The sequence below is a fragment of the Cibotium barometz genome, chromosome 22 (assembly GCF_041138505.1).
Source record: "Cibotium barometz isolate CiBa-2024 chromosome 22, ASM4113850v1, whole genome shotgun sequence".
Lineage (NCBI taxonomy): Eukaryota > Viridiplantae > Streptophyta > Polypodiopsida > Cyatheales > Cibotiaceae > Cibotium > Cibotium barometz.
In genome coordinates this window covers 32,297,211-32,369,299 of record NC_141067.1, presented here as the reverse complement: position 1 = coordinate 32,369,299, position 72,089 = coordinate 32,297,211, and the positions used below count along the sequence as shown (strand labels likewise).

General features: G+C 38.8%; 1 pseudogene; it reads left to right on the top strand.

Annotated features, from left to right (window-relative positions):
* Positions 1-49,590: 49,590 nt before the first annotated feature.
* LOC147626546 (signal peptidase complex subunit 1-like) lies at positions 49,591-49,837 on the top strand (annotated as a pseudogene).
* The last annotated feature ends 22,252 nt before the right edge of the window (positions 49,838-72,089 follow it).

Here is a 72,089-nt window from a genome sequence, read left to right as displayed (position 1 = left end):
CAGCCGTTGATTCTTTTCCATAGAACAATTTTTGTCTGGGATTTACTTTATCTAGCGTACCATAACAGAATTGAGTCTCAAATTAGGGATCCATCAGTCCAGCCTAACACCATCCAATCCCATGGGTTAACTAACCGCCCAACCACTGTAGTGATGGGATCTAATTAGGAATTTGGTTAGGTTTTGTCCCGGGTACCAGGGAAAAGAGTTCCCAGGCCCCCTAGCCGGATATTCATGCAAACTTAAAACTAGTCACACCACTTACACATCCAATATGAAATTGCCTTTTTCACACATTTAGCTGTCTTTAAAACAATCATTTAATGAAATCATAGTTACTGATCATAATCCTCCAAAAATTTTTGGTTGAATTCTAATTTCCAATCATTGCTTCCTTAGTGTACCTATGGCATCATTGGCGACCAGAACGCTCACCACCTGTCCACTAAGGGGTCTTTTCAATGGTTCCTAGCTCATAGTACTCGGTAATATTCACATATCAAAATGGAATATTCATTGAAGATTAGCAAGATCAACCCCAATAGATCCATATAAAAGAACCATGGACTCATCCGTTGAGGACCAGCAAGGTCAATCAACCAGATCCATGCCCGAATTAAGAAAACAACTCTTACTACTTGTTCTAATATCTTCACGATGCACGTGTGGGTATCTTCGGTGACCTAGAGCCCGAGCACTGTATGGTCCAGCACCCTCTAGGATCCTTCGCAGGTCACCTAGCGCTTCACTCATAGGCCGTTTCCTGGTCCCTCATCCACTGTACCGGAAGCTCACCATTTTAATCGAACCGAGGTTGGTCAAGACCTCGGCCGACCTTGCTACGCGAGACGTCCTCCATTGACTCTCCGTCAGCTGTTGCAACTTTATCAGATTAGGTCTCGACGACCTCATTCACAAGATGGTCAAAATGCTTCTCTAGCATTCTTGACATAAAACAATCATTTAAAAACAGTTCAAAAATACAATTTCTATAACTACTCTCGTCTTTCCACATTGCTCCACATCAAATCACATTAATTAATTCCACAACCATTTCATAAGTATTCCTATTCTCATCCAATCACATCATTTTCATCTCATCAAATCTTTCCTCAATTTATCCTCATCAGATCTCATCCACTCGCATCTACCCATATCCACATCTCATCACATCACATTCATTCACATCTTATCCATTCAGACCACATCACATTCACTCACATCTCATCCATTCATACCACATCACATTCACTTACATCACATCTCATTCATTTTACCTCACATCTCATTCATTCACATCTATCCTGATTCACATCACATTCATTCATATCCATCACATTCACTTTCATTCATATCCATCACATTCATTCTCATCACCATTATATCACATCACTTCTATCCACATCATATCTCATTCATACACATCTCATCTTATTCATCCACATCCATCCAATCGTTCACATGTACAACTACTCGCATCTATCCATACATTCATATCTATCACTTCACATCCACATATATTCATGACACATCACATCACATTCCTTCGCATACACATCCACCACATCACATTCTTTTACATACATTCACATACATCCACTCACATCCCATATCATTCATTTACATCCTGATTCACATGACATCACATCTATTCACTTCACATCTCTTCACCTCTATTTACATCACATCCATCCATCCATTCATGCACATCTATCTAATTCACATCACATATCTCATCACATCTCGTCACCTCTATTCTCATCACATCTATCCATCCCTTCATTCACATCTATCTGATTCACATCACACATCTCTTCACATATATTTACCTCACATCTCTTTTTCTTCGTGAATTATCTTTCTCAAAAAGGGGTGATATTTCAATTACTAATTTACTGAATTTCATTCAAATCTAATGAAAATAACACTTTTATAATAAAAAATTATCCAATATGCATCTTTCTATGCATAGAAATTGATTCTAATGAAAATAACGCTTTTATAATAAAAATATTTAAAATATGCATCTTTCTATGCATAGAAATTAATTCTAATGAAAATAACGCTTTTATAATAAAAAAATTTCCAATATGCATCTTCCTATGCATAGAATGAAAATAATACTTTTAGAATACACAAACGGAGGGGATTACTCTTTTTGAATAACATAAAGATAAAACTTATTTCCACAAAGTTTAAGAAAATTTTACCATAACCTTCTTTGTATGGCTGTCCTTTTCTCAATTTTTACATTCTAAATCTACTTAGAATTTACGCCAAGATGAATTAAAACACTCTAATCTAATCAATTTTCACTTCTAAAGAGCAATCAATAGGAAAAGTTTAACTTATTTTGTTTGTTTCTCATTTTAGGATAAAGAAAGGCTGAAATTCTTAATGAAGAGAAGGGGGAAGCCTTTCCATCAAGGCATAACATCCAATTTCACATTTAAAAAAAACAAGAAATAAAAAAACCATAGAATAGAATTTTAAAAAAGTAGACTTTCTAACTTACATGGAGTTTTGTGAGCTTTCCTTTGGCTTGAGGGATTGAGGGTTCTACTCTTGCTTGGATCAAGAGTGGCCACCAATTCTTTGTAGAGGAATTAGTCAAAAACAAGTGAATTATCAAAGAATTCAATGTTTTTTGCTCTAGGGAGGAGTAGAGTAACAGTGCATAAAACACTATTAAGCTTTTACAAAGGGGGAGGCTTCTATTTATAGGAAAAAGTGAGCCTCAAACCAAGCAAACTGATTCTAGAATTTTCTAGATCAGTTTGGTCAATTTTTGACCATTTTTGGGCCAGTTCAACTTACTTTTTGGAACTAGACTTGAATTAGGAGAGAGGAGAGATGAAATATCTCATTTTATTGATTTAAAATAGAAAGCAATGATGAGAAAAAAGGCGCCTCCTTCATGAGAGGGAATCCCCATTTTGAGGTGTCAAAAATTAGTTTTTTAACTATTTTCCTTAGTCCTTAGTCCACTCTTCATCTTATGTGAGTATTTACTCATTTTTGGGGGGGTTTTCTTTATTTCTTCAATTTATCTCCTCCCTACATTTGGATTGATCTAATTGGTCCCTCAAAACCTTAATCCAAAATTTTCAAAAAATCTGGACCCTTAGGCTAAGGCCTTTTAAGCAGATTATAATTTATTTCTAATGCACCTTAGGAAATTCTTTTTAAACTTCTGTTTTGGGAAAATTTAGTTTAATAAGAAAGGATATTTTTCCATCCAAAGATATCTAAAAACTGAGTTACCTGTCTCTAGAATATTTTCTCTCTCTAGGCCAAAATAGGTAAAAACAAGATCTTTTATTATTCTGAAAAGGGGATTGATTACAGGGGGGAAAATGGACATCTTGAGGGGCTGGGGAGGAATCTTACACTCTCCATTGCTGCAGAAACTCTATCCCTCTTTAGTCTACTCTAGGTTCAGGAAGCCTATTCTCAAACTCTAACCCTCTTTTAAGCTTTCTATTGCTGCACTGAAAACCCTAAACTGTCTCTTCTCTCCACTCCTCTGTTGTAAAACAAGATTTTCTTTTCCCTTCTTCTCTTTTCTTACCACCATGACCTCTTCTAGTAATGTGAGAAGACCTAGGGAGAAGGTGGAAGAGCTTGTGCTGTATAACACAAGAGATGAGAATGGAGTTTGGGCTGCAACAAGATTCAGGGTTGGGGCTTGGGTCTACATGCAGCCAAGCTCTAAGGGACCACATCAAGTGCGTCAACTAGGGAATATGCTACATCATTTGGAAGGGGTGGCTACAAGGTTTCAAGCATACTAAGAAGGAAGGACTGGTTGCCATAGTGCAACATGTGTATACCCTTGGAGACCTGTACATTCAAGGCCAACGACCAAGGTTTCCTTCAACTTGTCAGTGTAACATAAACACAACTTTAACATGCTAATATTGGATTTTTTGTTTTAAATTTTCTTATGATTCTCCATTTTTTTATGTCTCTCCATTTTCTTATGATTCTCCATTTTCTTATGTCTCTCTGCTGCTCTGCAGATATTTTTCCCTCTAATTATGTTGAGGAACAACCACTCTAAAGCCTCACCGGAGTTTTCTATGCTATGCATCCATTGGAGAGGCAATGTTTGTATCTCAAAGCCCAAGTGATCTTGTACAAAACAATATCTTTTTCTTTTCTCACTCATATTTTGTAGATAAAAACCAAGTTTATTTGGCAAGCTAGAAGAGATCCCCAACCCCCTCTTAACAATCCCAAATGGCCCAAACCTGATGCTTAGACCATCTTATGCTTAAAGTTTAAGATGGTAAGTGATATCAAGACATCAGTCAAGTTTTCAAAGACATCTAGGTCACTAGGGCTAAATTGGTTTTGTCCTTTACATGTTTTTATACACATGTTCAATTCCATGCCAATGCACCAAACAAAAACAATGTATATTTGTAAGGAGGTACGGTCTGACCTCATTCAAGGATTACTAGGAGAGGGTTGGGAGATTAATGAGGGGTCACATCAAGGTAATGTGTACAAGTGCAGTGTAGTAGATTCTACAGTGTCTTCCAGGTTAATGAGGGGTCACATCAAGGTAATGTGTACAAGTGCAATGTAGTAGATTGTACAGTGTCTTCCAGGTTCTTGAAGGCACACTCTATTTTGTACATGTGTCTGCACTACCAAAGATGGATGCAAAAACACGGGACATGGATCCCACTTCAAGCCTCAGAAGAAGAAATTATGCCTATTGAGGTAGCTGTGATGATGTAAAATGGATGGATTGAGCGAGTGGCAGCAAGCAAGCATTGGAGCCTAGCAGACCTACGTCAACACTTTAGTATCATGGGCTTTGACAATGTGGAAGAGTCAAGTTTCAAGTTGATGAGAAGAAAGGTATATCTGATTCCACTACATGTCTAGAATTAGACCTTACACTTTTTGGTTATTTTTTCCCTTTCTATATTTTTACAGATTGGGAAGCGTGAGGGGGGAACAACCATGGTCTCAGAATCATGGCAAATAGGGGACCTTGAATTTTCAGAGCAGCAAGGTGCATACCCTACCAACACATAGTAGGCATGCGGAAGAGCTTGAAGATGAACTGGGTATATGGAAAAATAGCCTCTATTTTGATGCACGTGAGGGGCAAGAGTTTCAAGATCAAGGTAAAGGCAATGACAAGCTTTCAAGTCAACAAGGAGATGGAGATCAACATGAAGTAAATGTCACAAGAGGGGCAAAAAATGAAGACATTATACAATTTTAGATTAGATGACATGCTTGTAATTTTGTAGCAGGCTCTTTTTTAACCAATCTTTATTTAATTGAAATCTTAATATTTTTACAAACTGCAATTTTTTTGTCTAGCGATCTAGTGTGAAAAGGCCAAACTTTAAATTTTAACTATAAGTAGCCAAAGGTGTCTTCTTTCTCATTTTCACGCGATAGAAACCAAGCACGAGCTCACACTATCTCTTTGCATTCACATGGCTATCCACTTTGACAACTTCTTTGAGTTCCTCTCTACCACCCCGTGGGCAGCAAGAGCGAGCTCTTTATCATGTTCTCTCGTGAAGTCGACTTTGAAAGGTCGCTCGCCCTTGCGTCCCAACATTATGAGATGCAGATTGCATACATGGAGCCCCCACTCCATCTCCTTTTCCCATTGCCCCAATGATCGATGGGTGCCTATTGAGCTGCTTAAGTACATTCAAAAATATGCCCGCCCCTACATCCCCAGTGCCTTGAATGCTTCATCAACATTTGCATCCCTGCAGGAGCTTACTATACCTTCAATAAGCAAGAGGTGAAGAGGTTGGGGAAGGGAAATTTAGGAACTAGGTTCCTCTCGTGGCTCGCCACTTTTGCGTTCCTCATTAGCACAGATGACGATTCGGATGAGGGGGTAGAGATGCCTGCATTGCAGTTGGCAGGATATTTGAGGGATGACAAGAAAGTGAAGGCAGTAAGAATGAGTGCTGGTGTGGAAGAGCAGCTTGCATCAGAGAACTTTCCAGAGGGTGCACAATCTGCAGACAACCCATTGGAGTTAGAAGATGCGGGGCCATCTTCCCCACACGAGGAGAGCAAGATGCTGCCAGAGCTTGAGATCAATATCTTGAGCACCATTGTGGTGGAAGGTGAAGAATAATTATTTCTTCATGACCTTGAAAAGGCAGCTGGCTTGAGAATGGATGAATGCTTGGGCATTATATGCACGTGATGTGAGGTGGACCTTGATACGTCCAACCTAGATAGTGTTATATTACCCCTTGGAGAATCTATCGTTGCAGAGACAATTGCTTTGGTCAAGGAAACTATGGTTGAGATCGTGGAGCAAGCCCTAGTTCCCAGAGGAGGAATTCACAACCTTACAAGACAAGCTAAAGACTAAAAAGGATACCCTTGCTCTACTGGAGTGATGGAGGAGACCAAAGCACCTAAAAAGGATGAGGCTAAGTCTTTGATTGACCTCTCCACCCCCACCACCACTTTGGCAAAAGAAGACATTGAGCAAGAGGTAATAATCGACCTTTTACAACTTAGAAACATTTGTAATTATGTATAGGAAAATATTTTGATTTTTCCTTTGATTGCAGAGGGTAGTTGAAATTGACGCATTTGCTGGGAGAGGCGACGGCAACAGAGACCAGGCCAAGGTCCATCGACATGATGCTACGTTGGCGCACTATCTTGGTTGACTTCCTATGGATGGCATCGCCATTATCCACAAGGACTACACCCCTCAATCTACCTTCACTCTCTTCTTTTTGAAAGCCCTCTCTAAGGTGCTCTGTGTAGCCTCTATGGCACAGAGCACCAAATGTAAAGTTCTGATTAAAAAATCCCTTGCCTTCGATGTTTTTGGTTCTAGATTTAGGGGTAAGCTTCTTGCTTGTATGGGTATAGCCCAAAAGCATAGGCATAGAGGATCCTCAAGAAATAGCCCAATCACTCCTTGAGCACACTCTGCCCAAGAGAAGGAAGCTCAATATTGTAAGAAATCTTTTGTAAAGATGATGTATCACTTCTTATTATGAATACAATATAGTTTTTGCAAACTTATTCTCATCAAGTATATCATTGTTTTTTCTAGTTTGTACCATCAATGTTTTTGTTAATGCATCAAAAATGACCCTAGGAGCCTAGGGGAGTAGGGCCAGAACAGTGCAAATTTTGAGCCTGCACCGCTGCTGTAGAGCCCAAATTTGCACTGTTTTGGCACAGCTTTCCCAGCCCTTTAGGAGCAATTCTGATGCATTGGATGATAAATAATATATTTTTACACATGATTAAAGGTATTTTTATCTTATAAATTATTGCTTTTCATAATCAATATACTCAACTTCATTATAAATGCATCAGAAATGATTCTGAGTGGTTGGGAGAGCAGTGCCAAAACAGTGCAAATTTTGAGCCTGCACCATTGGTGTAGAGCCCAAATTCGCACTATTCTGGCATAACTTTCCCAACCCTCCAGGAGAAATTCTGATGCATTGGATGACAAATAATGTATTTTTACACATGATTAAAGGTATTTTAATCTTGTAAATTATTGTTTTTTATAATTAATGTACTCAACATTATAAATGCATCAAAAATGATCCTGAGTGGCTGGGGGAGCAGTGCCAAAACAGTTGATTAAAGCTGTTTTTATCTTATAAACTATTGTTTCTCACAATTAGTGTACTCAACTTCATTATAAATGCATCAAAAATGATCCTGAGTGGCTAGGGGAGCAGTGCCAAAATAGTACAAATTTTGAGCCTGCATCGCTGTTGTTGCAGAGCCTAAATTTGCGCTGTTTTGGCATAGCTTCCCCAGTCCTCCAGGAGCAATTTTGATGCATTGGAAACACTGTATTTTTACACATGATTAAAGGTGTTTTTATCTTGTAAACTACTGTTTCTCACATTAGTGTGCTCAACTTCATTATAAATGCATCAGAAATGATCCTGAGTGGGTGGCTAGGGGAGAAGTGCTAGAATAGTGCGAATTTTGTGCCTACATCGCCGTTGCAGAGGCCAAATTCGTACTATTCTGGCACAGCTTTCTCAGTCCTCTAGGAGAATTTTTGATGCCTTGGGTGACAAACTGGCACATGATAGACACTCCATGTTAAACAAACTTAAACAAACATGATGACACTGAGACATTGTAAGAGAAACTTAAAATTTTAATTATCAGAAGGTTACAAATGAAAGCCAGATAGGCTTGTTACAAAGGGGGGTTTGAGACAATTCTATGCTTGCACGCACTTGCAAGAACCTCCTCTTGGTCTCTCTCATAGTCTCAATCCTCCTCCTCCTGTTGCTGTGGTACCTGTGTATCAAGTTCCTCCCGGGTAGGTAGGGGACCCTGTCCTGGTAGTAGGGTCTTGCCACCTATGGTGCTACCCAATATAAGAATGTTTTCACCAACCCAATCGAACCGCTCATCATTGGCCTCTCTGTCTTGATCTCTAGCATGGTTGCATTGTGGGGTCTTCTTCACACACTTGCTCCCACTAGAAGGGCCTGCATGTGTGTGCGTTGGTGTTGCTGTGGAAGGAGGGTTGGACTCTCTTGATCCCATTGGACATATCCTAGAATACAAGGGGTCACTCTCTTCCGTGGTGTCGCCAGTATGTGGTCGTTGGGTGCCTTGCACTGTGTTTTGTGAAGGCATGGTAACACGTGCGCGGTGTTCTTGGTGCATGCCATATCCATGTACGACTATGCTAACGTGGTGATGTGCTGGTGTCCTTACGTGGGTGCCTACGTAGATCTTGAGCTCAAGCTCTCTAAAAAAGTGAAATGAAAATGAAGTGAGAGAAGGAACTATTAATAGTTTTTTTAAGGAAAAACAAAAACCTAACTAAACTTATTTTCTTAGCCTTATTACATCTAGATTTATGCTGGTGCATGCACAACCCAACGCCTCCCTTGTCTCCTCATTCGTGCACGCAAGCACCATGCCTATGGGGAGCATTGGTCTGCAACCATTCAAGCCGAGCATGACTTTTTGCAGCCTTGCATGCCTCTTGCACAAGCTTAGATTGTTGGGCCCGCTCCCTAACCAATACCCTTCCAAAGGTTGTGTGATAAAACCAATTGAACATCTCTTGTAGACAGTTTGTACGTGTTCCTCCTGCAGAAGCTCTACCTCCATGTCTTGTATTTTTGAAATAAACCCCTCTTTATAATGTGATTTCTCCATCCCTTGGGTACTCCACATGTCGAGCGATCCATACTTGTTCATGAAATATGCACCATGTGCATAAACTATGTGTTGTACACACGACAATAGAATTTAATTAGAAAAAGTCAACGTTAAAACACGAGTTTACTTTTTTAGTGTACAACTTACCATATAGTGTGTTACTTTACTCTCTCCCCGAGCACACTTTTGGTGAATTCTATGATCTGTTGGAATGATGCTCGTTCTTGGGCAGTTGTGCTACTTTGATTCATAATGCGAACCATGTTATTGAAATTTATCAAAAGTTGTTTGCGCATATTTACAAGAGCTGGCATTGGACAATCTACATTTGTGGTGATTGCACACAGGTCTCTCCAGAGTCTCCAAGTCTTCTTTGAATTCTCTATGTTTGCTGGCTTCTCCAAAAATATCCTTGCCTTTGATCCAGTCATGGGAGACCTTTTGAGCAACCTCGTATGACATACCAGAGGCTTGCTTATTCACTTCAATTTTCACATTTCCGCCATGGCAGCCCAGAGAATTCAAAAGATGCTCTAATTTACCAAGGGCTGCAACTTTCCTCTCTTGTGTAGACATTGTGAATGCATAATCGATATGGCACTTAAGCAATCGATCAAAGATTCTCATGAATGCATGAAGTGTGTAAAAGTGAATATTCTTTAGTGGAAAATTAATGATGGGGCTCCAATTTGAACTCCTGTTTGGTTCTCCTAGCATATCAGGAGACATGACACCTTCCACCCATCTTGCATTTGGTTGTTCCTCATCTTCATCATCAGTTGACTCGGTTGGATCTACTGGATCTTCCTGTTGCTTCTTCCCTTTCTTGGGACCTTTCGAGGCATCCTTCCCAACAAAACCAACCTTCTGTATACCTTTTCCATTTATCTTTTTCTTCTGCATAGGAAGGTCAATCTGAGCATTGTAGTATATGGACAAGGCCATCTTAATGTCGCGCCTTGAGCACAACCCATCATGCATTTAATTGTCTTCAAATCTCCCCCAAGATGCCAATCCACCTTGAAATTTCCTATGTTTTCTACATCTAAAAGTTGACCATCAATTTGCTTTTTGATTACATCTGTTATCCAAGGAGTCCTTTCAAACATCCATGTCAATACCTCATGTGTCTCCTTCGGTACCACGAATGCACCAAGCCACCAGACCTCTTTCTCAGATTGCACACTAAAACTTGGTTTGGTAGTCTTTTGCACATATCATGGCCTCACTCATGAGCGTAATGCTCATACGTTCCAGCTTCTGACCTTTCACAATCTGGCACTCATCTAGCTTGAGCACAAATGAAAGTGTGCTCCCCAAAATTGCAAATAAACGGTAATTTACAATATTCAAAACAAAATAATCATCTTCATTTTCTACTGAAAAACATGAATAGTAGCAATTTCAAGTTCTCACCTTCTGGTGAAAGACCATAGAACTTCACCATAGCTTGTTGTAGTCTCTCAATATGAACAAAGATGTTATTGTAAACATCATAGTGAAATTCTGTACTTGTTGTCTTGATTTTCTTTCTGCTCGACCCTGTGTCTAATGTTAGTGTGCCCTCAACGTGATAAAACTGTCCTGTAGCTCGCTGCACATCATCATTATTGATACGCTTGACATTGTGAATCACCTTGAGTGTAGGAAATAAAGTGCCAGTGATTCCTTGTCTTAGAGATGCATCTTTTACAACCTGACGGATTGCTTGGTACCCTTTCATGCTGATTCCAACCGCATCACAAGCATGTTGAATTAATGAAGAATTGATGGAGGTGGTAATCTCACTCACCACATTGCTGACAATAGCTTGGCGTATTTTAGGATGATGAGAGTCAGTAATAATTGAGAGAATATCCTTGGTATTCAGAATGGCTTTGACCAAATCCTTCCATCCCTCTTCATTAGAACCACACACCTCTTGTAGAAAATTCCTAGGGCAGAACACAAATCATGACGATTTTGTTTAAATCATTGAGTGCATAATGAAAGTTTATGTTACTTACTTTGTTGTACGAATCCTTTTCTTCTGTGCTCCACCTTTAAATGCAAGAGATTTTATACCAGCCAATGTCTTTTTGCGTTCACGGAGCACCATTTGGCGTTGCTTTGAGTCGTTTGATAAGTTCCTCTAGCCTTTGAATCTTTGCATCCTTCTCCACATTCTCAACGAGGATCTCTTTCATTTTATCTGATGATGTTTTAAGTCCTTCTTGACATTGTAAAAGGCTGAATTGTGATGCTTGCAATTGAGATTGGAGAATATGGGTTGCCTGGAGCCTGGAGTGGCTGGAGCAACGGGGGCAAGGGGGGAGATGTGCAGTCTTTTATATGTATTTTAAGGCATCATGTGTATAGTTGTCAAATTCAATTCAGATACTAAGCTTGCAAGCGTGTGTATATTCTTCAAACTCTATGTTTTTTTCTTATTCTCACAAGGTAATCATCAATACAACTAATCCCAATGTGCATGTATGGATATAAAATGATTGTAAATCTAAGCTCCATAAAAATTCTATTTTCTAGGATCATAGCACTCTGTGAACTCAAATCATGACAATCCCACTCAACTCAGTGATTCCACTCAGCTTAACAATCCTACTCTTGGACAATTTCACTCAAGACTGATCTAATGAGATCCCAAGGGATTCACTAACAGGCCCCTATTTAAGCTTATAAGGATACCTTTAAAAATGAATGTCACCCCCCTTCCTTGGTACCCATATTTGACTCTTCCCTTGGTAGTATCCCTCGGCTACTATAGGTGGGGAGGATGGAGATGAGGTGATGGTGAGGGGGACGAGGTCTCTTGTCCTAGCCCTTTCTTGGCCTCTTGGATCTCTATTAGCTGCCTTTGTAGGTTTTCCACTTGATTAGCTTATGCTCTCCTCAAGATTGTGCAGTTCTTCCTATAGTGGTTCTTGCTAGCTCCTCAATTCTTCTGTGACTTTGTGCTCTAAGAACATGCCACATCTTTTTTCCTTATGATTGTTTGTAGTTTGGACATTTATTTGGGGACATTTGTCATGCATTTATTCAAGTAATCTAATACTCCCTACATCCAGTCCAATTCTATGGTTTCCAAAAAACTAGATGGGCCTGGCACTATTGGGGCTGGTTTGGGCATGGTGGATCCAGCACAGTGGGGCCCATTAGTTGATGATGCGTGAATTTTTCTTTCCTAGAGGTTTCTTTGAATAGGGCCTATAGTTACGGCCCGATCTTGGTTTTGGTATCATGCCTTGTGAGCTTACTGATCTACTCTTTGAAGTTGTGTGCTAGCCTCTAGAGCTTTCACCATCCTGAATGTTTTCTTAAACATATAGTAAGGTTTGTGTGTGAGGTTGATGTTTTCCTATAGACATGAAGTAGGGTTTATGTGTGAGGTTGATCATCTCTATCTGTCATTCAGCTCAAACTGTTTGCTACTCATATTTAGAGCAAAAGAGAGACAGATGGCTCCAAGAAAAGCAAGAAAACAACAGGCATAGACTAAGAAAGGTATATGATGTGAATAGCCAAGATTCTAATGAGATTGTATTTTAATGTTTTTAGATATGCTTACTTGGGCTTGGTGTGTGTGTCTTACAGACAACAGGGGATACTCACTTAGATCTGGGCATGTTTGTTTGACTCTTAGGCGAGGAAGCTCAATCATCACGGACACCTATGTCCTCACATGTATCTCCTGTTAGATAGGAAACAGAAGCGCATAATTCTCTTATTCATGAGGAAGAAGCGCTTGTGTTGGAGAATAAAATTGGCTCAATGAGCTCACCTCCTCCAACTCACACGGAGATGCTTGAATCTAGTACTGGTCAAGGGGAGACCCATAGAAGGCTTCTTGGAAAATCTATTGCATTGGGATTGCTTGGTGATGTATTCACTAAGTTTTTTGTGCAACGCAATTCCTCTACCCCATTGGTCCCTTTATGTAGGCTGATTCCAAATGAAGCCATCCGTACAGTTTCTAGACAACTTGAGGTGTTTCGTTATTCCTTTGACTGCCATGGCTATGTCGAAGCATCTCCTTCTTTTTTAGTTTCACTTACACGTCCTGGAAGAAATAGACTTGCAAGAATGGGGACTATACTGGGTGGTACAACATGACAGATTTGAGAATGAAATCAGAGGAACTGAGTGGGAGGATCTCAGTGGTAAGAAGTTTCTTGTTTGGGATGGCAATCATCGTGTGAAGGCATGGATGTCTTGAGTGCACGAAGGTATGTTCTTTTGAATGCCATAGAGTGATTTTATGCAACATTAAAAGTAATATATTGTAATATCTTTATTTTGTTTTCTCTAGCTTGGTCTCATAGCCCCTCACGCCATGTCCAGGTCAAATGTCAATTTTTGGTTGTGGACAAGAAGCAAGAAGGGGAATTGCTATTGGCTTTGCGATCTCAAAATGAGTAAGTGATCTCTCTCTACTTAATTACGGACATTGTGAAGTCATTGTTAAGTTCTTGGCTCATTGTGACTCTTTACAACAGATTGGTGCGCACTAGTGTTACACCCACATTGTCACATGAGATCTTCATGTTTCAACGATTTGGAATGGCGGACAAATCATCCATATTGGACTACCTTGGTGAAGACGTAATTAGTTTTCCAATTTATACTTACCAAAACCAAACATCATAAATCTTTTTTGTAGTGTGGAAGAATTCTTGATGAAGATTCCCAAGGCTCTATCTCATAGAGGTGCTCCCTCAGATACAGTGGCTCGCCTCGTATGGGCTGACTTTCCTACAGGTTTACAGGTTGTTGATGTAGATACAGATGGGTGTCCTTCATGGAATCAAGTTTCTTCATCATTGACACGTGCCACACTCAGTTTTGTTGGTTTGTTTGTGGCTGATGAGGGTTGGTTTGTGTGTGGCTGATGAGGGTTTGTTTGTGGCTGATGAGGGTTGGTTTGTTTGTGGTGCTGATAAGGGTTGGATCAACTTCCTAAAATATATTCCATGGGAAAGAAAGTTGGATTGGTCATGCATCGAACAATGTCTATTCATGTGGAATCAAGTTATTTCTATGAGAATGGAGAACGGGTAAGTCATAATCTCTCAAATATTTCCCTTTATGTATACATGTTATGTGGTATGGATATCCAAACATAATGTTTTCTCGTTATGGTAGGTGGATACATTGGCACTTAGTATGTTCTATCGAGTAAATTGCCATGTCCCTATTATTGATCGTGAGGCTGAGCAAAATGTTTCAAAGAAGTTATTCAACGCTCAACAAAATTTCATTTTTGAGAGAAGAATAAGAAGCATCCATTCCAATGCACGATGGTCTTGGAGCGCTACATTCGAGGTGGTGCAGAAGGATCTCCTATGTTCTTTAGGTGAGACAATTTTCATTCTGTTCATTTTCATAGCTACTTTTTCAAAATACTTAGATGCACGTTTATGATTGCATTTCATTGTAGGTGGCTAGTGGAGACCTTCTCAAGTTAAGGAGATGGTGTCTTGGACGTTTTTGCAGGATGTGGAGGCTTGGGACGTGCATGCCAAGAGTTAAAAAGGCACTATATGGGGATAGAGAATGACATGGAGGTAGTCAAAGCATGTCTAGGAGATTTCTCATTAGGTCGGGATGACACGTAGAAGAATACTATAATTTGTGGATCAAAAGACTTTGTAATCGAGATTGTCATGGTTTGGAAGTTTAAAGATCGATATATACATTTTTTATCTTTAAAAAAGATTGTGTTATATATTTAAGTAAGTAAGAAAGTATGTATGTAATGTATGTATATATGTTAGTGCTACGTAGGTAGCTCTTGTATGTATGTATATATATGTATATGTATATGTACGAGGTGTATGAATTTAGGTAGATATATGTATATATATAATTATATCAAAATAAGTATGATGTGGATCAAAAGACTTTGTAATCGAGATTTTCATGGTTTGGAACTTTAAAGATCGCTATATACATTTTTTATCTTTAAAGGATTGTTTTTTATATTTAAGTAAGTAAGAAAGTATGTATGTATATATGTTAGTATGCAGGTAGCTCTTGCATGTATGTATGTATATGTATATTTTGTATGTGTATATGTATGAGGTGCATGAATTTAGATAGGTATATGTATATATGTAATTATACATATTTAAGTAAGTAAGAAAGTATGTATGTATGTATGTATGTATATATGTTAGTATGTAGGTAGCTCTTGCATGTATGTATGTATATGTATATTTTGTATGTGTATATGTATGAGGTGCACGAATTTAGATAGGTATGTGTATATGTATATTTTGTATGTTGATCTTTCAAAGTATATTTTGCATGTTGATCTTTCAAAGCTTGTTATTTATATGAAAGTAAGTTCTTGGTCCTTTACAAAGCTCATAGTAAGTTCATGGTCTCGGACTCCTTGTTCATTGCTCCAAAAAGCTCGGCAAAAAAAGCTTGCAAAAAAATCCCCCCATTTGGAATTTAATCATTTAAATGGGAAAAGTGGAATTCTTAGCATATTGCATAATGGATAATTTTTATTAAAGAAAAGAGGAATTTTAGATAAATTTATTTTATGATAAAAGAGGAATTCCCATGACATTTGGAATGCAATTAAATAAATGCAAAAATAGGAAACCCATTATAATCGAGATCCAAGAAATTAAATGGAAAAAGAGGAATTTTTAGTATAATTTAATTTATGAATATTTATCAAAAGTGAAATTTTGAGTATTATTGGGAAATATGGGTAGAATTGATTTTTGTAAATCCCATGAATTCTTTTATTCAAAAGAAGAATATTGAACATATTTCACTTGAGAAATTTGAGAAAGAATATAAAAATAGCCGTCTTGAGAAAAAGAACCTTTACCTAGGCCAAGCAATTGGCAGAAATTTAGAAAAAGTCCCATCGTCGATATCGAAGTAGAAAAAGCTACTAAACGGGAATGAGATGTGATAGGATGTGAATGGATGTGATAAGATGTGATTGGGATGTGATAGGATGTGGTGTGATGTAAATGAATGTGGATGAGATGCGAAGTAAATGGATGTGGATGTGAATGATGAGATGAGAATGAGATGTAAAGTAAATGGATGTGGATGTGTATGTGAAAGAATGTGATGTAAATGAATGTGGATGTGAATGATGAGATGAGAATGAGATGTGAGGTTATGTGAAAGGATGTGATGTGATGTAAATGGATGTGGATGTGGATGCGATAAGATGTGATGTAATGTAAATGGATGTGGATGCGGATGTGGAATGAGATGTGATGTAAAGGGGATGTGGATGTGATGTGGACGTGATGTGATGTAACGGGATGTGGGTGTGATGTGATGTAAAGGGATGTGTGGATGTGAATGTGATGAGATGTGAAGTGATAGATGTAAAGGGATGTGGATGTGAATGTGATGAGATGTGATGTAACGGGATGTGGATGTGAATGTGATGAGATGTGAAGTGATAGATGTGAATGTGAATGAATGGATGGATGTGAATAGTCATGCATGTGAATGACTGGATGGATGTGGATGAATGAGATGAGATGTGTATGAATGAGATATGATGTGGATGTGATGTAATGTGGATAGAATGTATGTGATGGGATGAGATGAGAATGAATATGATGGTGGATATAAATGAATGTGATGTGATGGATGAGAATGGATGTGATATAAATGAATGTGAATGGATGTGATGTGATGGATGTGATGTGAATCGGGATAGATGTGAATGGATGAGATGTGATGTGAAATGGATGTGGTGTGATGTGATGTGAATCGAGATGTGATGTGAAATGGATGTTATGTGATGTGATGTAATGTGGATCAGGGTAGATATGAATGGATGAGATGTGAATGAATGTAATGTGATGAGATGTAGACATGGGTAGATGCGAATGGATGAGATGTGATAAGGATAAATGTGGATAGATGTCATGAGATGGAATATGATGTGATTGGATGAAGGACTATGGGAATACATATGATTAGACGTGGATTAAGAAATGTAGATTGATGTGAAACAATGTGGAAAGATGAGAGTTTGTTATAGAAACTGTATTTATGACATGTTTTTAAATGACTGTTTTATGTCAAGAATGCTGGGGAAGCATTTTGACCGTCTTGTGAATGAGGTCATGGAGACCTAAGTGATAAAGTTGCAACAGCAGACGGAGAGTCAATAGAGGACGTCTCGCGTAGCAAGGTCGGACCAGCCTCTGTTTGATTTAAATGGTGAGCTTCCGGTACAGTGGATGTGGGATTAGGGAATCGGCCTATGAGTGAAGCGCTAGGTGATCTCCAAAGGATCCTAGAGGGTGCTGACCATACGGTGCTCGGGCTCTGCAAGCATCGTTGAAGATACCCATGCGTGCGTCGAGGAAGAAAATGGAACAAGGTGTTAGAGTTGTTTCTGAACTTGGGCATGGATTTGGTTGATTGACTTGCTGGTGAGTCCATGGCTCTTTTATATGGATCTGTTGGTTGATCTTGCTGATCTTCAACAGAGAGTCCATCTGGATTTGTATAAGTAAATATATTTCCAGGTACTATGAGCTAGGAACTATTGAAAAGGCCCCTGAGTGGATAGGTGGTGAGCGTTCTAGTTGCCAATGATGCCATAGGTACATCGATGAAGGAATGATTAGAAATTAGAATTCAACCCGATATTTTGGAGGATTATGATCAAGTGATACTATGGTTTCATTAAAAGATTGTTTTAAAGACAGGTGAATCTGTGAAAAAGGCAATTTCATATTGGGTGTGTAAGTGGTGTGACTATCTTGAAGTTTGCATCAAGCGCCGGCTAGGGGGCCTGGGAACTCTTTTCCCTAGTACCCAGGACAAAACATAACCAAATTCCTAAATGGATCCTATCACTGTAGTGGTTGGCTAACCCATGGGACTAGATGGGGTTAGGTTGGACACTACAGCGGTTGGCTAACCCATGGGACTAGATGGAGTTAGGCTGGACTGATGGATCCATAAAATGAGACTATATTCTGTTATGGTACGATAGATAAATTAAATCCCGGATAGTCTTTGTTCTATCGAAAATAATCAACGGATGTGCCTCTCGATGAGGAAAAAAGCGTTGGTCTCTATGATCCAAGTGCAAGTCTTTTCCTTGATCTGACCATGTGACTTGCTGGTTCAGTCGGATCAGTTTGGTTAGATAAGGCTCTTGACTACGTTAGAGTAAAAATATCCTGGAGAAATCGTCTGTGCTTTCTGGGCGATTAAAGTTTTTCTGGGTTCGGTTTTGGAAGAACTGAGGGATTAGTCTCTTGTCCGGATATCCGTGGGGCGAGGCCCCAAGTGAGAGGCTCTACCCTGCGTAAGAAGTGCTACTTCCATTGCTAGCACCCTCGAATTTGTTGTGCAGAGTGGGCAACGATCTTTCAGCTAGTATCATAGCAAATTGGCTTAAGTGGATCAACCGAGAAGCCAGAAATGTCAAAATTTTACGAAGTAGCAGTAAAAGGTTATAATTGTGTGATGAAATTCATACAAATTGATATTTAGAATGAAGATTCCTAAATAGGTAATTGGGTCTTCAGATGGAAGTACCACAATTGTATGGAAGCCCATGACTTGCTTGAGGCCTAGACATGATGGTATTTACCTGATAATTCCAAGGACCGTGACTACCCATATATACCGAGGGTATAACTACAGCTCTTTACTGGGCAGTATATACGAGTAAATCTAAGACCTTGAAATTATAAGCAAAAATGCTATCCACATGATGAATTCGAATGCTGGTTGATATGATTTTAGAATTCTGGTTGAGAATTGATGAGTTGATTTGGATTCTGATTGAAAGATAATGGTTCCTGAATTCCAGTTGAAAGAAGATAGATGAACAAAGCCACAATGAGGATGAATGGGACATATCCTAGTGATGATGATAGTAACTCGAATGATGATTATGACTTCAGCAAATCACTATGAGATTAGTGGATTGTGTTGACAGATTGCTGCTGTTAACCCTAGACCCAATGAATCTAATTAAGGGATGACAAACTGAAAACTTGCATAACTGAAATTCCCATGGAGGAATGTTCAGATGAATTTTTTTGGTCTGATGGACAATTTTTGTGTTGAGAATATGAATAAATTATTCCCTGATAATGGGTTCTATATGTTCTTCTATTAGAAGGGATATTTATCCTAGGATTCTCTGGGGGACTGACCAATCTAATGAACCCCAGAATCAGTTGGATCTAAAGTCAGATTGGAATTATAAATAAAGGGACTTAACAAGAATTTTCGTATTGATAAGATCATGGATCGAGGTCGTTGTGGTAGGAATGATAACCCCCAACTCGATGAGGAAGAGCTCGACTTGGATGTTTGTAAAACTCTTCATAGATCACAACCTGGACCTTTCAAGGCTGAAGGAAAAAACTTGGGAGAGGCTGTGGAGAAGTGGATCGGAGCAATGAAAGAGTACTTCGATGTCAGTGGGTATAATAAGAAGAGTAAAATGGCTCTTGCAAGGCTGAAGATAGTAGAAACAGCCAAAGTGGCATGGAGAAACCACTGCGACACAAACCGTCTAGATCGGAACACCCAGACATGGAATGATCTCAAAATTTACCTAAGGAAGAGATTTTGTCCTCCTGGCTTTTTGGAAACCAAGATGAACGAATTCTTAGAGTTAACCCAGGGGAACAGAACTATTGAAGTGTATCATCAAGCGTTTGCTCTCCTCCTCAAATACTCACCACCACTGAATAATGAAGAACATCTGATGGCTAGGTTCATTCGGGGACTGAACAAACCTTTGAATGTCCTAGTGAAAAATGCCAAGCCAGTTTCCATGGCCGAAGCAGTGCTGCGGATGGCGAAGGATTTCACCAAGGCCTTTGATGTCAAGGTCCCGCCGAAACCAGCACCATCATCTTTCAAAAGATTTCTAGTTCTAGAAGGTAATTCCAACCTTCCACTGCCTAAGAGACAACAAGGTCAAGCTCAAGATATGGAAAGTTCCAGAATGGAAGAATGGTCCTTTTCCCGAAACTCAATCCCCTGGAATTCAACTTCAGAAGTTCTACCCTTCAACAAGGGAGTGAAATGCTATAACTATCAAGGATTTGGACATCACAGTATGGATTGCCTAACTCCTTTTAGATCAAGGTTTTCAAGGCGGGGAAATCAGGGAAATCCCAGAGGTAGACCCTCTAACCACCCTCAGGCTCAGAATAGGGGAAGTCAAAGAGAGATGTTCCCAAATCGGCCGTCCACTTCCAATGCAGTAATGCTGGAAGTGTTTGAAGAAAAAGAAAAAGATGAGAGAGATCATACCCCACCTCTGCGAGATGAGGACATCTCATGTGTTTTAAGTGGGGTAGGATGTAAGATTCCTCCCTCCAGCTTTTGAGGTGTAAAGGTGTAAGAACATCCCCTTCTGTTCTTGTAATTATTCCCCTCTCTAAAATAAAAGAAAGATCCTGTTTTACCCTGTTTTGGCATAGAGAGAGAAAATATCTAGAGAGAGGTAATCCAAAATTGAGACATTTTTGGATATAAAAATCCTCCTAGTGTCTAAAATGGTTTCCCTTGAAACAGAAATTCAAAAAGAACTTTCCAATGTGCAATTAGAATTAATTGAAAATATGTATAAAGGACCTTAGCGTAAGGGTCCAATTTTCAGAAATTTTTGGATTATGGTCCAATTAAGGTTCCTATGGACCAATAGGATTAATCCAAGTGTGGGGATGAGATAAATCCAAAGAATAAGAGAAAATACCAAAAAATGAGCAAATGCTAACATAAGATGAAGAGTTGACTGAGTACAAGGTTTATTAGTTAAAAACTATGAAATATTACTTAAAAAAATGAGATATTTTGGAGTAATGATACATTTTTGACACCTTGGTAAGGAGGGGGGAGACTTTAAGGAGGATCCTATTTCACACATGTGGATGAGTTTTTAATTCATAAAAGTTGTGATATTTTTATCTCTCCTCTCTCCTGGACTAAACCAAATAAAAAAGGGAGCCAAATTGATCCAAATCTTGTCCAAATTAAGCCAAACTAAAGCTAGAAAATTCTAGAACTTAGTTGGACTTAGTTAGTGGCCTCCCTCACCTATAAATAGACCCTCATTCTTTTGTATTCTCATCTATGAACTATACCATGCTAGTATATTACATTAAAATAATGATATTTTTTATTATCCCTTACAAATCCTCTACTTTTGGAGAGAGTGGAGATTCTCTCTTTCTTCAACTATCCTTGGAGCTTTCCTCTCAACACACTAACTAATTGATTGGTTGGGGGCTTCTTCTAAGATAGAGAAGCAAGCAAAATCAAGAGGTAAGGTGTAATTTCATGGTTTTTCTCTACTATTCTCAAAGTTTTCACTTCTCAATCCCTCTCAATCTTGAGAAGTTTCTAATTAAGTGTTTATAATGCAAATCAAGCTTTTCTTAAGCGTTGTAATGAATAATTAAGAAAAGTTTATCTTTATGCTTAATTTAGAAATTTTTTTATGTATATCTCTCTCCCCCCAAAAGAATGGTTATTCCTATGACCAATTCTCTATTCAAATGATGATTCTCGTTGATAAATTCTCAATTCACAAATCAAACTCTAGGCTTGTGAAGCTAGAGGTTAAGAAAGTGGCTTTTTATACTTTTATGCTTCTAAAATTATGATAATCTTATGATTTAAATCCATAAATTAGATTTAAGTTTAGAAGATAGTTATACTATCATAATTGTATTACTAAGTTTATTCTTTTCAAAAATATTAAAAATTATCAGTAATAGCAGTAGAGCTATGAATTTTTTTTAAAGAAATTGATACATAATTCATTCTTATGCATAACGTGAAAAGAGGACTTCCTCTACCATATTCTAGGATTGGTCATCCTAGAATAAAAGAATGATTTTCATCACATTCAATGGAAAACTAATTTTTAAGGTTTATGCATAATTAAATAATTAAGAAAAGAAGAAATTATGGTAATTTTATTTAAATGATAAAAGAGGAACTCAATCATTTAAATGGAAAAAGTGAAATTATTAGCATATTGATATTTAAATTTAAAGAGAAATTTTATATAAATTTATTTTATGCATGAGAAAATTTAAATGATAAAAGAGGAATTCCCATGACATTTGGAATTCAATCATTTATATGGGAAAAGTGGAATTCTTAGCATATTGGATAATGGATATTTTTATTAAAGAAAAGAGAAATTTTAGATAAATTTATTTTATGATAAAAGAGGAATTCCCATGACATTTGGAATGTAATTAATTAAATGCAAAAATAAAAATTTCCATGATAATTGAGATCCAAGAAATTAAATGGAAAAAGAGAAATTTCTAGTATAATTTAATTTATGAATATTTATCAAAAGTGAAATTTTGAGTATTATTGGGAAATATGGGTAGAATTGATTTTTGTAAATCCCATGAATTCTTTTATTCAAAAGAAGAATATTGAACATATTTCACTTGAGAAATTTGAGAAAGAATATGAAAATAGCCGTCTCGAGAGAAAGAACCTTTACCTAGGCCAAGCAATTGGCAGAAATTTAGAAAAATTCCCATCATCAGTATCAAAGTAGAAAAAGCTACTAAATGGGAATGAGATATGATAGGATGTGATAAAATGTGAATGGGATGTGGTGTGATGTAAATGAATGTGGATGAGATGCGAAGTAAATGGATGAAGATGTGAATGATGAGATGAGAATGAGATGTGAATGATGAGATGAGAATGAGATGTGAGGTTATGTGAAAGGATGAGATGTAAAGTAAATGGATGTGGATGTGAAAGGATGTGATGTAAAGTAAATGGATGTGGATGTGTATGTGAAAGAATGTGATGTAAATGAATGTGGATGTGAATGATGAGATGAGAATGAGATGTGAGGTTATGTGAAAGGATGTGATGTGATGTAAATGGATGTGGATGTGGATGCGATAAGATGTGATGTAATGTAAATGGATGTGGATGCGGATGTGGAATGAGATGTGATGTGATGTAAAGGAGATGTGGATGTGAATGGATTTGATGTGGACGTGATGTGATGTAAAGGGATGTGGGTGTGATGTGATGTAAAGGGATGTGGATGTGAATGTGATGAGATGTGAAGTGATAGATGTGAATGTGAATGAATGGATGGATGTGAATAGTCGTGCATGTGAATGACTGGATAGATGTGGATGAATGAGATGGGATGTGTATGAATGAGATTATGATGTGGATAGATGTGGATGTGATGTAATGTGAATAGAATGTATGTGATGGGATGATGATGAGAATGAAAATGATGGATATAAATGAATGTGATGTGATGGATGAGAATGGATGTGATATAAATGAATGTGAATGGATGTGATGTGAATCGGGATAGATGTGAATGGATGAGATGTGATGTGAAATGGATGTGATGTAATGTGAATCGAGATGTGATGCGAAATGGATGTGATGTGATGTGATGTGAATAGGGATAGATTTGAATGGATGAGATGTGATGTGAAATGGATGTGATGTGATGTGATGTAATGTGGATCGGGGTAGATATGGATGGATGAGATGTGAATGAATGTAATGTGATGAGATGTGGACATGGGTAGATGCGAATGGATGAGATGTGATAAGGATAAATGTGATGAGATGGAAAATGATGTGATTGGATAAAGGACTATGGGAATACATATGATTGGACGTGGATTAAGAAATGTAGATTGATGTGAAATAATGTGGAACGATGAGAGTTCCTTATAGAAACTGTACTTATGATGTGTTTTTAAATGAATGTTTTATGTCAAGAATGCTGTGGAAGCATTTTGACCGTCTTGTGAATGAGGTCATGGAGACCTAAGTGATAAAGTTGCAACAGCTGACGGAGAGTCAACGGAGGACGTCTCGCGTGTAGCAAGGGCCGCCGAGGTCTTGACCAGCCTCGGTTCGATTTAAATGGTGAGCTTCCGGTACGGTGGATGAGGGACCAAGGAAGCGGCCTATGAGTGAAGCGCTAGGTGACTTGCGAAGGATCCTAGAGGGTGCTGACCATACGGTGCTCGGGCTATGGGTCACCACCAAAGATACCCACGCATGCGTCGAGGAAGAAAATGGAACAAGGTGTTAGAGTTGTTTTCTAAACTTGGGCATGGATCTGATTGATTAACCTTGCTGGTCCTCCTCAAAACGGATGAGTCCATGGCTCTTTTATATGGATATGTTGGTTGATCTTGCTGATAATGGAGAGTCTATCTAGATTTTTATAAGTAAATATATTTCCGGGTACTATGAGCTAGGAACTATTGAAAAGGTGCCTGAGTGGATAGGTGGTGAGCGTTCTAGTTGCCAATGATGCCGTAGGTACACCGATGAAGGAATGATTAGAAAATAGAATTCAACCGGATATTTTGGAGGATTATGATCAAGTGATACTATGGTTTCATTAAAAGATTGTTTTAAAGACAGTTGAATCTATGAAAAAGATTGTAGCTGAATCTATGAAAAAGGCAATTTTATATTGGGTGTGTAAGTGGTGTGACTATCTTGAAGTTTGCATGAAGCGCCGGCTAGGGGGCTTGGGAACTCTTTTCCCTAGTACTCGGGACAAAACATAACCAAATTCCTAAATGGATCCTATCACTACAGTGGTTGGGCGGTTGGCTAACCCATGGGGCTAGACAGATGGATCCCTAAAATGAGACTCAATTCTGTTATGGTACAATAGATGAATTAAATCTCAGAGAGTCTTTGTTCTATGGAAAAGAATCAATGGCTGTGCCTGTCGATGAGGAAAAAAGCGTTGGTCTCTATGATCCAAGTGAAAGTCTTTTCCTTGATCTGACCATGTGACTTACTGGCTCGGTCGGGTCAGTTTGGTTAGATAAGGCTCTTGACTACGTTAGAGTAAAAATATCCTAGAGGAATCGCCCGTGCTTTCTGGGCGAGGGAAGTTTTTCCGGGTTCGGTTTTGGAAGAACCGAGGGATTAGTCTCTTGTCTGGATATCCGTGGGTGGGCGAGGCCCTGAGTGAGAGGCTCTGCCCTACGCAAGAAGTGCTACTTCCACACTAGCACCCTCGAATTCGTTGTGCGGAGTGGGCAGGGGTCTTTCATGTCCATACCTAAGGGAGAATCATCCCATCTCTATTTCAAGGAGATGTCCATACCTAAGGGGATACCCAAAAGTCTGATAATTTTCCCTTAAAGAGCCTTACTACAAGAGATTAGCCTAATACCATTGTATAGACCAACAATTTAGACTTAGTTTTTTTTGCCTAAAACTACCCATGACATTGGTATCAAACCATCGATATAATCATTAGAATATTCATCGAGATGATCACCAACGTCTTGCGCCTAAAACTTGAAAAAATGTAGGGAGGAAGAGACCTTGAGCTCTTGCAAGCACACACACACACTCACACAAAACCTAGAAGAGAAAACACAAAATGAGAGGCTGAAAATTTGTTCTTCTTCTTCTTCTCCACAAAAGGGTTCTACCAAAAAAGATAACGAAAATACTACATAAGTACTAAAGTACTATGTACATGCAGTCCATAATATGAACATGGATAGGTGTGGACTAGTCAGTGTAGGATATATGCACTTCCCGTAGAAACATTATAAACAAGTAATTTTGTCATTTTTAAAAAAGTTGCAAGAGCCTCTTAGCGTGTTAACCAAAACATACTATCTTGCACAAGAGTGGTAGAAAAGAAGAGAATGATGTCATGCAAGGGTCCATTCGGAGACTTGCGTTTAGCCAAGCCTAATGAGGGTTAACTCCCCTATGTGAGGCTGTTGGGGGTTCACTCCAGCTCCACTTGTGTCACCCAAATGGAGATCCACAAGCTAGGTAGTGAGCAAGGAAGAAGAGAGCTATGGAAAGCTCTACCTCCAATCAATGCCAATGTGCATGCAAGAGGGATCTCGAGACAAAGACAAGACAAGGGAGAAGAGAAGAGAAGCTTTGAATAACACCATCCACTCCATGCATACACCATAATCAAGCAAGCAATCATCCACAAACACAAGCTTACAGCCATAAGCACAAGAGAGTGAGAGAGGGATAGAAGGCAAGACTCAATTGTGACCAATGAGATTGTGTCTTTTCATATTCCATAAAATCATTTATATACATGAGCTCAGGTTTTACAATAGCCAGCCGCCCATTTACAATTGGGGGTCCAAAATTTGATTCCTAGCTCTATGTACATCTAGCTCATTCCTACGACCAGCATTACACAAGCCGTAAGCTCGATTATCCCATATATCTTTTCTCAATAAGCACTTAGCGGTTACATAAAGATAGATTATAAGAAGCATAACCACGCTTGAAAAATGATCTTAACCAATGTCGTTAACATACCTCCCTCCCTAATTCAGGTCCATCTTTGGAGATGGAAAGGGATCTAGAGGTAGTAGCGCGAGTATGTGTGGACAAAACCTCACCGTGGTGTGGGATGTGAGGGGGGACCGATGAAAGACCTTGTAACTTGTCTAGAAGGTTGTTTCCGTCTTATCTTCAAATGTTTGTAGGTGCCGGGTAGGCATCCACTGGGGATGTGCTCGTAGTAGCCAAAAAGTTACTAGAGTGGGACCTTTGTTGAGGTCGAAGACCGAGCCTTGACTGCCCTTGTGTTAGTGGCTAATTCGAGAAGGTCTCTAAGAGAGTGATGATGAGGTTGAAGAACACGATGGTGGCCACCACTGCTAGATATGGCACCTTCTTGTATCTATTGATGAAGTCGCAGATGCGTTTGAAGGGTTTCTTATATGCAAGGATTCTGGGGCATCGGAGGAGTGAACCATGGGAAGTTGTAAAGAATCTTGGGTTTCTTTGCCTGCTCCTAATGGAAAAGATTCCAGACCCAGCGGGGGGACGGTGGATCGATAGATATTCTGGGTTAAATCGAAGCTGTCGGGGTGGCACCTTACAGTATTGGTCCCATATAAAGGGCTTGAGGAGGAAAGGACATCACGAGGCCGTGTGCTTGCCCATGAGTTCAATTGTGATGGGGAGAGTAGCGGGACAGGGGGGCTATGGTAGCCTCCATATTGTCGAGGGGGGTGCTCGTGCTTCTAGGTGTCATGCTACACAACATGGAGGTCCATGTGGTCAATCACTTTGACGACGATGGGAGCCTCCTAGAGGTGTCGATCGAGCAGGATATTTATGGCTTGCTCAAACTCTATGTGCGATCTAATGGATCACGCCAGTTGAGTGGGTTCAATGGGGGATCAACCTCCTCCTACTTGCACGGGGTTGTGGTGGGGATTTCCCCTTCCTTAAAGGGTGGGGATTTCCCCTTCCTCAAAGGGTGTGCGGGAAGGGATGTCGGGTGGGGGTTGTGATAAAGGTAGAGGGGTGGCTGATGTCGAGGAGGGTGCCAAGGGTTGCAGTAAAGAATGGGGAAGGCCTTGCTGATGCCAAGGGTAAGTCTTTTATGATTATGGGAAGGCCTAAGTGGAGATTGAGAGTGGTAGGTGAGGGAGGAGTTGGTGATGGAGGGTGGAGTGGGGAGGTGAGGGGGTGTAGAGGACTATGAGGGGAAGAGAGGAAGTGTGGTGCTACTGGGTGGGAATGGTGGTGGTGGTGGTGGTGGTTGGATGCTTGTGCTAGGGTGAGATGAGGTGCGGGAGGAGACGGTTGATGCGGTGGAGATGAGGTTGGGGGTTGCTGATGGGGGTGGGTACCCGGGGCTCCTCCACTGCCAATCACCATTGTCATAGTCGTCTTCATTAGAGGAGGTGTTATCAGGGCTTTTCGAGTAGTGGAAGAAGGCTTTGGCGTCTGCAGCTCCTTAGAGTATGAACTCCATGGGGAAGGCCACATGGAAGCCATCAAACTGCATTATCCTTGTGGGCGATATAACCTCCATTCGTAGATGGCACCGATGGAATACGAGGGGAGCTTTGTCAACCAAAGATCCCCACCTCTAACTTTGTCAACAACCGCCACACCCGACATCCCTTCCCCCACACCCTTGGAGGAAGGGGAAATCCCTTAGCTGAATACAATGGGTGGTGGTTGTGACAAAGGCATACAAATCCCTCTAGTGCTATAAGGAAGGGGAAGGAATGTCGGGTGGTGATTTGTATGCCACATAGAATGATATCCCAACCAGTGCAATGTAGAAATCGGAGGGCCTTGACTATTTTGGGAGAGGAGTAGGGGTAAGGGCATAGCCCATTGGGGAAGGCGAGGTCAATTGGGTCGGTTTGTTTGGTGGGTTGGCTGAAGCGAAGGAGATGGGCCGAGTTCATAAGATTAGCTTGGAGGGGATGGGTAGGGAGTTCAAAAAATATGGTGGGGTGGGTGAAAGTGAGTTTTCCCTAAAAGAAGAGGGTGGTCTGGAGGGAGATGCTATGAAGCGGTAGTTTGGTTAGGATATAGGAGAAGGTGGCTTGTGAGAGGGGTTCGCGAGATGAAAATATCATGCTGGAGTAAGTTAAGGCGAATGGTTCAGAAATGAAGCTCAAGGAGTTAGGATGGATTCTAGGGAGGAATGGTAAGGACAAGGAGTTATGTGGTGGTGTCCAACAGCGCGTCAACCTTTTTTTTTAAGCGCGTTGGGATAGGGCCAGATGGGGTGGGTTGGGGTTAGGTGGCCCGAGCTTTCGTGGCTTTGAGTTGAGAGGCTTTATGGTGGAGGGCCTCCACTACGACTTCGCGGTATTGCCGAAAGGTGAGGTTGGTGGTTGTGAGGGTTTCTTCGGCTTTGGTTGTGCTCTTTGGTGGAGGTATTGTGCTTCAGCCTAGGTAAGGGAAAGGTCATGCAATAGTGCCCACTACTCTGCTTCTTGAGATGCATGTAGCTACTATCTCTGAAGCTTTGAGAGTAAGGAGAGGGTGTTGGTCAGGGTCTGCTCTCTATCCTCTAGTGCCTGGTGGATGTTGGCGATAGTGGCATTGTAAAGAGCTTCCTAGTTTTGCTTCTCTTGGGCCTTTGCAAGCAACATCTATTGCTGCACCATGGTTGCGAGTTCCTGCTGCTTGTACATGCAGTCAATCATTTGACTATGATAAGCTCTCAGGGCAAGTGGGAAAAGCCTTGGGCGAAGTCGAGCACTTCCCCATGCGATGAACGAACGCCTTCATCAGAGTAAGCCTCATGTGAACAGAAACTCCCCATTCGTGCCCAGAGGGTTTCCAATGTGTATCTATGGGAGGAGGTAGGGGAAGATGGGCCAGCTTCTAAGAAGGTAGGGGAAGATGGGCCAGCTTCTAAGAAGTGAGGAGGTAGGGGAAGATGGGCCAGCATCTAAGAAGTGAGGAGGGAATGGAGAGGAGCCCGCAGGTTGTGGGGTTTCATACAGGTTTTGGTCAAAAAAGTTCTTGCATTGCGCCTCCTCCTCAACAACCTTGCGGTGGGCTTCAATGGCTTGTGCCTTGGTATTTGGGCTAGGGCTGTATTGGGGGGGAACGTGCTCTTTTGGCTAAGGGTCGGGGTGATGGTGCATGGAGGGTGGAGGGTGGAGAGGTGGGAGAGGAGCGAAGGGGGAGTTCTTCCATCATGCAGCATGGTAAAGAACTTTGGTGAGTAGGGACGTAGCTGCGAGCTTTCCCTATGGGTTGGCACATACGGAGTGTAGCTCCTTGTGCAGGCACTCTGCCGAGTTGACGGGTGTGCCTTGAGGGACTCTGTGTGGCGAGTGTAGATAGGCTGCATCTAATGAATGGATCTGTCCATCTAGTGGTTAGAATAAAGGACACGGCCATGGCCATCATGACAAGCTCCTCTTTGGTAATATTGGCCCACTCCACACCATCCTTCGTGGTGGTTCCTTGGTAAGTTCCACGAGTCAGACGTGTGGCATTTTCTAGTCACACGTATGATGGTTAATCTTTGGGAGGTGCAGGGTTTTGCAGACCACGTTGAGACTCAGGTGGATGATTTGGGCTTGGCCTGTAGCATCTAGCACTTGTCCAGTGGCAACATTCATGTTGTAAGTCTTGGTGAAATATAGGAAGTTGAATAGATCAAGGCCTCGAGGTTCCAAGGTGGGTAGCCCGCCGAGCCCAATCTACTCCAGGCGGGGGCGACAATAGCTAGATCCGCGAATAATTCTATAGCAAGGCCCTATGTAATAGATTAGCTTGTGCTCCACCTTATGATTGTTTTTCATAAGGCTGTGGTGGACAGTGTGTCCACTGACCTAACACATTAGGGGGTGGGTTTCTTGCCATATCCCTCAAAGTGGCCCCCAGCTGGACGCTTCTTCTTTTGTGGGGTGTGGGTGAGGACTTTGAGGGAGGAGTCTAAGTGCTTGGCCATTGTGTCAAGAATGGGAGGCAGGAAGGTGAAAGCTCAAGAAAACAATTGGCAAGGGTTTTGGCTAGAGGAAGAGCAAAGAGTGAAGAAAATGTAGTGGTGGGCCCCTTTTTGTAGTTTTGCAGGAAGGAAACGAGCATGGCAAAGAATGGCAGGGAAATGCCAACCAGAAAGGTACGGCCATGGCTTTGCATGGGTATGATCATGGCACACTAAATGGAATGGATGCATGCTCTTCATGGTGAGAATGGTACAGGCATGTCTTCTCCCGGGCATGGCCATGGCTTGAAGTTGGTACAGTCATCACTTCTCCATGGCACAACCATGGCTTGTGGTATGCAGAATGGTACGACTGTGGCTTCACAAGGGTATGGCCATGTCTTCATAAGGGTACGGTTGTCGCTTAAGTTTTTTACAGCCGTGGCTTCTCTCTTTTTTTTTTGGGCACCCTACAAATAGGTTTTGCACCCCTGGGCTATGTAGCCAGCACCCCATTGCGGGTTTTGTACTGACTCCATGCCCAATTTGCCAAAGTGAGAAGACGGCTCCAATTTGGTGGTGGCGAGGCTGGGATATCCCTTGTTGAGAGTTTAGATCCTTTCAAGGAGGGAGGAGTGGAGGGTGGAGAGACCAAGGGTTGAGTGGGAGTACATTTAGGGAGACGGATAATAAGGGGTGGGGGAGTAGCTGAAGTCAAGGGTATATCATAGTTATGGACCATAGGCTGCGGTTGGAGGGGCAAGGGTGCTCTGTGAAGTTTTTGTTCCCCTTTTACTTGTGTAGTAGTAGTGGTGGAGGCCTCTTTGGGCTTCCATTATTGGTAGCTGCGAGATGATAAGAGGAGGAAGGGGTACCTTGGGGGTTTTGGGACCCGAATTTGGCGATTGCCTTGATAATAGATTTGAGCTTGAAACAGAGGCTTGGGGATCCACCACGCTAGTAATTTGTTTTTGGAGAAGGATTCAAGTGTGGGCAAGGATGGTTTGGCCTTGGGGAAGCATTTGGGCTATGGGATTGGGGTTGTCGAATGGGTTGCCTTCGATAGGGACAAGGAGTTGGTGTTGCCAACATGTGAGTGCGGGAAGTGGATCGATGGGGGATCCACAAAGTAGTGGTACCTTCATAATACCCTTGGGCCTTGAAAATCTTCTTAGGTATCCACTAACGAGAGTGCATGCCCTGTGTGCATCGATTAGATTTGTTAGTTAGTGTTGTTAGTGAGGTTAGCTTTGCAAGGGGGGTCAACAGCAGTGGTGGCATTGGGGATGTTGGATTGGGCTGCTATAGAGTTGGATAGTGGTGAGGATACGCAAGGCAATTGGGTGTTCAAAGTGGGAAGGGGCATTTTTTAAAGCAGTATGGATTGGTGTTGATCAGAGAGAGGAAGAAGAGGAGGGGAATTGTCATCTAGGCATGAGTTATTGGTGGAGGGCACGGGTTCTTCTTCCGTCATTAGGACTATAACCTGGCAGTTGTTGTATGGTGGCAATCCTTGAGTCTTAGTCGATGTTGCAGCGGTTGTGTCCCATCCATCCTCGTCCGAGAATCATTTTCTCACTCATAGTTCCTTCATAAAACTTCCCTTCCAAGGGATTATTTCCAATGTGGAATATGGTTATGATTGTGCTTAAACATTGAACTACTTGGCAAGGCCACTGTTGTGACCATGGGGTGGGGGTCTCTTTTAATGGGGGAGTCCTAAGGGAGAGCCATGTGTCATAGGAGGACATTAAATTGTGATATCAATTTCTGGGTGAATCTTGCCAGGGTGGTCATTCCTAACCACAACCAAGGTTTCACCTCCCAGACTTCTTCTTCAAGGTCCACTACTTGGGCCATGTTGACCACAACGTTTTTCCTTCGAAGTTTAGCTTGGCGTTCTTTATCCTCTCATTGGGTGGTTTCTTTCATCTCTTCATGCTGTGTTTTTCATTGTTTTTTTATGGATGGCCCTCATAGTGAGTGGGCCATAGTAGCGTTTCAGTTGCTACCATTGAATTATCATGTCATCTTGATGTTGTCGAGTGTTTCAATGCGCACTATGCCTTGTGGAGTTATCTCAGTGACTAGGAAAGGTCCTAAGCCTCTGAGCTTTAGTTTCTTTTTGTTGTTTTTTGTGCTAAAGAGGAGGACTATGTCATCCTCGTTCATTTGTTTGTCCTTAAGTTGGTCATCAAACCAGTGTTTATGCCTCAATTTCTCAACAATCATACTATAGGCAGCGACGAGGAGGCGTGTTTCATCAAGCTTTTCAAGGTCAACAACCGAGGACATTGCTTGTGAGTTTTTCGTTTACTACAATCCGCAAGCTGGGGACCAAGAACTCCATAGGCATGATCGCTTCCATAGGTTAAACTGAAGGGTGTTGCATTGGTGGTAGCCCTGTAGGATGTTAATAGGTCCAGAGTGCCGCAGGCAATTTTTGCTCCCAAACATTTTGGCTGGCCTCAATTGTTTTAGTTAGAATGGTACAAAGGACTTTATTTGTGCTTTTTGATTGGCCATTAGCTTGGGGGTAGTAAAGGGAGGATTTTTTGTGAGTTTCTTGTAAGAGGAATTGTATTACCTCATTAATGATGTGCCATTATCACTCACAATCTCAAGAGGGCATCCAAAGCAAGTGATCATAACTCATACAGGAGTTTGGTAGTGGATCACACATCAGCCTTGCGCCCAAGTTTTCCCCTTCACCCTTGAAAGGTCTAGGCTGCAAACTATGAAGAGTTTTACCAACATCTAGGTCGAGCTCTTCTTCTCATTGTACCCGGTGACATCGAAGTATTCCGGGTAGCCCTTGCTTTGACCCATTTCATGCAATAGTCCATGGCTACGATGATGTACTGAGCTTGAGTGTATCAAGCCATGGGACTAATGGGTCCTATGAAATCAATGCCTCATTTTTCAAACAATTGCAAGGACACAATAGGGTTCAGGGGCATACTCTCCTTAAAGCATAGAATTGCCACTCGTTTTGGCATTCGTTGCACCATTTGACATATTCCGTTACATCAACCATCAAGGTGGGCCACCATAGCCCTACTATGAGGACTTTGCACACAGTGATATCTGCTGCAAAATGCCCTAGCACAGTGGAGTGATCCTATTCTGAAAGGAAGACATATTCGTCTTCTCGAACACAACGTCTTATAATTTTGTGTTTTCCCTGCCTCTAGAGTTGGCCTGCAATTAATTGGTAGGGGACCACCTGTTTAATGAGGTGTCATGCTCGGTCTTTGTTGAGGAGTGGGTCAACTGGTAGGCCATTAGTGAGGAAGTGTGCAACCTCCTCTCCCCATTCCAAAACTAAGCATAGTTGGAACAAGGCAGCATCTGGTAAATCGTCATCGACTCCCACCGACGGCTCGCCATTGGGGATGCATGACATATTGTCCGCCAAGAAATGTTGTGAGCCCTTCCGCACTATGACAGTGAAGTCGAACTCAAGCAAGATCAACAACCATCGGGTGATCCTTCCGGTTGTGTAGGGTTTGTTTACCAAACAGAGAATGGTCTACAACAAAGATAAATTTGGTTGCCAGAAGATAATGGTGAAACTTCTTAACCATGTAAACTATAGTTAACCCTTCCCTCTCACGTGGTATAATTTCGTTCTGCCTTGTTGAGTTGGCGGCTGGAAAAACTGATAGGGAAATCCATCTTATGTTCACTGGGGGTTGAGCCAGCACACAGCCAACTACAAAGGCAGAGGCATTAATGTGGACTTGAAATATGATGTCCCAATTGAGGGAGTCAAAATAGGAGCACTTGCCAAGGCTTTCTTTAGGGTGTTATACACGTGTTGGCATTCCTCTATCCACTCAAAGAGGATTACGAGTTCGTAAAAGGGTGCGAGCTATATCAGCATACATGAAAATGAATCACTCATAATACCCCACGTGTCCCATGACACGTTGGACTCTCTGAAAGTTGGTTGGTGGTGGCAGCTCAAGGATGAGCTGCACCTTGCTACTATCATATGAATCAATGGAATATATTAGGGTTTGTGTGCCTTAGCATTGGCATCCTCTATTCTCTTTTCATGGTAGCAAAGCCAGAAGCTCTAGTTCTAGGATTTGTTGAGTGAGTGAGAGGAAGATAAATTATGGTTTGGAGCTTTTCATTGAAGTTATACAACATTGTGGAGCTATGGAGCACACTCAAGTGAAGAAGATCTGAAGCTTGGCCCAACCAATGAGAGTAACCCTAGACCTAGCTCTTGTAGATTGCAGGTGTTTGAGCCATAGTTGAAGTGAAGTGTGGCTACCCCAAGCAAGTGAAGGAAACTACAGATTTAGGCTTTTCATTGAAGCTTGAGTGCACATAGGTGGATGTAAGCAAGATTTAAGGGTTAAGGGTTATGAATGTATGGAAATGTCTAGCAAAATCAATGGGATTGATGTATGCAAGTGTATTGGTGATTTGAAGCAAAACAAGTTGCATTAAGGAAGTTGCAGTTTGTTTGTGACTATCATGTTGAAGCTTTGCTACATCCATTGGAGAGGTGTTGAACCTATGTATCTCGTGCTGAACCTATGCAACTCATGTTTGAGTGGTGGTACACATCATGTTTATTGAGTATAAGATCTTTTGCATAAGATATTTGGTGTATGTAATCATTCAAAGGAAAGCAAGTGAAAATTTTGATTAAACAAAGCGCAACTGTTTGTTAGTGGAGATAGGTCAAAATAGAGCTACAATATATCATCTAAATACCTTAATTACATGCCAAAAAATCTTGCTAAGCACTGTATTGAGTGGTGAAGTGCTGTAGTGGAAGACAAGCTGGCCGTACTCTCCCTTAAAGCTAGCATATAAATCTGGTAGGCTCTGTGTGCTGCATACAAGCTCATAATTTGAGCTACTTTGACACACTAAATATCATTATCACTTTGCTAATTAACCTTTCCAAGCATGCCATTGATTACTCGAGGAGAGTACCACGAGCAAAAACGTGGCTGCGCCACTTGCTGATTAGCCTTGCCAAGCATGCCATTGATTACTATGGTCATGTATGAATGCGAACATCCACTATAATCATCATAGCATGTAGTTGCTCACTTGGTTGAAGATTTCAAATTTGAAGTATTGAGCAAAGACGCTGAGCATGGAAAACAGTGCGTTGCCTTTGGAAAATTGAAGCAAGTTTAGAGCTCATATGTGCACATGGGAGCATGTATGATGCCAATACAAGTATCTAGACATGTGGTTGATGTTGAATGTATATGAGGTCGAGTCAGTCAATGTACATTGGGCATTATCCTTGAGGTGAGTAGTGTGCAATGTCCCACATCACATTGTGTTGATTTATTAGTGTGCCTACTCACTACTGGAGTAGCCTGAACCATTTTTGATGCCTGGTATCGACGGTTTCCATGCCATCGAAATACACGTCAATATAAATACCCATCAAAATTTGATGTCAAAATAACTATCGGAGACAAATGTCGAAATAAGCGTTGAAAACAGCGTCGAAATAAGTGTCAAAAAAAGCGCGTCAAAATCTAAATTTTTATATTCTTTATTTTGGACTTCTAAAAAAAAATAAGTGTGCAAAAAAAGAAAACATTGACAAAAACCAAGTATTTCTTGGTAAATAAAAGTGACATAAGATGTTATAGCTCATCATCGACTCTCTCATCCTCAACTAGATCCATGGCTCCGAATACATCTATTTCCAGAAATACCTCTCCATCTGCATCTTCATCAATAGGTGTAGCCTTAGTATCGTCCTCTTCTATTTCATGCATTAGAGGTGATTATGTTGAAAGTTGTTCTTATATTTCTTCTTCAAATTCTAGATTAGTTGTTGTGTTTGCTTCTAGTTCAAGTGCTAGCAATTGTTTAATTACTATATCTTCATTTGATCCTTCTTCTAATTGTTCAACTGGATCAATATCTGTTTCTTGTGCTTCTTGAGTGGATTCCTCAACCCCTACTTCATTAGAAATTTTCATATCTTCAAATATTTGTTTAGTGCATGGATCAATTTGGATTACAAACAACCACCCATGATCTATTGGGTCCACCTGCTCACAATGCTCTGGTGGCACAAATGTGTCCCTTTGGTTTGTCCATATCTTTGTGGAGTCTGTTTGAATAAATCCGCTCTTATCTCTGTGCATGGTTGCTTGTGGTCCTTGACTCACTACCTTGAACCACTTCACATAAAAAATGAACATAGAAAACTTTCTGAACCCAACCTTGATAATGTCTTGTATCGTTCCACAGTACTCAAGCATGCCAAGTCCACTACTTAGATCACTTACACTTGAACGACTTTCTTGCATGAAATTTTCTTTGACACCACAATCAAATGTTGTTCTCTTCTTATCTATTCACTCCACTTAAAAGTGATGACCACATGACTAAAGTGTACCAAATTTGCGATACTGCAAGCAAAAGAAGATCATGAAATTGTTTCAAGAACAAAAACTTATACAAGACTATGTCTTACGGTTTCTTGTGTACATATAAAAACTCACTTACATGGTAATCACAACCATATGCAAGCTCCTCCTCCTCATTGCTTATAACCTCTCCACTGTGTTTTGCTTGTTGTATGGTTTGCTGAAGCCATCTACTAGAAGGAAATTCTAGAAGTTGAGCAAGTGAATATGGGTATGGCAATGCTCTAGTTATTCGACTCTTTCTAAAATTCAAACGATCTCGATCTCTTTCCCTCTTTGCTAGGTTATACCTCTTGATCCATTTCTCCATAGCACCTCAGTTGAGGATGCAAAATTTATTAATCTTCTCTCACAATGCCATATCCATTGTTCTCTAAAGGCCTTGTCCTTTAGGCTCTTCCCCAATGAGTCGATCATCCTCTTCTTGTGTCCACAATCATGGCATATCTAGGTCTGGCATACTAAGATATTTTATTATGTATACAAGAGATTCTTGAACAAGCCATCCCATTGCCATACTGCCCTCAGGGTGAGCTTTTTGATGAACAAAACCTTTCAGTGTCTTTGTAAATATCTTGAGGAAAAACGTCCACATCGACTATGAACAACACCTGCTATAATAACCTCGTCAACCACATGAACACGTAGGTGCAATTGAATGGTCAAAAAACTTTTTAGAAAGCATTTATTCACCATTATAACTGCTTCAATGGAGTTTAGGCAAGCTGCTTCTAAGGTATTTCTTCTAATCTCCTTGTTTGATATCCACCTTACCACTGCACTAATCTTTTTTATTGTCGGTCTTATCTTCGCTGAGGCAATCCTTAATGGCTATTGGCAACACAAACTGTAAGATTTTGTGCCAATCATGAGACTTCAAGCCACTCAGCTCTTCATCCTTTGTGAATTCTCCCTTCAAGCAATGTATACAACAACCAGTGGGAGTACGAAACTCATTGATACACTTCTTTACACATCGTTGCTCTTCCTTGGTTAAGACCCAAGGTGCTCTAGGGAGAATCACCTTCCCATCAGATCTGCTTCATGCCCATAAGTGCTGCATGCGATCCACCTCTTGTAGATCATCCATTTGTGCCTTGCTCTCTTTAGCACCTATGATGGTTTTCCAAAGCATGTCGGCTATGTTCTTGAAAATGTGCATAGGGTCAAGAAGATGATTGACTAGAAGATCACTCCAGTATGGGAGTAGATGGGAGATGGATAGCCGCTTCATTCCGAGGGGTTAACAACTTGGATCAACATCCCATGCCCTCCTGCAATCACTTGGCTTTAGCACACAAGGAGGCCTCGCTAGAAATCTCTCTCGCAACTCATAGTTATCAGGGAGATACTTTTTGTGGCCCTCATAGACAACCTTCTTCAAAGCTATTGATTACCAGGCCTCTAATCTTCAAGGCCCACATATAGAGCCTGCATTATAACCAAATATTGAAAGCCTTGCCAAACATGCTAATCATTGTGATAAGATATGCAAATAATACAAAAACTATCGAAATCGTGAAATTAAATCAGATCAAGAAATCTTAGAATAATTAACTTACCAGAGCACTCTCCATAGCCCGGCCAATCATGCATGGTTCACAGGGATTTAATATTCACGTGATCACAAGTTTTTTTGTAATAACACATGTGAACAAGTTATTCACATGTTCTCATGTTACCGTTCACAAAATAACAGGTCACTTGCCATTTGGGAACCCCTTAAAAGCTTGGCTACACATGGGAATAAGCTATTCACATGTTCTCATGTTACCATCTTCACATAATAGCAGGTCAGTGGCCACCTAAGAAGATTTTTTATGCCCGACAAAGATAATTTTTTTAGGCCCTTGTGAAAGCTTTGTGAATATAACATGTGATCACAAGATTTTTTGTGTTATTAACATGTTCACATGTTCTCGTTTACGTCAGTGAAATCCCTGATGGTTCACATAAGTATTCCTCGCACTGTTGTAGCCCTTTCTCCAAACCGCTTAGATGCATCATGAACTTGGATACCATCCCATAACGTGCGTAGCTCATCAACTAATGGAGCCAAGTAGACATCCATGTTCTTAATCTTATACTTCCTTGGAAATATCAAGGAAAGTAAAGGTGTCCCTTCTTAATCTTGTACTTCCTTGGAAATATCAAGGAAAGTAAAATGTGTCCCTTCTTTATTGCTAAACCACAGTGGCAGGTTATAATTCACTAGGCAAATGGGCCATGTACTCCATGATGAACTTCGTAAGCCAAATGGATAGACTCCATCCATTGCTAGTCTAAGACAAATATGATGAGGCTCTTTCCCAAAGTCCACCCATTTCTCTTCGATATGAATCCATTCTGGAGAATCAGCGAGGAGCACATGCATAGCGTCATCTATGGATTTGGTGTTTCAATGCCAAGTCATTAAAGATGCAATGGATTTTCATCTGAATATTGTTTGAATACATGAAATGATGGGGAAGTGTCGTAAGACTTTAGCAAGGACCCTTTATCCTTGGAAATATTGCCTATATCTTGATGTGAACCACAATATGGACACTTGTGAAGAGTAGCGTACTCATGCCGAAAGAGAATACAATTATTCAGATAAGCATGGTGTGTGTTATAGTCCATCCCTATGGAGTGCAACATTTCTTTTGCTCATGCATGGTCTGAAGGCATCTCATTGTCTTATGGTAGAATTTGATCCTTCACAAAATAACGTGTTACATATAATAGAATAAATAGTAAAGGAGAAAGATAAGACATTCATGCAAGCATGTGAAACATAAAGACGGGAAGGGTATCCCATAAGTTTTGAAACGTTCGTATCAAACCACCCATATATTGATTGCAAGTTTAATATGGAGAGGCAAGTGCGGAGAACTGAAACACATGGTCCACAATAAAGTGGTAGAGGGCAAGCCTACGTAGCTCTTTCTCCTCTCGAGAAGCATGTTCCACGTGTCATCTGATGTCTTCTACTTCATGATCGTCTACTATCGCTTGTGTCGTGTAGGGTATCTATCATGCTGGCCATGTCATGTTCTAAAACTTGATCCGAGTCCATAAAAGCTTTCTTGTGTTCTAATCCCATCAAGGTTACCTTTACCCTTGCTCTTTCGCTCCGCTTAGGTTGGATATCCACCGGTTCATTATTTTCTAGGCGACATTGAGGCCAGTAAGTAGATGTTTGGCAAGTGCTATACTAGAAATATGCCCCATTTTTTGGAATGCTCGTTGCAAGTTCTTTGATGTCGGGAAACTTTGTACTTGCAACAACGATACATGGGCACAACGTTTTCTCATCTAAATTGAAAAAATTTGAAAGGTTTATAGTACTCATGGGCTCCATGTATGTTGAATACGCATGTGAATTTGGGTTCAAATGAGGGGGAGGTGGAGCTTCTTTTATACTTCATGCATAGCCTAGTCGGCATATTCTTCTTTTTTATGGAAAGGTGTCAGGCTGCCAAAAAATTCAAAATTTGAATGTGAAAAGGAATTACAAGATGAACTTAAGCGGCCCTCAAAATAGGCGTCGATATAACCGTCAAAAATATTATCTATCGATGCACATTTTGATGCTTTTTTCGATGGTCATATCGATGCCTATTTTGACGGTTGTTTCGATGACTATTTCGGCACTGGGGATTTTTAACAGAACCGTGGTGCCCCACTATTAGCGTTTTCAAAAACTGGTTTTTTCTTGCCCTCTTCAAAAAATTAGAGGTTCTCTTCTCTCCCTCCCCCATCCCTTTCTTGTTTCAAATTTTTTTTATGTGTGTCTCTAATATGCACCTTCTAATTGTGTCCCCTCCCTTCCCCCATCCCTTTCTTATTTCACTTTTTTTTAATGTGTGTGTCTCTAATATGCAACTTTTAAATTATATGTTTGTTTTGCAACTTCTAATTTGCTAAGATTCCAGGTAGACCTTCACCTAAATTAGCTTATTTTTATTTGTTCATTTGCTTTGCTTTTGATAATTGCACCCTTGGGTGGTGGGGTTTAGAATTAGCTTAGGTTTACGAATGCATGCCTCTAGTTTAAGGCTTATGCATAAGCTTAAGCATTATGCTCAAGCTCTATGCATAAGGCTTAAGCTTAGGCAAAGAGATTGAAGCTTATGCATAGTGCTTCAAGTTTATGCAAAGAGATTTTTTATTTCCTTTGCCTTCCCAAGCTCTATTAATGGTATGATTTTCTCATTGCTTTTCTTGTGTTGTGTGTATTTGCAAGTTTTCCTATCTTTACACAATCTCTTTACTTCCAAGTATGGACCGTAAATCCTTGCTGCTTTTGTTTTTTTTTCTTTCTATTTTTACTTGTGTACAAGAGGCCCGAGATGGGGAGGTGGGTAGATAAAGCATGTTGTATAGGCTTCTGTCCTTGTGTATAAAGTTTATGAAATAAGCTCATACTATCATAGATCTTACATAGGCTTCTTGCATGGTGGTTGTACAGAGCTGAAAACAGGTCTGTACAGAAAATATAGCAAGCTAAAATTCACTGTTTTGGACTCTAATGGGTAGGTTGAGACCTGTGGAAGTGAACTCAATCAGTTGGAATTCATTCTCAGTTGTTTTGGGACAGTTTTAGTGCTGTTATGTTGGCAAAATTCTTCCAAAACTTGTAAACTTCAACAGGAATAGGTAGAGTGCCCAATTGCACTCCCGCTTTCTATTTTCAATCTCTTAATCAAGAAATAAATACCGCAAGGGGCACCGGACTTCGGGGCCAATCTGGTGTTGAGCGAGGGAGCGAGGATTCTGTTTGTGTGTGTGTCATAAAGTCCAGGTATTTAATTGAAAGAATTACTGCGTTATGTGTCCATAGCCCGGTTTCACCAGTCGCCTCAGGGTTGCCTCCCAAGCCACAGAAAAATGGGAAAAATAAGGGAAAAAATACGGAGAGTGAGGATGCAACCACCAGAGGAATGGAGGATGGAGGTTTTGTATCTCATCTTTTCATGAGAGTCGTCTCCTGGCAGGTTATCATGTATCTCCTGGCTCGAGTTTCGAGTTCCTTTCCAGCCACCCACGATCTATTCTACACCCACGATCCGTCCATGATGAGAACTCCATTGTCTGGTCGTCCCCATTCTCCTTTATCTGTGGTGGGTGTTTGTTTTCTGCAGGGAAGTTCCCTCTGTGTCCCCAGGTTGTTGTCAGAATACGCAGCGGAGATGATGACCAGATCTGGGAACACAAGAGCAAAAAATGTATGCAAAAAAACAGCACAAGAGAGAGAGAGAGATGTAGGCATGTAACTCTGCTCTGATATACATAAGAAGATCCCGATATGATACACTGAGTGGTATGGGGCTGGGGGCCTATTTATATGCCCCCAGATGGGCAGTCGGCCTGCTGAAAAGGCCCTCCACGACTGTAGCAACAGTCGGTCAGCAGCACATGAGGCCCACGACTGCATACATCCAGTCGGCCAGCATAGTGAGACACTCCATGACTGATGTCTGAGTAGTCGACCAGCTACTGGGTCCTCCAGCTGTCAGGTGGTGTACTTTGCTGCAGTTGTTTTCCCTATTTATTTCTTTATATAAATATCTTTTTTTCTTTCTTTCTTTGGCTGTTGTTGCTTTCCCCCGGATCTCTTGGAAGAGCTAGGGCGATTGCATTGTCAGTTGGGTCACCCAGTGGGACATTGGACCAGTGGATGGCCAAGCCTGAGATATGCACTGAAATGTTACTACCAGTGAACAGGACATGGTCACTGGATGAAAGGATAGGCTAGTGGATTTGGCTAGAAGCGATGGTTCACACCAGTTAGTGGCCGCCGCCTGAAAGGTCACTGTATCTTGATTTCTAAGCAGATTCTGAAGTGACCATAGAGGTCAAAGCATGCTTCTATATAAAAGAAAAGAGAGATACAAAACAGTTATACAAACAATAAAAAATGATTATCAAATTAAAATAGAGACAATAGAGAACGTGGTGCAAATTAAACTGTAGAATTAGGGTACAAGAGGTCCAAATAACATTAGGAAATGTATACAATGAAGCTCTCAATCCTCATCTAGTAAGGATGCTCGTGGAGGTCTACGCCATCCATAATTGACCAGCAATTCATCACCAGCACGTAATGATCTAATAGCATTGACAACTATGTATCTTTCTACATCCCTGCTCATATGTTCTGGTTCATGACTATTCTCACACTCCACAAACGTGCAATTGGTTCTTGAACTCATCCCTCGACTACTATTGATTAAACCTGCTATGTTTCCTTGAGAGTAAGGTCTTCCATCAACATAGATTCTTTGTCCTTCTGCATGTGTGATCCCTCTATCAAAAAGAGAGGCTGCATTGAGACATAATCCATAAGTACTCATGCTCTGAATGTAGCGAGTAAGCTGATGCCATGAACCCCATCTATATATAGGTCCACAGAAAGACATAAGGGTGACCTCTGAACGAGGGGGCACATGTAAATCCTGTGCAATAAAGAGGCCTCGTCTTGCTCCACTAATGGTAGATGGAGCAATCATGTAGCGACGGCCCCAGAAGCTGAAAATCACTCCATCTAAAGGAAGTGATCCTCTCTGCCATCCTCTGTATCGTCTGCGATCATATGTCTGTACTAGAGAATGCAAACGAGTAGGCAACAGATGATCTCCACCCGTCTCGGCCTCCAAAGCAGGAGGTAGAGGATGTCGAGAAACCTCGAGCTGCAGCTGACAAGTGACCTGTCCATGCCGTGTGCGAGGGACATGTGCACCACTGATAGTGAAGTCATCCTCGTCATCAAGTGAATATACCTACATATATGATATCGTTACATTATATATGAACCTTTTATTTATAAAATAACCAATAATAAAACTAAGGGAGAACAGTCACATACCATAGGTTGATGTCACTCCTCAGGTGGCGGTGCTCGCTCAAAAGTACCATGAGTCATCTCATGTGAAAAGCACTCCCTTCGTGGCCTCCGATATGTGCCACGACAACGAGCGCACCAGCATATAATAGACTCGTCGTAGTAGAAATCATCATAAACAGGTTCATGTGTAGTATTGGAACTCTGTGCACCCTAATCACCACGAATAAGAGGTGGTGGTGTACCCTCTGATTGGTCCGAATCTGATTTTCAAGTACCATAAAAACACGAGTCATTAATCAAATGATCGAGAAGAAAAAAGCAATGCATGAAAGAAAACATTGAAATCTAACAAGTTCTATGGTATGCAATATGAAAAATAAACAAACGCTACTATATGGTGGAGACAAACAAGAGGAGGGCTGATATGTGCATGGAGACATGGCACTACTTCCGCAAGGAGAGACGCCTACGCATCACTTTTCCTCAGCAGAAGGTGCGTGCCTTTGCTAATGTATATTAGAATTAATTTGAACTTTGATAAATTGATTCTAAATATTCTCGAATCTACGTCATTTTGTTTAATGAAATTTACATAGACGGCAGCACGAAAGAGACTGCAAGTTGGTCACACATCTAGACTAGGCGGATGGGTCGAGATGAATTTGTGGCCACATTTGTGAGTATAAATCGTTCTGATTTTAACTTTCAAAGATACTATTATTGAATGAAGAAATCAATAAATCTTTGGTTCTGTCTTGATGCAGACCAAAGACTATGGTCGTACACCTATGGCGCAGGAGATGGAGTACGCTACATACTACGGGTACCACGCTTTGCACAGGCAACACTTCCAGACACGCCTGATCCACTTGTGGGTATCACTGATTTGTTTTGTGGTTTATTTTCATATTAACTGTAATATATTCTTATTTGATTTCACTAAGTAATGCAGGAGCAACATGGTGAGGAGGACATGACAGAGGTGGCTCGACAGGAGGCCGACGGGGGCGACGAGACGAGAGTCTGAGGCGGGCAACGGCGGCGTGATCCCGAGTGGGGACACGGGTGGTGGCGGTGGTGATGGTGGTGATGGTGGTGTTGTGGTTGGGGGCACGGGTGGTGGCAGTGCTGATGTTGATGATGATTCCGAGTCTAATAGTAGCGCCTCATATAGTGATGGCTCACGTAGTGATACTTAGTGATCTGTTTTGTATATGAGAGGATTGATCACCACACACTGTAGACACATGTACATATATTTGTTGATGATATATATTGACATATGTTCTCGTTGCATCGCTGAATTTGTCTATTGTCAAACAATTAATTATTTTGTCGGTAAGTTAATTAGCCTAAGTATGTGCGAGAAGCTAGAACGTTATTTATTTATCTATATGTTTTAAAACAAAACAAATCCTAAACAAGAAAAGAGGCGAGCCCACAATGTAACACATCAAAAGAAGCAAAAGATTGGCAAGCATCACCAATTTCTCAAAAGCTCTTGGAAAGCTAGATAGAGACAAATCAAAAACTTTATCACAGTTCTAGTGACTGTTTTTCTATGTTAGGCTCTAATATTAACAAGCTTTTGATTTTCATATTTTTTGCAAGGGTCCTTGATTGTACGATACGTATCAACTCAAGCTAACTTTCAAGCTTAAAGATCCGAACCATGAAGTTTCAAAGCACGTGATTTCAAAGTACCAATTTATGCACCACGTACCTGTACCATGTAACCATTTGCAAGTACGAGGTTTCAACATGATACCCAACTCAAGTACCAAGTCTAACACTAAAAAAGCTTTCTTTGTTCCCATGTTTATTGCTTAAGGTACCCCAAAGTTAGACCGACCAATTGATACCATATATCATGTATCAATTGCGAGTTCGAAGTTTCATTATGGAGCCTGATACTAAATTAAGTACCAAGCATCGAATCTAGTACCAAGTACCATGTACCAAGTATCAAGTACCATGTACCAATTACTATGGACCATGTACCAATTATCAAGTACCATGTACCAATTACTATGTACCAATTATCATGTACCATGTACCAATTACTATGGACCATGTACCAATTACTATGGACCATGTACCAATTATCATGTACCATGTACCATGTACCAATTATCATGTACCAAGTACCATGTACCAATTACCATGTACCAAGTACAGTGCACCAAGTACCATGTACCAAGTAGCTTGAAAATAGTTATTATTAAAAAAGTTTTTTAATTGCCGTTTTTTGTCCATCCCCGTTTTCGTTCGCCGAGATTGCTTACATACATACATACATACATACATACATACATGCATGCATGTATATAATGTGCATACATACATACATGCATGTACATACATACATGCATGTATATACATACATACATATGATATACATACTGTAAGGACCCTTTTTTATATAGACATGTATATACAAAATTTTGGCATAAAGACTTAATTTTTGGTTGTGTATATTTTGCCTCTTAGTAAAATAATATATTTTGAGTCAATTACTAACATGTCTGGGGCGTAATAGAAGTACGCCACCGTTTGCTTCTAGTCTTCATTTTGAAGGAAAATACAGTCCGGAATGCGGATCCGGAAGGAGCCGGAATATCTATATGAATCGGAATGCAGACCGGAATGGAGTTTTGGAAGGCAGAGAAACGGGTACAGAGGAGATCCAGAAGAGTGCGGGACGGAAACCTTCCGCATACAGTACGGAAGAATGCGGGACAGGAACCTTCCGCAAGTCATACGAAAAACCAGTCAGATTCCGTATGGAAATAAGAGAGTACGGGATACCGGATGAGAGCAAATGCCGGATGAGATACATACATACATAATGTCTTACATACATACATATATGTATACATATACAATGCATGCATGCATGTATTATGTATGCATAACATATGTATGTACTACTATGTGTGTATGTACTATGTATGTACATACATTATGTATGTACTATGTATGTACATACATTATGTATACATATACAATGCATGGATGCATGTATATATGTATGTACTACTATGTGTGTATGTACTATGTATGTACATGCACATTGTATGTGTGTATGTATATGTATTATATAGATATATATATAATATGACATATGTACTACATATGACATACATCCGTGCATATATATATACTTATATAATGCATGCATGCATGCATTATGTATGCAGAACATAAGTATGTACCATTATATGTGTATGTACTATGTATGTGCATGCACATTGTATATGTGTATGTATATGTATATGTATATGTATATGTTTATGTACATGTATTATATAGATAAAGTAAAGCTTGAAAATAGTTGAAGTTAAATAAAGTTTTTTGAACTGTCAATCTTTGTCCCACCATCCCCGGGATGGCCCTATCCCCTTTCCCGCTCCTGTTCATCAGGGATGCTTACATACATACATACATGCATGCATGCATGCATGCATGCATACATACAATGTACATACATACATAGATGCATGTATGTATGTACATACATACATAGATGCATGTATATACATACACACATGCATGGATTCATACAATGTAGATACATATATACATGTGATATACATACATATATACATAATGTCTTACTTACATACATATATAATGCATGCATGCTTGCATTATGTATGCATAACATTAAACATATGTATGTACTACTATGTGTGTATGTACTATGTATGTGCATGCACATTGTATATGTGTATGTATATGTATATGTATATGTATTATAAATATTAAAGATAAAGTAAGGCTTGAAAATAGTTAAAGTTAGAGTTTTTCAATTTCAAAAATTAACAATAAAAGAGAGCTAGATAGCGTTGTTTACCAGAATTCATGTTCGTTTATGCACCGATGTCTGACCAATCTCTGCAAAAACAATGACAGCACGGAGTGCAATCACAATTGCAAGATAGCAAGCGACAAAGAGAGCAACAGTAGGTAGATCATGAGAAAAATGTAGACAACATTATGTTTAATATAAATGAATCAACCGGTATATAAATTTTGTATTTGTCCGTTTTTTTCCATTGCGCTTCATCGCTTAAGCGACGTAATGTCGAAATCGTCGCTTAAGTGATACACGTCGCTTAAGCGACGTTAAATCACTTATTAAAATTACGTTGCTTAAGCGATGCAACATTGCTTAAGCGACGTTAAATCACTTATTAAAATTACGTCGCTTATGCGACGCATATGCATCGCTACAGAAGTCGCTATTGTCGTCGCTTACGTACAACAGCGACGCTTGTAGCGAGGGCTCGAAGCGTCGCGTAAGCGACGCTTTTGCGGCGTCGCTTCTATTGTCGCTATGAGCCCATGGACTAGTAGTGTCAGAGGAATATCATAGAAGTAATTTAAGTCTCGATCTAAAGGAATAAGTCATCCAGCTCACCATAGTGCGGCAATGACTATAGTATCATAAGAAAGCAAAAACAATTGACTTGACATTCCACACCATTTCTATTATCTTATTCCACCCTTGATCTAAGAATTCTAAATCTAGAGACTTACATATAAACATTGTCTTTGTAATTTGAACATCTGAATCTGAGAATAAGTCGACAAAGACATTCACAGGCATGTTCGTCTTTATTTTTATTTTCCTAGTAGCTATATGTGGTTTCATTGACTTTTGTAATTATTGGAAAAGCTTGCATCTAAAGCTCTCTCCTTCCATGGTGAGGTAAACTCACTCGAACTTGATCTTCAATACTTACGTTTTTATAGAAGAACCCAACTTTCTTTTCCAATCGTTGTGGGTACTAGGTGTTATCTTCATCTAGTGTATCTGATATAGAAATAAAAATAATCGACAAAGAAGAGCCACGAGAATGTAACATTGTTTGTAATATCGTATTAGAAAATAATATACATATAGATAAGAGATACACAAATAATAGAAGATAAGGAAGAAAGGTAATAGAAGACACAGAAGAAGATGGTATTGAATGTACTTATTTTCAGTGAATAGTATATATTGTTAGGCGATGGAGATGGAGACCCTCTCTCTAATAGACATGATGAGATGAAAGAACGTGAGAGTCTTTTTCTATTAATGAAATAATTATATATATATAGGCACGAAAGCCTTGCTTTTCCTAAAATTAGGAAACCCTAACTTGAGCCCCACACTACAACTAAATTAGGACTCATTTACATGCATGTATAGATTGCACAATACCCAACAATCCCCCCTCAAGCTAAACATGCACAACTTTTGATAGTGAACATGACAAAACCACCTGATACAATGAGTAAGAGTCCCCCCTTAACAACAACATAGGGTAGTGTACTCTTCTCTACAAACAATCAGGATGGATAGACAAGTGAGTATAGACAACAAGGTTGGGCCACAATTTTTAGACAAGACCCACCAAACAACTAGTCTTTCCCACAACAAAAGCTTAACCAAGAAACTTGACAAACATATTTATGGGAGCATTAGATTGTGCTGTTGAAGAACATTGCTCCTCCATCCACCATAGTATTGTTGATGAAGAACTTGGTGAAGAAGCTTTCTTTGATATTCAGTTTGTAGCAGTACAGGAGCATGGATACTTCTTTAGCTTTGGGGCTCTCTTCCAAGCATTCGGTTGTGCAAACAACTACAAAGTCTTAAAACCACACAACTGCACTTTCTTACTTTTCAATCTTCAGCATTTGAAGCACACACACATCACACTTTCATGATTCAAACCAACAATAGGATTGCAGCATACATCAAATGCTTAGGCCTGAAGCTTCAACACCTAGAATTCATGCAATGTGATTGAACAGCGGCCTTCCCAACATCAAGACGCTCCACGTACAACTTTTATAGATTTCCTCTTCTCATCTAGGATTAGAGCGCAGCACATATATCATGCACCTTGCTTGACAATCATGCAATAGCAAAACTCTACGACATGGATTGGCAGGGGCAGAAGCTGGTTGAGCAGATCATGCAGTGCGCTTTGATGGCGGCAACAGTGGTGGCTTTCTTCGTGGGCTACATAGCGGGCTCCTTTCCAGCTTATGCTTATAGTGTATGAGGTCCTGGTGCTGGCCATCTTACTGGTGGTAGTGCCAGACTGGGGCTGCTTCAACCGGCACCCTTTGGAGTGGTTGGACCCCAAGCTCTCCGAACCGAGCAGCAACACCCACCACGCTTGAACTCTGCCCTTCGCCTCCCACATGAAGCTCTACTGGCTCAAAACGTGAAGAATCTCTGCGGGCTGCTCTCCTGCGCGGCGGTAGCACAGCTTCACTGATGACGATGCTTGTAGAGCAGCCAAGCTATTCAAAACCTTTGTTGGTGAGGCTAGCAAGCCTATCGCAGCCTCACGCTCATCTTCAGGCGCCCTACACTTGACATGCTGGAGGTTTAATCATCTCCTGCTCTGATACCACTGTCAGGCAATGGTGTAAAAATAAAAACCTAAGACTATTTCCTCTTTACTTTTTGTTTCAATTGAGTATTCTTTCCCACCTTTCTCTCTCTCTGTCTCTCTCTCTCTCTCTCTCTCTCTCTCTCTCTCTTGCCTCTCTCACCTATTTCTCATCCCTCCCTCAGCTCTTACCTCTCTCGCCTCTTGCCCATCCTCTCTCACCTTTCCACTATAGATATGTCATTTTAAGTAGATAAGGATTTCCTATGTGTTAGGCTTAGGGTTTTTTAGGATTTTCAAGATTTTTTTGATTATTTTGAATTTTGGGTTTTAATTTTGATTTTAATTTTTTTTATTTTATTTATTATTATTATTATTATTATTATTATTTGCAGACTTCTCTTGTCCTTTATTCTTCCCCTCATTCTCTCCCTTGCAAGTAGGTAAGAGTATTCTATGTGTTAAGGTTAGTTTTTTTTAAGGTTTTAGAGAATTTTTTAAGATTTGAGTTTTGTATTTTAAAAGTTTTACAAGTTTTCCCTTTTAGGTTTGGCACCACACTGCAAGCATGTAAGCAACCAAGCTATCCATGGTGGGTGAGAGAGCTTATTTTTCATCACCTTTTCTTATCATGGCTATGGTATTGTTGCACCCCCATACGCTTGGGAGTTTGTTATTTTAGGCTTGGGAGCATGCATACTCTATAGCTAGGTTCTTTATTTACAATATGCATAAGCTAATGTTTTCTTGTTTACTTTGGTTCTTTGTTTCTAGGTTGTCTTTGTCGCTCATTTGTTGAAGCCTAGAAGTAAGAAGCTCTCCACAAGTAGGCAAATGCTCTACGGGTAAGCCTTAAACACACCATGTTTTCATATGACGCACCCTTGGGTGTTGTGGGGAGCATCGCGTTAATTATTTTATGCACTATTGGTTTTAGACTACTCTGTGCATAGACTCTTATGCATAATACTATTACATAGTCTCTTATCATAAGACTATACATAGACTCTCATGTATAAGACTATGTGATAGTATTATGCATAGATTCTTATGCATAGACTACACATAAGAGTCTTATGCATAATACTATTGTATAGTCTCTTATACACATAAGACTATGCGATAGTATTATACATAGAGTATTATGCATAGAATACACAATAGAGTCCATTATGCATTAGGCTTTATGCATAATGGTTTTTATACATAATGAGACCATGATTTTTATGTATAATGAGACCGTGCATAATGCTTTTATGCGTACTTTTCTTTTTTAAGCCTTTTATGCATGCTTAAGCAGCATAAAAGCATTATGCATATAGCTTTATGCATTAAGGTTTACGCATGCATGCCTAATGCATAAAGTCTTTTATGCTTTAGGTGGATTAAGCATAAAGCCTTATGTACAAAGCTTTTATGAATTAGGCTTTATGCATAATGAAGCCTTATGCACTAAGCTTTTATGCATAATGAAGCCTTATGCAAAAAGCTTTTATGCATTAGGCTTTATGCATAATGAAGCCTTATGCCCAAAGCTTTTATGCATTAGGCTTAATGCCTAATGCTTAAAGCCTAATGCCGCTTTTATACATTAGGCTTTATGCATAATGCATAATGCATGCTAAGAGCATGCATAATGTTATACAAGCTCTATGGATTAGGATTAGCATTGTTCTAATAATAATCTCATTTTCTTATATTAAAGGTCTCTCACCTTTTTTGATCTATTAGCTCTTCTCAAACACTCAAGGTACGCTCTTACACACAAGCTCTTCTGCTATTTATGCTTTTCTTGTTTGCTCCCTTGGGTGTTGGGGTTTAGGATTAGTATGCATGCTCTCTTTATGCATGCATAGAGAATGTCTCATAGGCTTCTGCATACTTTATGCATGCATAGGGTATTCATGCTCTCTTTATGCATGCATAGAGAATGTCTCATAGGATTACGCATACTTTATGCATGCTCTCTTTATGTATGCACATAGAGTATGCCTCATCAGCTTATGTATAAGGCTCTTATGCACACACACGACTCATGCATAAGTCTCTTATGCATAAGGCTTGTGGCTTATATGTATAATCATTTTAGCATTGCTCTCAAGATTACCTCATTTTCTTGTATTGTAGGTCCCTCGCCCTTTTTGAGCCGTTATTCCTTCTCAACCACTAAGGATAGGCTCTTAAACACAAGCTCTTAAAGATAGGCTCTTAAACACAAGCTCTTTTTACATTTATGCTTGTTTATACCATTGGGTGCCAAACTCTTTGTAATAGATGGCACATACAACAACTTAGACATGGTTTTCATTCTACCATCATGCATTCTCAATTGCACACTACCAACATAAGTAATAGGATGTTGTATGTCATGCAATTTGATACACCAAAAAGCATGTACCAAGTATCATCATTACCATCGTTATGTGATGTCATAGTACCCATCACATGTTTCATTGTAAACAAATATTCCTCATCATGAGCTTCATTGCTAGATGAGGCATAGTACCCATCACATGTTTCATTATAAACAAATATTCCTCATGAGCTTCATTGCTAGATGAGGCATAGTTCCCATGTTGTATTCTTCCACCATGTACATAATTTTTCTTTTTGTAATGATCTCTAGCCATATGTCCAATCTTACCACAATAGTGACACTCAATGCCACTACCATACTATTATTGAGATTACCATCTACCTCTTTCTCTAGAATTCTATCTCCCCCTTCCTTGTTGGGAGTATAACTCTCTACCTCCATACGATGATTGAAAATTTTGTTGTTGTTGTGGTGGTTTATCTTGCTTACCACGTCCATAGGTACATCCTCTAAAAATGAGGATATCCCCTACTTCTTGCAACTCTTTTATGTATAAAATGCATGGTCCCTTGCATGCCCACTATGACTTGATGATGTACCTAATCCAAGCTTCAACTCTTCCACAATGAGCAATGAAATCAACTCTTTAAAGTCCTTGGGATCACCACTTCTCACAGTGATAGAGGTGTTAAATGATTTGTATTCCTTGTCAAACCCTTTCAATGTAATAGCAACCAAAGAATAATCATCCATTAGTGCATTGATAGATGCCAATGCTTCTACACATGCCTTGATCTCCTACAGATAATCATGTATACTCCTATTTGTTTCATGTTATGCTGTGTATCTTTTGTTCAACTCTATCTTCCTTGCCTTTGTATTTGTATCATACACCTTGAATTATCTTTTCGTCTAGTTTCTATGTGCTATTAGTTCTTCCAGAGTTACATTAACTGCAAGAACCCTTGCAACACCTTGAATGCTCTTTCTGTCGAGTTTCTATGTGCTGTTAGTTGTGCCGGAGTTTCATTAATTGTGGGAACCCTTGGCTCCATCTCCTTACCTACACCAAATTCCAAAGTCCTTTGCCTTTCAAGAAGTTTTTCATGCGATGCTTCCAAATCTGGAAGTTTTTCCTGTTAAGCTTTCACCAGTAATTCTATCTGAACCATCACTCATCTTGGCCAAATACAATACTTTAGTCCTATTTTACAGGCAAGGTGATTTTTGATGTTTTTTTGGATAGTTTTGAACATATAATAAATCCTTGAAAGAAACGATGTGTGTCAAAAAAAGCGCCGATATAAAACTGTCGATATGTGTGTTGATGTACACATCGAAATGTGCATCAAAATAACCGTTGATATAAACATCGAATGTAAATGTTATTTTGTGACCACTATTTTGATGCTTATTGGGACACCTATTTTGATGTTGACAATGACACATTTTGCGATGACATTTTTGATGGTTATATTGACAATTGCATGTTTTATTATTTTTTAAATAATGGTACAGCCATGTGCCGTCTTGCAACTGGGTGTGCCTGTATACCAGTTTTACTATTTACATCCTTGTTCTCTACTAAAAGGTCATGAAACTTAAGTTTTTATTAAGTAACAAAAGTTACATAGCTCATAATGGAACCAACAAAAAGTAAACAGAGGTCTAGAGCCGACAAAAGGAATTTTCGTACACTAGTGATGCCTGAATCCTGTACATAGCTCCTAATCATCACATTAGGGAAAATTGGGACTCATTTTGGGGCCCTGTAAGATAATCCATGTCACCCTATTTTTTATGGCCCAAAAATTAAAAACAGGAAGGACTTTCAATGCTTTGTGTATTTTTGTAGAGAGAGATAATCAACACGGTGGTCCAGACCTTCTTAAATGCTCAAGAGAATACACCGTTGTCCTATGGGTGCATAATAAATATAGAAGAAATAAAGGCACAATATTTATCTATAGGTAAACGAGCTCTCATCATTAATGCACTTTTTGAGCGTGTTTATTTCCTCTTTGGTGGCGAAGTATTTCCCTTCTAGTGACTTTTCCCTCCCATTTTAGACATTCAAGTGCATTTCTCGTGAACTTAGGCTATTGCGAGCTCATCATTGTGCTACATTGTGACTTAGTTGCATCACGTTGATATGGGAGAGAAGCGGAAGCCATATCATATGCATATTGATCTTGAAGAAGAACATGCACCTTTGAAGAAAAGAAATCAGCCCCACCTTTCAATCAATGGAAGAGAAAAGGAAGAGATGAGAGCTTTCAATCAATTTTGTAGCACAGTTGGAGTACAATCATTTGAATGGAATGTACACCACTCTTCAAAAAATCCATTATATTGAAGAAACCACCTTTTAACCATTTATCGTATGATAATTATTTCTATATAAAATGACCATAACAATGAGATATGGGACATCCATGGAATCTAATATCTCATATCATGTTATGTCCAATTTAAAATAACTTCATTTTAGTCATTTTAGTGCTTGAATGCATTGAAATGTCAATTAATAAATCAAAGAACTGCTCTAAAAATATAATATTGCATTCAAGATAAGAGTACAAGAGATTCTAAGACTGTATGATGTTGCTTCAATAGTTTTTGTGATTGAAATTTGGTGTTTTTGACATCACAAACGCGTCTGGCATGCCTCAAAACCCCAAGAACGAATCTTGGATCACTACATTCCGATGTCAGAACGAGGAGATATGGAAAAAATAGACATGGAACAAGAATGAACACTACAATGCGATATGGGGTATTCTTAAATTTTAAAATACCCCACATCCTAATGTAGTGGTCATTCTTGTTCCATGTCTATTGTTGCCATATCTCCTCGTTCCGGCATCGGAATGCTGTGATCCAAGAGTCGTTCTTGGGGTTTTGAGGCATGCTGTGATGTCAAAAACACAAAATTTCAATCACAAAAACTATTGGATCAACATCATACAATCTTAAAGTCTTAGAAATCATATCAGATTGCATTAAGGAGAGACCATGAGTAGAAATCAAGATTGAATCATAATAACATGATTCATAATACTAATCTTATTGGATTACTATAATTTATGCTTCAATACATTGGCTCTCTACATGTGATGGGTTTTTCTTTAAATATTTTTTTTATTAAAACAAATCCATCTCATAATGTTTAGTGAAGGAGCAGTGGATTATAATGCTTTTAATGACCAAGTAAAGAAGAAATATGGTGAGAATAGACATGGATAAAAATGACCCACCCAAAAGGACCATAGCAACACAATCTGGAACAAAAGTTAGCATGAGATGTCCCATATCTCATCGTTGTGGTCATTTTTTGCATTGAGAGTATTTTGCATCAAGCACCCAAAATGACTAGAACAACGCGATATGGGCATAAGCTAACATAAGATGTCCCATATCGCCATATTCACCACATCTGTCCAATTCACATTGTGGCTCTCTTGCTCAAGTTTCTTAAGGAGGGCATACGCCCTGTGCAATAGGGCATACATTTCCTCTGCATCACTCAGCACGACCAACCACTCATATAGTAGCTGGAAGCATGAAGCATGAGTACTTAATAAAAAAACATGAAATTCCCATTATGCAAAAAAAGTACCTGATATGTGTATTAACACTTACAAAGTAGGTGTGGAAAGCATCCCATCCACCGCTTCCAAGATGGGATCTCCCTATTCTCTCCATTCACTTTACTGCGGACTCCTCCTGCTACTTATATTTTCATGGTGCTTTCTACACTCCTCTTCCTTAGTCTCTTGTGAGTAAATCTAAGGCTTTTATCCCCCTCACTTTACCTTACGTGTGATGTCACTACACTAGTGCTTTATCACGTTCACCATGTGATCTTTTATCCATCTAGGATGTACCTCTTCACTACCTGCTGGTGTTGGCATAAACTCACTTTTGATTTGATTCATGACTCGTTCCTTCTTGGACTTATCAACTTTATGCCATATAATCATGTAGTCATGAGAAAAGGCTACATGGAATAACTCGTAGATTCAAGACTTCATCTTATTTGACCACATTTCCATCCACTACTTGATAGAGGGTACGAGCTGGATTGGGGGTTACAGAGGCTTTTGTGTCAAGGCAGTAGGATGAGCATGAGCATGGTGTCTCCTCACAATTGGCAATGGGTGGGTGCTCACAGCGCTGAGGAAGAAGTGTCCATGGAGTCACCAACATGGCAACAATCTGTCAAACGATCTCGTCTATGATGACTGGAAGTAGTTGAGTGAGCCCTGGGCGGGGTTTGTGTGACGTGCCATGGAGTGTTCGAGGGGGTTGCGTGTGTAGTGGTGGGCTATGATGTTTGTGTAGAAGTGTTAGTGCCTCCCCCAAAGTAGTCCTGCGCCATAGCCCTTTTCTCGGGGCTAATATGCGACATGAAATGGTAAAATTGGCTTGGGGACATTGCCTGGGTGTAGGCAAGGTGGAGAGATTGGGGCTATATGCAAGTGTGTTATGAAGTGTACGATCTATGGTCTACACAAACAAAACAAAGCATATTAGCTACTTTTGAAGCTCTATGATTCAAAAGCATTAAGCTCTATGGTCTACACAAACAAAACAAAGCATATTAGCTACTTTTGAAGCTCTATGATTCAAAAGCATTAAGCTCTATGCATAAGGGCTTATGCATAATACAAGAATGCTTAAAGATTAAACAAAAAAGGCAACATGTGATATTAGAACATTGTTGAGACCTTCTACAATACTGCTTAGACAAGCAAGATGGACAATGTCCCTTTTGGATGATAGCTTCTGAGGACTTTTCACATGCTCCCCACTATTAAAGCCAAAGGCAACTTCTCATTTACAAGAGAAGGATAGTGAAAAGATGGAGAGCTCCCCTCCACTACAAGAGAAGGATAGTGAAAAGATGGAGAGCTCCCCCTCCACTATAACCACCTACTCATGGATAACCACTCCTAACTTGACTTAAACAATATTCTAGATGGCCTACAATAATGCCCCATATCTCTATGCATAATCCTAAACCTTAAACCTGGCATGAGGTTACAATAAACACGAGGTTGCATGAATAAGAGAGCTCGACAATGTCAAGCTGAAGGATAGAACAAAAAAATAAGAATGCTCTAACAAATGAATGGTTAAAGCTTAAACAAAAAAGGCAATATGTGATATTAGAACATTGTTGAGACCTTCTACAATTATACTACTTAGACAAGCAGGGTGGACAGTGTCCCTTTCAGATGATAGCTTTTGAGGACTTTTTACACGCTCCCCACTATTACAACCAAAGGTAACTTCTCTTTTACAAGAGAAGGATAGTGAGAAGATTGAGGGGTCCCCCTCCACTACAACCGCCTACTCGCAAATAACCACTCCTAACTTGACTTGAACATCATTCTAGATGGCCTACAATAATGCCCCATATCTCTATGCATAAGCCTAAACTCTAAACCCCAATAAACATGAGGTTACATAAATAAGAGAGCTTACCGCAACGATGTCAAGCTGAAGGAGAGGACAACAATGCAAGACCTACAAAATATAACATGAGAAAAAGTGATTAGTTACACATTTAAACTTTATGCATGCATAGCCTATGCATAAGGGCTTATGTATAAACCCTAAACCCTAAGCCTATGCATAAGGGCTTATGTATAAACCCTAAACCCTAAGCCTATACATAAGGGCTTATGCATAAGCCTATTGCATAAGGGATTATGCATAGGGCTATTGCATAAGCCTATGTATAAGGACATGCATAATCCTATTGCATAAGATCTTATGCATAAACCCTAAACCCTAAGCCTATTCATAAAGGCTATACATAAGGGCTTATGCATAAGCCTAGTGCATAGGCTTAGGGTTTAGGGGTTATGCGTAAGACCTTATATGCAATAGACTTATGCTGCATAAGCCCTTATACATAGGCTTATGTAATAACCCTAAACCCTAAGCCTATTCATAAACCCTAAACCCTAAGCCTAATGCACAAGGGCTTATCCATAAGCATATGCATAAGGCTTATGCATATGCCTATTGCACAAGGTCTTATGCATAAGTCTATATGCATAAGCCTAAACCCTAAGCCTATTGCAAACCCTAAACCCTAAGCCTATTGCAAACCCTAAACCCTAAGCCTATGCGTAAACACTAAACCCTAAGCCTAATGCATAAGGGCTTATCCATAAGGGCTTATGCATAAGCCTATATGCATAAGGGCTTATGCATAAGCCTAAACCCTATGCCTATTGCATAAACTCCAAATACTAAGTCTATGCATAAACCCTAAACCCTAAGCCTAATGCATAAGGGCTTATCCACCATAAGCCTATGGATAAGGCTTACGCATAAGCCTATTGCATAAGGGCTTATGCGTAAGCCTATATGCATAAGCCTAAATCCTAAGCCTATTGCATAAACCCTAAACCCTAGGCCTATGCATAAACCCTAAACCCTAAGCCTAATGCATAAGGGCTTATCCATAAGCCTGTGCATAAGGATTTTGCATAACCCTATTGCATAAGGGCCTATGCATAAGCCTAAATCCTAAGCCTATTTCATAAGGACTTATGCATAATCCTATTGCATAAGGGCTTATGCAAGAAGCCTACGCAAACTCTATGCATAAGCTTGCAACAAGAAGTCTATGCATAGAGCTTGCAAGAAACCTATGTAAGGTCTATGCATAAGCTTCATGTAAGCTTGCAAGAAGCCTCTGGATAGATCTTGTAAGAAGCCTATGCAAGCTCTATGCATTCTCTATGCATAAGCTTCATGAAATCTTGCAAGAAGCCTATGTATAGAGCTTGTTAAAGAGAACTCTTATTTTGATATAAAAATTATGTGTGCATCTATTTATGCATAAAATCCAACTTCTATGGAAATAACACTTTTATATAAAAGAAAATCCTTTTATGCATCTATTTATGCATAAAAATCAATTTTGATGAAAGTAACACTTTTATGATAAAAAATTTCTTTTATGCATCTATTTATGCATAAAAATAAATTTTGATAAAAGTACACTTTTATAATTAAAAAAATTCTTTTATGCATAAAAATCAATTTTGATGAAAGTACCACTTTTATAATTAAAAAGAAATTCTTTTATCCATCTATTTATGCATAAAAATCAATTTTGATGAAAGTAACACTTTTATAAAAGAAATTCTTTTATGCATCTATTTATGCATAAAAAACACTTTTGATGAAAGTAACACTTTTATAATAAAAAAATTTCTTTTATGCATCTATTTATGCATAAAAATCAATTTTGATAAAAGTAACACTTTTATAATTTTAAAAAAATCTATGCATCTATTTATAATTTTAAAAAAATCTATGCATCTATTTATGCATAAAAATCAATTTTGATGAAAGTAACACTTTTATAATAAAAAATTTCCTTTACGCATCTATTTATGCATAAAAAACCAATTTTGATGAAAGTTACACTTTTATAATTAAAAAAAATTCTTTTATACATCTATTTATGCATAAAAATCAATTTTGATGAAAGTAACACTTATAATTAAAAAATTCTTTTATGCATCTATTTATGCATAAAAATCATTTTTGATGAAAGTAACACTTTTAGAATTAAAAAAAATTCTCCAATATACATCTTTCTATGCATAGAAATTAATTCTAATGGAAATAACACTTTTATAATAAAAATATTTCTAATATACATTTTTCTATGCATAGAATAAAAATAACACTTTTAGAATACACAAACGGTGGGGATTACTCTTTTTGAATAATAAAAGATAAAACTTATTTCGCAAAATTTAAGAAACTTTTGCCATAACCTCCTTTGTATGGCTGACCATTTTTTAATTTTTTTCTCATTCTCAAGTTACTTAGAAATTATCCCAAATGGTTTAAAGCATTCTAAACTAATCAAATTTCCCTTTTTAAAGAGAAACAATATGAAAAGTTTAATTCTAAGAATTTGATTACATATCTAGGATAAAGAAAGGCTTAATTCAAGAATGAAGAGAGGGGGAAAGCCTTTCCAAACAACAAGGTATAACATCATTTTTTATTTTAAAGAAAACAAAAATTAGAAAACCATTAAATAGAATAAAGAAAAAGTAGGATTTATAGCTTACATGAATTTTTGTGAGCTTTCCTTTGGCTTGATGGTTTGAGGGATCTACTCTTGTTTGCAACAAGAGTGGCCACCAATTCTTTTGAAGAGGAAATGGTCAAAAACTAATGAATTATCAATAAATTCACTGTTTTTGGCTGTGTGTGGGGAGGAGTAGAGTAACAATGCATAAAACACTATTAAGCTTCTACAAAGGGGAAGGCTTCTATTTATAGAAAAAAGTGAGCTTCTAACCAAGCAAACTGATTCTAGAATTTTTCAGATCAGTTTGGTCAATTTTTGACCATTTTTGGGTCAGTTTAGTTCACTTTCTGGATCTTGAATTAGGAGAGAGGAGAGATGAAATATCTAATTTTATTGATTTGAAATTCAAAAGCAATGATGGGAAAAAGGCGCCTACTTCATGAGGGGGAATCCCCACTCTGAGGTGTCAAAATTTCATTTTTTTAGTATTTCCTTTGGTCCTTAGTCCACTCTTCATCTTATGTGAGTATTTACTCATTTTTGGGGGGATTTTCTTTATTTCTTTAATTTACCTCCTCCCTACATTTGGATTAATCTTATTGGTCCATAGGAATCTTAATTTAAAATTTTTAGAAAATCTGGACCCTTAGGATAAGGCCTTTTGAACAGATTATAATTTATTTCTAATGCACCTTCTGAAATTCTTTTTGAACTTCTGTTTCAGGGGAATTTATTTTAATAAGATGAGATATTTTTCCGTCCAAAAATATTTGAAATCTGAATCATCTCTCTCTAGAAGATTTTCTCTCTCTAGGCCAAAACAGGTAGAAACAAGATCTTTTATATTTATGAAGAGGGATTTGATTACAGGGGAAGATACTAGACTTCTTGAGAGGCTGGGGAGGAATCTTACAATTCTGCTCATGGATATTGACATTTTTATCAATGAAAATAGTACTAATGTAATATCCATTAGGAAAGAATGTTCTTTGGCATAACTTAGAACTGACTTGCAGAATGAAGAAGAATTAGAGATCTCTCACAACTTGTTCTTTCAAGTAAATAATCAAAAGGTATAATATAATTTGTCTCAACACATTATAATACATTACATAAGTTCATAACTAGATTTTATATACAATTTTATGACTTTTTCAATAATAGGTACATAAAAGGCAAGAAGGATGCTTGAAATGCCAAGACATCAACAATGCTACTGTACACATTATTTGAGTTGCACACTCTTGAGTACAAAAGGAAGCTAGACACGTAAGTAAAAGGTAATTTTCTTTTTTAAGAGTGGAGAAGAATGTAATATACATTGTATAAATAATTATGTGATCATAGGCTAAACTTCTTTTTACATCCCATGTTCAATTAGGTAGAGCTTTCTTGTGTTTTGGCACAATGGCTTTTGGTTCATCTTTAGTTGGTTGCATTGGTGCTATCACCTCAACAATTGTATCCTCTAGCTGTTTTGTTTCAGTAATTGGTTCTGTTGTCATTCTCACCTCAGCACCTGCATCCTTTAGCTATTTTATTGTACTTGTTGCTTCATCAGCGCACATTCATCATGTTTTCTGTGTTGGTATCTTTTAGAATAAAATAAGGAGCAACATTTTATTCTTCATGCTATAGAATCTCCAAAATTCAAGTTGTTTGGCTCTTGTGGTTATGTCTTCTTAGATGACGATGTTGTCACGTCATCGAAGAGATCTTCACCTTTCTTCTTCATTGTCTTATTTCTTCTTTGACATATGTGTTACTGGGAACTGATTTACTTATAGTTAACTCTATTACACTTGTATGAAAGTTTTAATTTATGATAGGGAGTATGAATCAATGAGGAAACATAATATAGCTAGCACACTAACATGCCTAGAAGTAGAAAATCTTCACCTTTAACATAAGAAAAACATTGATCTCTAGATAAAAGGTAATATGCACCCTAAATATCCCTTTGCTAGGTTCCCCCCACCATTTTGGAATGTAACCTCATTTGTGAAATTTGTTGGTGATGGACATAATAGTTTTTATAGTTATGTAAGAAATATGTCAACTCTAATTGATGTTCTTAAAGTAGAAAATCTTCTTGCTCATTGTGAGATTAATTTCAAGAAACAAAAATTAGAACTTAGTCTTAAAAAATGAAAGATAACATAGAAAGAATTCAAGCTCTTGAAAAAAAAAAAACTTCATGTGGCAAGGGGGAAAAATGCAATACAACTTAAACAAAGAAGACAAAAAGCTTAACATATATCAAATGGAGCATTAAAATGTCTTGAGTGGAGGGTTTAAGACAAAGATACAAAAAAAGATGGATCACTACTTCATAATTTGGTAGCCTTATTACAAAATCAAAAAATGGAAAAATCACTCCTCACGCCTAGAAGATCTCTTCATTTGGTCCATAGAGATCTTTAAGTCTTTGCATGATCTTCTGTTTCTTGGGGTCAAAATTTTTTCCTGATCTTTTATCTCTTGCCGAGGAAATAACATTTTCTTATTGTATTTAATAAGCTCATATTTTCTATAATATGCAAGTTGACTTGTTTCCTCTATTCCACATGTCGGTGCATATTATGATAAGTATGTCAAATAATATGTATTTTTGAACTTATAAACTCGTGTCTCTTGTCCAAATATGTGCAAAGCTGATTTCTTTTCCAAAAACATTATTTGTCAGCATTCCAATGTACTAGATATTCACCTAGATATCTACATAGTGTTTTGTGATGTGATAAACAATGGCACCACAGCTTGATCATTGGACTATTTTTGTGAAACACCATGAATTGTGGCTTCTTGAACCACTTTAGATATTCTGCTATCCTTTTTTGAGTCCACCAACTCTTTTGCCTTTTCCAAAAACATTATTTATCATCATTCCAATATACTAGATATGTATCTAGATATCTACATAGTGTTTTGTGATGTGATAAACAATGGCACCACAGCTTGATCATTCGAGTATTTTTGTGAAATACCATGAATCGTGGTTTCTTAAACCACTTTAGATATTCTGGTAATGTTGCATCCTTTCTGAGTCCATCGACTCTTCTGCCTTTTGCTCAACTTAAGAACTTCTCTTTCTAGACCAGAAAATACACCACACTTAAAAATGTTTAACATAATTATTGACCTCTAATTTAAGAGAGTACCTGAATGCACAGGAAAAGTAGACACCTTTTTATTTTTATCATTAACAAGGACTACATCCGTCCAAAGGTTGATGCTTGAATATGAAGCTGATGAAGAGGACTCTCCTCTCTCTTGAATCTTACCCATGTGCTCAATATTTAACCCTTTGATATTTGTTCAAATTCATCTTCACTTAAAAGACCTTATGCCTCCTACTAATGATGAGAATCGTTGTGCAAAAGAGCTAATTTACTTACAACATCCATATGTTCATTATCGTTTATCTTTAAATCCAGATTCAAATAACTGTTGGACTTTCGATCCACAAAAGCTTGCTCTTGTTCCAAATGTTGAGCAATTATTGCAAGGCAGTAATCCTCCCTTATGCCAAATACATTTTAAACATATGTAGTTAACACATTTTCATAGTATCCGAATCTAAATGATATGAGGGACAATGTTGGTATCCATCATTTCACCACTATCCGATTTCGGTCCCACAATCGTCTCTATCTTCCTTTGGGTTCAATGGCTCTTCTTATTTGTCTCATCAGAATATACTAGCTCCTCCTCGTGGACTTTTCCATTTTACTAGTTTCTTTCTTTGGCCCGAAAAAATTGGACTCAAATTGGGCCCTTTAAGGATTGCTACCTATTCTCTCTCTGCAAAAATGGGCTCATGGTGAAATTTCTTCAAATCAATTCAGAAGTGAGCGGAGTTTGGACATTTGGAATCTACTCTTCGAGACCTTTCCAATGATATTTAACATGATGGGAAAATAAACATATTCAAGAAGTCCCCAAATTTGGTGATGATGTGGCACATAACATGCCATGTCATCACCAAATTTGGGGACTTCTTGAATATGCAAAATTTTCCATCATGCTATATATCATTGGAAAGGTCTTGAAGAGTAGATTCCAAATGTCCAAACTCTGCTCACTTCTGAGTTGATTTGCAAAAAATTAACCATAAGCCTATTTTTGTAGAGAGAGAATATGTAACAATCCTTGAAGAACAATCCTTAAAAGGCCCAATTTGAGTCCAAATTTTTCCTAATGAAGTTTTATCTTCTTCCTTTTCACTAAAATCATGAAGCGATAGCAAACAAATCCAATGTGATAATTGAGAAATCTACATTATTTTATGTGCCTTGCACACTTGGACTTTGCGATGCTTCTATTTAGCTTGCTTCTTAAATGTTTCGAAGGAACCAATTCATTAATGTGAACAAACATCTTTTTCTCCAAAACCACAAAATCTTTGTATGTGATTCTTTCATGCTCTTCTAGCTTCTCATTTAAATAATATTAGGTGTCCCAAATTCAATTACATATTGAACATCTCACTAATTTTCGAGCAAAGATGATGTTGGTTTTCTTGTGCAAGAAATTAAACAGCATCTCTTATGGAGTTTCCTCCTTATTTTCATCTTGCTCCACTTTGGGAAGAACTTCATTAGCCATTTACAAATTAAAAATACGTTTATATAATCACATGAATTATATCTTGCTTCACTTTGAAAAGAACTTCACTGGCCATTTGCAAATAATAAAAGACATCAATATAAATACATGAATAAATAAATAACAAATTCACATTGTGAGATGCATTTAGATATTGGAGAAGGTTACTCACTGAGACTGAGAAGGGAGCCTCACAAGGATGCATAACAATGTGATATGGACAAACCTATATAAATAAAATAACCGTATTGCTTTTTATTGCATTGATGAGGAGAAAACATGTATCTATATTAAATAATAAGTTAACTAGGAGAAGGGAGCCCCATAGGGATACATAACAATGCGATATAGACAAACCTATATAAATAAAAACACTCGGAGGGGGGGTGGTGAGGGGGTCACTCATAAATATGTAAGCATAGCATGTGGGTTCAACAGAAAGGCTTTTTCAAATCCCTTTTTTACACATTTTTTACATACATAAGGGTACCATTTAAAGGGGGTATTTACAGATTGAATAGAAAATGGGTTTGTTTTATTCATGAAAAAATTACAAATAAGGGGTTTTTAAATTAGGCATTGAACGCACGTGATATAGAAGTTTTACATATAGTAACCCCCCCTCGAGATAAAACAATAGTATCTCTTTATATTGCATTGATGAGGAGAAAACATGTATCTATATTGAAGAATAAAATGATTGAGAAGGGAGCCTCATAGGGATGCATAACAATGTGATATGGATAAACCTACATAAATAAAAAAAATGGTATCGCTTCATATTGCATTGATGAGGAGAAAACATGAATCTATATTTAAGAATGAGTTGATTGAGAAGGGAGCCCCGCAAGGATGCATAAGAATGTGATCTCGACAAACCTATATACATAAAACAATAAAACATGAATCTATATTTAAGAATGAGTTGATTGAGAAGGGAGCCCCGCAAGGATGCATAAGAATGTGATCTGGACAAACCTATATACATAAAACAATACTATCACTTTGCATTGATAAGGAGGAAATATATTTTGATTTCATTTGCTTTGACTATATCTCAGTGATGCATAACATCACAATAGACGTGAGCCTATATAAGTGAAACAATGGTATTTTCTATATTGAAGCATGCATGACAACAACCTTAAATTGAAAGCCCAAAAAAGTTTTGCTATCGCAAATAAAGAGAATGAAAGCCATATGATGTGTACTTGCATACCTTTAGAACGGGAAAGCAAACTTTCAATATACAAACGTGATTGTGGAGTTGCATTTCAAGGAGCCAATGAAAAGGTCAAAAGTATTCAAAGATGGTCAAAATAGAAAAAATATTTGTAATATCAAGAGAAGAACAGGTGAAAAGTTTGCATGAAATTGGGCAAAATGATTTGTCAAGGTGCATAATATTGGGGTGGGTAATATCAAGGAGACAGTTCTTGTGAAAATGGCATAGGACCGAATCAGACGACCACATGGCAATGCATCATCAATGTAATGATCAAGGTGACATAATCAGTAGAATGAATGAATGCCACATGGCAAGGATAATTGTTATCTTGCATGTATTATCATATGGACATGTGGACCATTATCTCGCATGTATTGTTGTACCACTTTTTCTTGGAGAGCACACTCCACATGTGTGGTATTAAGTATAGTTGCTCACTAATGAATTACAACACCTTAAACACAATGATAATCTTACATAGCCTTGTTTACAATACCATGAAAGATAAGCTTCTTGCGGCTATCAAGCTTGATATACAACCTCCAACCATTTCGTAGTGATTGTAAACCTTAATATATTAGGTACACATCTATATTAGACATTCATATTTTTAACTTGGTGTAGCCTTAACATATATGGGGTGCACATAGAGTTTGCATAACTAAGTAGGCATAGAATGAAACACAATGCAATCCAATTTAAATAGTAAGCATCGTTATACTCAAAATCAAATGTTCCCTCTTAACACACATGAAAGGTGGAATATTATAAATAACAAGTACCATTGGCCATGTTGATCATCTAGATAGTTGAAGGAAAAAAGGATTTAACCCATCAAGCGTAATCCTTAACATTTCGTGGTTCTATTGTAAGGTCCCTCCCAAGCCATGTATGTTTGTGTCTCTTTTAATATAGATTTCAATAAGGAAAGATGTATGTTTGTGTCTCTTTTAATATAGATTTCAATAAGGAAAGAGAGTGTACTAGGAGAAGAGTGAGACAATAAGGCTAGAAACATTAGGAAAGTGTTAGAATAAAAATATTAGCTCCAAAAATCCTAAAAGAAATAAGAAGATAAGAATAGTTCTATTAAAAGATAAGTATCTTCAAAACTAGAAATTCTAATTTAGGTGATAAGAGGTCATATTTAGAGTACTTTTACATATTTAGAGTCCATGTATACTAAAAATGTGAAAAAGCAACAAGTTTCTAAAGATGACCCGTTTGTGGCTATATACAGACGTTTTTGCCTATTCTACCCACTTAGGCATGTAGACTAGATGTCTTCCAGTTCTTTTGACTGGTTATTTCAATCGTAAGAGAAGGCATTAGAAGACTCTATTTTCATATGTCAAGTTCTAAAGCTCTTGTTATCGAGCAAAGGTAACGACGATAAACGACAAATTTCTATAAGGTATATACATATTTTGTTTTTCAATTATATATCATTCTTTTAGGGGTTGAGGTATGGCCCCAGCTTCTCTATTAATTGTTAATAGTGATCTATTTGATTGATTTACTATTTAAAGTTTGTATTCTTTTAAACAACATCATATGTCTTAATAAAGAATGTTAATAGTGATCTATTTGATTGGTTTACTATTTAAAGTTTGTATTCTTTTAAACAACATCATATGCCTTAATAAAGAATGTCTTATCGCAATCTCAAGTTGAAATGCTAAAATCTTTGTGAAAAGGATTGTTTTCTTAAGAAGGTAACATGGATTCTAGTCCTATGGTTTAGTTGAGTAAATGGATTGTTATCTTGGTTAAATTAAGGTACAGGAACAACTTCTTCCTGCCTTGACGCTGCCTCGTTCTTGTGCTTGTGTAGTCGGACGACGGAGACATTAGTAAGGCCTAGAGTTGGCCCATGGTATCCCTCATACCATTGGGAGAATGAGGTTCATCAATTGAGGCGAGTGATTGTGATTCTGCCTAGTTCTGAGAGCCCAAGCTAGTGCAGTGAATTAGCCCACCCTAGTGCGCAGACATCCCTCTGAGGGGCGGGAGGATCGAGCGATGGAGCCTGAGAGGGCGACAGGCTGGCTTCAGTCCTCGCCAACCGCCGACGATGAGGTGTATGGTCCCGTAGGGTTTTACCAGCATGTAGAGGCTGGAAGGCCGAATTCTAGATCATCGTCAATGGTATAAAGGAAAAGAATAAGAGAGCCGATTTGGCTTGTATGAAATTGATTCATGTATAAACTTTTTTTTTAAATCTTATCTTGGCATTATTGTATTGTGTAAAAAGGCTGTTTTAACAAACCTTGTAAAAAGGGCCTTAATTAAGGAACATGTTTATTTATGTCAAACAATGTGCTAGGATTAATTAGAAAACAAATTGACGCGTGAGTAGGGTGGAAAGTGGGAGGATGGAATGCCCCGACGGCACCATCCTATAGACGGGTGGACCCGATTAGTCGGGTAGCTTTCCAACATATTAAGTGGAAGCCCTACGTTAGATAAATAGGTTCTTGGGCAATTCTATTCTAGAAGACTAGGCCAGCGGCTGTGCCTTGCATGGATGAGGAAACAAACGTTGTCTCTAGGAATCAAGACTAGTAGTTGCCCAAATTATGATCAATTACCCTATGGGTGATTTAATTTTTAGAAGACCACGCTCCCCCTACGGAATAGAACTAGGTCTTACCTATGAATCGTATCCTTGAATCTCTGCATGGTCAAGGTGTCGATGAGTAGGAAATTTTCTCCAAGATAAGACTTAGTGGACTATCTTAAGTGCTTCCCTTATTTTTGGAAGGAGGGAACCTTACAATTGGTATCAGAGCCGATCTTAGTTCCTAGGATTTGCTTTTCAAAGGTTAACTATCAAGGGATTAAAACAAGTGATTGTTTATCATATGAGGATGAATCAATCATCTCTACTGGTCATAGAAGTGATTTGAATATCCTCACATGTTGAGACAATCATCCTATGAAATTGTGCTTATATCTTGGGGGTGCATACGCAAGATATTTGTACACTAAAATTGAGAAATAAGAGTGGGGAGAAAACCTTTTTGAGGAAAAACATAGGGGTGATCAAATTAAGAAACCAGTGAGAGACTGAATAGAAGGATAGACCGAAACTTTGTTTAGAGACATTTTTAGGATATATCTCATTAGTTTGCATATTATAAATTATTAAGATTATAACTCCATTAAGGTTTGAATAGTTGACGTGTGAATGCCATCCATTGGATGCTTTACACTAGGACAATCATCCAAGATCTTGAACCCATCTCAAACAAACATGGGTCTCGAATGTGTAATTCCTAGAGGATCATGCTCTTAGATGTGTTAATCCCAAGATACTAGATGTGTAATTTTCAGAAAACTAATCATCTGAGATGTGTCAATACTAATAATCTTTGGATGTGTCAATCCCAAGGCACCAGATGTGTAATTCTAAAAAAAATGAAGATCTCAAATGTATTAATCCTGACTGCCTTCAAATGAAGATCTCAGATGTATTAATCCTGACTGCCTTCAAATGAAGATCTCAGATGTATTAATCCTGACTGCCTTCAAATGAAGATCTCAGATATATTAATCCTGACTACCTTCAAATGAAGATCTCAGATGTATTAATCTTGACTGCCTTCAAATGAAGATCTCAGATGTATTAATCCTGACTGCCTTCAAATGAAGATCTCAGATGTATTAATCCTGACTGCCTTCAAATGTGGTGCTATGATAAGTATTTGATAGTTTTAAACTTTTAATGGATACAATGAAAGAAGCAAGCTCACCCTTGCTCGCGTCTAAAAATCGTAAGAAATGCCAAATTAGTTGGAAGCATTTTTGTCAATCTACTAGAACCAGAATTAGTTATGGGATGCCATAAAATTACACCTTCGTGAAAGGTTTTGTCCTCCAGGATTTCGAGAGGATAAAATGAATGAATTTTTGGAGCTAACCTAAGAAAGGAAGACCCTAAAAGAATACCACCAAACTTTTGTTAAACTTCTCCGATTTGCTCTAGAGATGGATGAGGTAACTCTTCTCCATCGATTCATTTGGAAGCTTAATCTACCTTTAAATAACCTCATCAAGAATGTAAAACTATTCTCTATTTCAGAAGCTATAATTATAGCCAGAGACTGTGATAAAGTTTTTTTATATAGAAAGTGTCGAGAAGGACATGAGTCCTTCCATGTTAATCAAGAAGAGGTCTCCTAATTCAAGAGGAATGTCAAGCCCACCCTTGGCAACAAGGAATCATGAGCTAGAGTAAAAATTAGGTCAAGAAATAGGGATAGCATGGTTGAAGATAACCGAATTCAACAAGTATTTCTATGAGTAAATAGAAGAGGATTGGTGCAAGATTCATGTGAAGTAATGTGCATGATGAATAGAGGTATTCTACAAGACGATACTAAGATTATGAAATTGCTATCATAGGTTAGATTGCGTAAAGGATTGATTCCCTTACGTTTCTCGATGACAATTTGTTAAGTACCATATTACATGGGGGTATAGAATAAGGAATTCTAAGGTTCATAGCATTTGAGAGGTATATGGATGCATAAACTTAGGATAATAATGCCAATTAACTTTAGAATAATAGACCTTTTGAAGGCACAACAAAACAAGCCAAACACATGAAATAAGGGACTCGGAACAATGTTTAGATAAAAGAAGATTTCTACCTAGTGGGGACACCACTTTGAAAGAGATAGGAGGATTTACTTAGATACTACCCCAGCTCGCGAGATGAGGACATCTCGAATCTTTTAAGTGGGAGAGATTGTAAGGTCCCTCCCAAGCCATGTATGTATGTATGTGTCTCTTTTAATATAGATTTCAATAAGGAAAGAGAGTGCACTTAGAGAAGAGTGAGACAATAAGGCTAGAAACATTAGGAAAGTGTTAGAATAAAAAAATTAGCTCCAAAAATCCTAAAAGAAATAAGAAGACAAGAATAGTTCTATTAAGAGATAAGTATCTCCAAAAATAGAAATTCTAATTTAGATGATAAGAGGTCATATTTAGAGTACTTTTACATATTTAGAGTCCATGTATACTAAAAATGTAGAAAAGCAACACGTTTCTAAAGATGGAGCGTTTGTGGCTATATACAGATGTTTTTGCCTATTCTGCCCGCGTGGGCTTGTAGACTAGATGTCTTCTGGTTCTTTTGACTAGTTATATAACCATATTTTGAGTTTTTATCAGAGAGTTATAGCTGAAACAATTTGCTAATTCTATTAGGGTCTCTACACAGGGAAAACTATAAGAAGGCAGCAAGTAGCCTTAAGGTAATCCTAGAGCTTGAGATGTATATATCCCTTCATTCTTATCTAATATCTTCGAAGAGAAGGTTATATTACTATGGTCTTTCAGAGGAAGAGACCAAAACTCCATAGCTTTTCTTTTAATGAAAGAATAGTATGCTGTAGCCCATGCAAGAGAAGGCTATTTTGCCATAGACCTTCGAAAGAGAGAAAAGTCACAGTACGAGTAAGAGGAGATAAAGCCTGGGGATGATCAGATGATTTCAATCATAAGAGAAGGTATTAGAAGACTCTATTCTCATATGTCAAGTTCTAAAGCTAATGCTAAAATCTTTGTGAAAAGGATTGTTTTCTTAAGAAGGTAGCATGGATTCTAGTCCTATGGTTTAGTTGAGTAAATGGATTGTTATCTTGGTTAAATTAAGGTACAGGTATAACTTCTCCCTGCCTTGATGTTGTCCCGTTCTTGTGCTTGTGTAGCCGGATGGTGGAGACAGTAAGGCCTGGAGTTGGCCCATGGTATCCCTCATACCATTGGTAGAATGAGGTTCGCCGATTGAGGCAAGT